Raw genomic sequence first — 56,313 nt, 5'->3', positions numbered from 1 at the left:
ACTGCCCGCGGGGGGGCCCGGGAGCCCCTGCCCCTCCAGCGCTTCCTCCTCCCCACTCCCCCCCACTCCCCGCCCCAAGCCCGCACAGAGGGGGTGCTGCGAGGTCCACCGGGTGCAGCATGAGCCCGAGTGTGTGTCCCCTCCGCGCGCCCCCCTGGGCCAGAGGGGTGGACCTTTGGTGGTGATGGCCGGACGGCTGATTCGCCGCCTGTCGGGGTGAGGCCACCCACGCCACGGCCGCCCCTCCTCCTCCCCCGCGGCCTCAGCCCCTGAGAAGAGGGAGATGTGAGAGGGATCGCGAGCTTTCGGGCCCGACAGCCGGGCCGCCTTCCCAGCAGCGGTGTTTGCTGTGTGGCTCCGGGCGCGCCACTAACCTCTCTGAGTCTCGCTTTTCTCAGAAAACCTTCGGGGGAGCGACCCGCACGTCCCGTGGAGGAGCTAACAAGGCTGTCTTCCTCCCCACGGTCTACTGCCCGACCCACGACTTCCCCATCCCAGGGGTGCCTTCTTGGACGCACCCCACTTTTCTCAAACCTTGGCCCCTATTTTTCTGAACTTATCCACCCACTACCAGCCCCCCCCACATGCATGCACACGCATGTGAATGCATGCACAGAATGCAGCAGACATACATGTATACGACACACACATGCGCACACAGGTGCACCATACCAGATGTGTGTGGCACACACACACACAGGGCACTCGCAGGTGTGCAACAGACATCGCACGCATATACACAGACGTGATACACAGCACACGTGCATGCAGACACACAGGTGTGCACGCCAGAACTGCACACATGTGCTTGTGTATTCACAGTGCGCAGTTTGCACACACGTTACACACATGCACACGCTGTGCTTGTGTGCGCGTGCACACACACACAGAGCTGGTTCCTAAGTGCCCCCGGCGCCCCAGGCCTCCCGCCCCTGGGGGACGCGCCCACCACAGAAACGGCCAGGCCCATGCAGAGCCGCCCCGCTCTTCGGGAAGGAGCAGGGCTCCCCCTCCACGCCCCGGGTCTCTGCCCCAAGGGATGTCACCAGGGCCCACCCCCATCGCTTGTCCCAAGACTCGCCCCCCATCACACCCCGTGGGGCAGCAGGCCGCACACCCAGGCAAACGAGTGGACGGTCCACCTCTGCCTTCAGGGCAGCCTTGCTGTGCCCACCCAGGCCCCCGGTGAGCCTTGCTGCTCCCTGGCTGCAGGCGCCTCAGAGCGGTTCGCGTTGCCCAAACCTTGTAAAAGCCCCACCAGGCTCCTGCGCCCCCCTCCCCCAGAAATGGGGACGTCTGTCTGCGGCTTTGGACCCACGGGGCTCCCGGGCAGGGTGAGCAGCAGGCGGGCTGGGGAGCCTGGTCTCCTGGGCCCCCGGGGGCCCCGCTCTCCCAGCTCAGCACCATCACCGAAGGCCAGCAGGGCCCGCGTCATCCCCCAGCGGCTCGGCGCCCGCCCGTGAGGCCACAAAGCAGGGAGCCGTGTCTTTGGTGTGATGCGCTTGTGGCTTCAACCACCCCTCAGTCCCCCTCCATGGGGCCTCCCAGCAGCACGCAAAGACCGCTGGCCGCGGGCCGTCTTCTCCAGGGCTGGAGGCGGAGGCCGGGGAGAGCCCAGCCAAGCAGCAGGCCAAGGGCACGGTCACCGCGGAGGGCGCTGGACACTGACCTCGTCCAACTGCAGGGAAGGGAGGCAATAACACGCCATCTTTTTTTCAAAGCTGTGAAAGTTCTAGAAGCGTCTTTGCTGCACAACAGCTGTTTCTAAAATCCCTGTCCAGCCCTCGAGACCCCCACTCACCCAGGACACAAGGGGTGGCCCCCGTGGCTCCCAGGATGAAATCCACACCCTTCTGAGCGGCACCCTCGCCCTCCCACTTCCCCACACTCCAGCCCGAGGCCCGAGGGCGGGCGGCCAGGCCTCACACACAGCAGGACCGGCACCTGCCAGGCACCCCTAACAAAGTGGGTTTCCCCGCCCCAACTTTACAGATGAGGAAACTGAGGCTGCGAGGATGAAGACCTCACCCTGGGAGCCAGGACTCAGTAGGAGCCAGGCCTCCCTCGGGAGGGCCGGGAGCAGGCTTGGAAGGGAAGGCGGGGCCCACCGCTCAGGCAGCCTGCACCCGCCACCTCAGCGGCGCCGGCCAGCCCGGGCTGTGAGGGGCGGCCAGCAGCGTCAGCCACCCACCTGCAGTCACGGGTGGCCAGGGACCCGCACGTCTGGAAGACGGATGGTGGGGCTGCTTCTGCAGGGACGGCCCTAGCCCCAGAGGGAAACCTTTGCAGGAAGCTCCCTCCACCCACCTGCTGAGACGGCGCCCCTGGCCTTGGCTGGGCCGCAGGCGTGAAGGGCAGAGCAGGGCCCCGCATGCCTCCCAGCCACTCGCCTGCCACCCCCCAGGTGCCGGGGCGGGCGGGGCTGCGGGCAGGGACACTGAGGCAGGATACGGAGTCCTGGAGTGAACAGTCCTGAAATGTCCGGCCTGGGGGTCAGTTGGGGGGGGGGGGCGGCCTTCACCCCTTTCCTTCAAGCTCCTGAAAGCTCAGTGCAGCTGGAGCTCAGCCAGGCTGCAAGACCCTCCAGTTCCCCTGGGAGAGGTGCAAGAGGGAGCGCGGGGGCCGAGGTGCCCACCGATTCAGAGACACGAAACCGCCAGCCCAGGCCGGGGCCAGCGCGGAGCAGCTCCTGCTGTTGCGGAACGTGATGTGGCCCGGCCCCATTAGCAACTGAGGTCCACAGAGCTTTTCCTTCTGCATCAGCGGCTCCACGCCAACCTGAAGACGCCTGGCCCCCAGAGGACCCCAGGGCACCCGAGCCTCGGCCAGGTCAAGGTCCGCAGGAGGCTCCGCTCCTCCGCCGCCCCGCCTGCGCCCAGATGCCCTCCCGGCGCGAGGCAGGAGCCAGGAGGTGCACGCGTGACAGAGGCCCACGGTCAGTGAGGGACTCAGCCCGAGGCCCGGGAAGGGGCGGTGCGGCGGGAGCTGTGCGGGAGCAGGCCAGGGAGCGAGGCGTCAGCCCCGCCTGAGCCACCTGCTCCACGGGGGTCGCTGGAGGACAAGGGCTGCCGGACCGGAGCTCTGAGAATGGTCCCGAGCTCCAGGTCTGTGGTCACCACGGGCAGGAGAGAGGCCCGAGCGCAGAGGCGAGCCCCCAGCATGGCAGGCGCCCCAGGAGGGGCTGGGGGCAGGGTCGAGGCACCCACAGCGGTGACCACGGGGAATGGGGCCCGAGCAGAGCTGATACGGCCCCGGCCTGGGCGAGCGGTCTGGCCTCCGCTGGGGCGCTGAGTCAGGCCCGGGGCAGGGCTGCCCCATGCCGCGGCGAGCCCTGGGAAGCCGGGGCCTGGAGTCTGGGGGTCCGGCACAGGAGACCTGTTCCTCCAAAGGGGGAAAGCCCCTTGAGGTCGGCCAGCCCCACTCCCTCGGTTCCCTGTCCAGCGCCGGGTCCCCCGGGCCATCGCGCTCAGGGCCCCAGTCCGCGGGGGCCTCCAGCTCAGCCCACAGTGAGCCCCCGGGGCCCCACAGTCCACTCAGCTGCCGCCAGGGGCTCCCCTCTGCCTGAAGTTCTGAGAGCAGAGGGGCGGGGGGAGGGGGCGTGGAGGCCGCGGCCTCGGGGTGACCAGTCAATGGCAGACACAGCTGCCCGCTGCTGGCGGCCAGTGCTCCCGGTGCACCCCTTGGGCTTCCGCGTGAGCCTCACGATGGTCGCTGCGGGTCGACGGGCAGGAAGCAGCGGCGGGCGCGTGGGCAGCTCTGCCCGCAGCAGCTGAGTCGGAAGAGGACCTGGGCGTGTGGGTCCTGCCCCGTGTCCCCCCGCCGGCCCCACCCTGGCACTCGGGAGCTCCTGCTCTGCCCGAGAGGGTGATGCTTCGCGGGGCACCACTTGGCCTCAAGAAGCCATAGGTGGAGCAGGTGGTGCCCCCAGGGCCCCACAGCCGGGGAGGCACTGGGAGGGAGGGCGGCCCCTGCCCGAGGAAGGCCCGCCAGCTACTCCCAGGGCGAGGGGCCAGGAGCCAGCAGCGAGCCCTCTCTACGGCCTGGAAATGAGGGGCAGGGCCCCGTCTGTGACTAGAGGCCGGGGTTCAGGCGAGCCAGGGCTTGTCTTTTCATCCCATTCCAAAGGTCCCCCCCAACCCTAGGGCCCCGACTGGCTCCCTGGAACTTGACTCAAAAGTGGGACACCCACGGTTGGTGTCCCCTGGGGGGACGAGGGAGGCCAGACCCCATTCTGTTCCTTGGATGCCAGGTGGGCTGGCTGCCAGCGGGCGAGCTGGGTCTGCTGCTGCCCTCTGGCCCAGTCGCACTGGGAGCTGCTCCCTGCCTTTGACGTGACCCCACCTGAGAGGGCAGCCACCTGCAGAGCAGGCCCCTGTGGGGTCTGACCAGCTGGAAGGCCCTTGAAGGGCTTGGGTGGAGGCGGCCGACGAGGCGCAGCCCGCGGGCGGCACCCTCTCCTCCGAGCGGCTGGGGCAGCAACTTCCCGTTCGCACTCCGGCTTTGCTCTTTTCCAGCCCAAGGGCCCCTGCCCCAAGCACACGGCAGCCCCACTCACTGACTGAGCGTCTGCAGGGCCGCACCCCTCCCACAAGGCCCCGTCCTGCTGCCCAACCAGGCACAGATGAAGTCAACGGGCCGGGGCTCACGGCCCTAAGCGAGTCCTCACAACTCATACAGCACATGTGACAGAGAGCCCAGAAGGATGCCAAAGCTCACCTGACGGAATCAACTGACCAACACCCCCAAGACCCCCTTTTTGCAGTCAGTGGGATCTGGGCAAGATGGAGGTCTCCGGCACACTGAGCTCCACGGTGCTGGCGCCATTTAATCCTGGCTGCTCCCCGCCACGGGATGAGGCCTCCGCCAGTGCTGAGCTGCTCGAGCAGCCAGGCTTCTCCCTGGCGACAGGCCACCTCCCAGGGCTGTCACTCACCACCCAGAAGGCCACCGGGACCCCAGGCAGCCGTCACTTGCACGGACGCCACCCAAATGTCAGGGCACAGCGTCCGTTCCAGCCTCGCGAGTCGGGCAACACGAGGCGCCTGTCCTGAAAACGCCCCAAAGGCCACGCTCGGGCGTGGCCTCGCCCCCTGCGCTGTCTCCAGACCCAGGAGCGGGCGGCTGCAGGCGGGGCAGCCCTCTCGGACGAGACGGGCGGGCAGGTGGGCAGCTGCCGACTGCTTCTGACAAGCACGCTCCTTCCCGCGATGACCAGCGATCACGCGAACGTGTATGAAGCTGCTTTGTTTTCCCCCCCGAAACCCAAGGACTAGGTTTTGCCTACCGCCTAGAACGAGAGTGCTGGCGTCTTCTCGAGACTCGGGCGGGAGCTGGGGGAGCAGACTCCGTTCTCGGCAGACGGCCCCCAGCCGCTCCCGCGGAGCAGCTGGCCGGCACGCTCGGCGAGGCCCGGGAGGGCAGAGTGGCCGGGAGCGCGAGACGGGGCCCGGGCGGCTGTGTCGCTGATGGACGCGGTCCAGAGGTGGCTCGGGTCCTTCGGAAGGAATCTCTGCTACGACGAATAAAGACAACCGACTGTTTTCAATTTTTTTTTATTTGGTGTTAACTCCACAAGAAAACAACAACAAAAAAAAATCAGTTACTCTGGTGTACGTGAAATCAGAACAATACAACCACGGGAAAGAAATCTCAGCCGAGGAATGAGAACCGACCCTTCAGTGCTATGGGTTTGCAACCCGCTTCATACCACAGTGCGTCTCAGCGTTTTGCCAACTTTTTAAAAAATACGTTTTCTTTGTGATCACTCTGTCACAAAACTAAAATCACACTTTCAGCTCTGCTACTGAAAGCCTCGAGGCCTCAGTCCCTTCACTAAGAAAACCAATAAATACAGAACCTGTTAGTCCCCTCGCCCACGGAGGACCCATCCCCCCGGGAGGCCCGGGCCCCCCACAGCGTCGGGAGGCTGTGCCGTCCCCACCGGCGGCCCCTCCGGGGTAAAAGCAGCTGTCCCCAGTCAACTGAGCTAAAGGTTGTGTCTGAAATATACTTATTTGGTCTTTGCTACATAAGCAACGATTTCTAAGCTGATCGTCACTGTAGTGATTTTAGGAATTTACAACTTCCAATTCTTTTTTGCCTTTGCTGTTAAATTATATTTCAGTGCAGATGCTAATCAACTTTTAGGAAGCTCCAGAAGAAAGAAAAATACATAAAAACCTTATAAAGTCTGTAAATAAATAAGAGCAACATAAAACCTTACACACACGCGCACGCACACACACACCCACTTCAAAGTGTCAAAAGATGTGCTGCATCGGACAAGCCCTGACACGCGGCGAGGGCAACGCCGGCGGGGCCACGGGGCGCGCACAGGCAGCACCCCGGAAGCTGGGCAGCGCCACGGCCCAGGGCCGTCGGTGCCATCGTCAGGAAAAGGCCACCAGACCCAACGCTCAAAGCGAATCGCGCCTCCCCCAGCCAGCCCAGCTCCCGGCCGGCCCCCAAGCGTGCGCCTCGCCTGCCAGCGGCGGCGTGAAACGGTCCGGACCACAGCAGGCTTCTCCGCAGCCCCTGACGCTGCGGACATGCCGAAGCCGCCTCACACACGAGGCCTTGGAAACAACGAGTTGAAAATAAAAAGGCAAAATGCTTAGGTTTGGCGAGTGTCGCTCCTCCAGCTTCGGGCGCTGCCCCGGGAAGGGGGAGGCGCGAGCAGACCAGCACGCGGGCCCCGGCTCCCAGGTCAGGGGGCGACGGCGGGAGAACCCTTCTGCTGCCCGCCCCGCAACCCGCCACACACACACAACTTGCCCAACTCAAACATTCTCTCAAACAAAATGTGATCTAAGCTCTAATAAACCACAGCACAAGGGGAGCTAGCTGCAGCAGCCAAGGGTTCTTGGGGTGATAAGGTGTCACGTCAAACGTTCACAATTTTGCGTTTTGGGGGCTCCAATTCTCTAAGTCACCAGAAGATCACAATTTGCAACTAGGGACCTCACCACGTCCCAGAAGACCGGCCACAAATCACCTTGAAGGTGTCTCGGTGCCACGAAACGGCAGTCTCAGCACGTGTTGAGGGAGCACTCTCACCCCGGCTGTGTCGTCACCACCCCGCACCCCAGAGCCCTGGCTTCTTCTGTTAGCAAGAAAGTCACAAACCGCAGTATCTGCCATGATACTTTGGGGGGAAATCCTAAGACAGAAAACACAGTATTTTCTAAGTCTCTAAAGCATACCCCTGCGGGTCCTACTTCCAGCGTGCATGAGGCTGCACTGAATGAAGACCGTGGAGGCGCCACCCATGCTTCCCTCTTGCCTTCAGAAAGGCACTGATCCGTGCCAGGGCGAGTGTGAATGTCCCGGTTCTTAGAGAACAGAGCCTAAGCGTCCCAAGCTAGCGTCTCTGAAGCGCGGAGGCTGCCCGGGCTGGGGCCGCACGGCTGCAGTTAGGAGGAGGGGCCTGCAGGTAAGATGCAAAAAGCAGTGATACTTCTAGGACAAGCACATGCACACCCATTCTTGATTGGACAACACTATCTAGTCTATTTCAAAGAGCCAAGAATTTAACAGCTGGAAAAAAATCTTCACCAGGAGAGCTGTCCTCAACTCTAAGAGAAGCGAGAAGAGAAAGAGAATCACTGATCGGGATCAGTTACGTGAAGAAGCCGCCTAAGTGCTGCTCTTGGGTGACAGGTCTCACGCGGGGAGCGGGGGGCTCCGCGGGCTCAGAGGTGAGTCCGGGAGAAGAGCCCCTCCGGGCCGGGGCCCGCCCACTCGCCTCCGCCTTCTGCGCCGGTGTCTTCGGAGCCGGAGCTGCCGCTCGAGCACAGCTTTCTGCGGAAGCCGCTGGCCTTCGCGCCACAGTCTCGCTCTCCCGCGCACCTCGCTTCATAAACAGAAGACACCTAGGACCAAAGGGACAGTTTCAACACGTCAAAGAGCCAGACTGTTCACAAGGGCGTGAGAAGCCTCACGCGGAGGGCGAGCAGCAAACCGCAGGGATCCTCCTGTGGAGACTCAGCGTTTCACTGTTTCCAAGCACAACCGCCCCTCCACCCCGACGCGCGCGGGACCCCAACCCGAACCCTCTCCACTCAGCGCCCTGACCACGCTGGATACATCGGGGCCGGCCGGGAGGACCGGAGGACGGGACATGGGGCTCCGAGGGGTGGCGGACACCACCACACGCCTGCCCACCCCCCGGAGACCGCACGCCAAGGTGCCAGCCACCCCGGGCCAGGCGGCAAGCGGTCCTCCGAGGAGAGGCCTCCCCCTGGAGCAGCAGCGGCGCCGGCCGGAACCCTCGCTCTGCTTCTGAGAGAAGGTTCTGCTGAGATCCGGGGCTTCTGAGCAAAACCTCTGTGGTGCAAGGCAGTCCCCGGCAGGTGCTTAACCTCTCTGGCTCCTGGGGCACAGTCGCAAGTAGTGCCCGCCCCAGTCACAATAATCAGCACCACCCCTCCCCGCCTCGGGGCTCCCCGGTAGCCAGGAATGCTCCCCCTCCCACCAAGGACGAGTAAACGAGTAAGAGCAAGGGCCGCGCGTGGTGGCTAGCCAGAGCCTCCCAGGCACAGTGGCCAGGCGCAGCGACCACAGCCCCGTTTGGCAGCTGGCAAGTGCCCCGACTACAGAATGGGCAGCACTGAGCTCGGCAGCACATACTCTAAAGTTAGAAGTATTAGCAAAGCCCCCCAAGTCAGAGTAATCAGCAAAATTATAGAGTTAGCCTCAGTTACAGAATTAGTAAAGGCCCCAGAGTAATTAACAAGACACCCCAGTTTTAGAACTAGCAAAGCCCCCCAGTTAGAGTAACTAGCAAGGCCCCCGAGTTAGAGTCTAGCAAAGTCCTGTTACAGCAACTAGCAACCCCCCTGCTTATAGAACCAGCACAGTCCGGTTATACTAACTAGCAAAAAAGTCCCCCAAAGTGCTAGTAGCCAGCACCCCCAACACCCAAGTGGCAGTACTATCTCTGGCTGAGCACCCCCAAGAAGAGGGAGGGGCACAGGAAGTCAGCCATGCCAAGGAGGGAACACAGGATGGGGCTTGAGGGCAGGGCACGCGGGCAGAGCATGAGGACAGAGCGCGTGGCCTGGCGGGAGCCGCTCTCAGCACAACAGCCAAGGGCCTTCCGTGCAGGCGCGAGGGACAGAGGTGCCGCACGAGGGGGCTGCACATCAAGAGCCTTGCTATATACAAGGGCCTGAATTCTACACGCCTCAGTTTCCTGCCTGCAAATGGCAGGACGACAGTCCGGGCCTGACAGGGCTATGTGAGGACTGGATGAGGCAACACTGAGCTCACTGTCCTGCTGGGCGGGATGGACAGTGGAGAGGACAAGGAGCAGGAGCAGGCAACCCAAGGAAAGGCCCGTGCAGAGTCTGGGCCGGGCTGGTGGCTTGAGCAAGGGACGGGAGCCGGCGAGGCGGAGGCTTCCAGGGGCTGGGAGCTGGGGGTCCGCACCAGCAGACAGGGGGAGACACAGGCTAGAGAAAGGGGCGGCAGGGCGGTGTCGAGCTTGGGGGCTGACGCTGGTGGCAGAACACGGCCCCACGCTGTGTCAGGCGAGACTGGTGGGGGTCAAGGTGGGCCTGCATGCAGAGTCCGACAGGCCGAGGGGAGCGGGAGAGGGCCAGCAGCCCGCGGGCCCGTGGGGCCTGGACTGACGCTGACAGCCACCTCTGAGAGGAAAGGACGTTTCCCGAGTCGCTGGCAGGGTTGCCTGCCTAGCTGGGCGAGGTCTTGGCTGGACGGACCCCTCCACCCCAGGGGCTCACAGGCCAGTGGGCAGGGAGACAGGTGGGGCTGGAGTGCAGTCGAGGCCACGGCTGCCCGAGGGTTCTGCGGGCAGAGAGAAAGGCAGTCCCGCTGCGAGGGGGTGCCCTTGTGGCGTGCACCGAGAGATGGGAAGGGTGCCCACCCCCGGACCCTGAGGGGTGGGTGTCAGGTGTTTATCCAGATGCCCTCTGGCGGCTGTGAGGACCGGGGGGTGGGGAGGTGGGCGGGGACCGCAATCTGGGGGAGCCCTGGCAGTGAGCGGTGGAGGCGGGAGACCACGCAGCCGGGTGGTCAAGGCCAGGAGGACGGTCACGCCCGGAGCCCGGGGCTCGGGACTCCAGGGCAGCGGCCTGGGGGTCGGGGGCGGGGGAGGGAGGGGCGGTGGCCCTTTGCAAGTGAAGAACAAGGAGCAGGACAGTCCACTTACCCTATTAAAATCTAACAGACGCTCTTCATTACTGGGCATTTCTTTAGCATCTGGATGCTCTTCCATGCCACTCTCGGCCCTGGCGTGTGTGTAAGGTTCTTAACCATTGTGACGGGAGGAGGGAAAAGAGGGAGAGGGGGAAAGTCCATTAAGACACAGTCACGAAACAGACATTCTTGTTTCATTTTTTGCTGAAAACGCGCGCCTCGCCAGGCCTGCTACCCCCGGAGCGCTCGGGCAGACAGCGAGGGCGACGCGCCGGCCAGCGTGTCGACAACACACGGCGGCGGCTTACAAACCCTCCTAACGGTGTTGCTGAGGCCGCAGGAACAGGCCGGGGCCCACACAGTCCTGCTGCTCAGCCGGAGACATCGCCCGCCAGCACCCGCGGGTGCCCAGGAGCACCGCACGGACCGCAGGCCGGCTCTCCAGCGTCCGTGGACACAGACGATGCACCGCACACGTTCACGTAACAAACGAGTGGGGGGGGTGGACAGAAAGTACAACGGGGGAGCCCCTTGCTTGTTCTCCCCTAGCTCAACAGTGCTGGGCTCCCGGCGGAGGGGTGGGAGCAGGGGCCGGGGGAGGGCGGCCAGGGGCCGGCCAGTGCCCAGGGGACGGACTGCAAGCTGCGTGTAGAAAGGGCCTGGCTATTCGTTGTAAGCAATGGTCATGCCCAGCTGTGCCCTGTGATCCCCCCGAGAGCGTGAAGAGCCGCCTTAAGTCCAGGCCCACCTGAGCTTCTCAGTGAACCAGAAGGGCCTGGGGACTTAGCATTTTCTGAAAAGCTCCCAGGTGAGTGCAATGCACAGGCAGGGCTGGGAACCCCTGGTCTTCGTCCAGACCGGGCCCTGTCCACCGCCACATGGGACAGGCACTGGAGCTGAGAGCAGTGAGGCCCCAGGCAGGCTGCTGGAACACCGCTGCGTGCTAGGCCTTGACTCCCGAGCTTCTAGCCTCCGCCCCGCCACCCTGTGCAGGACAGAGAGGACACACAGGCCACGCTCAGTGACGCTGCAACCTCCCACCACGGGGCGGGCCTGTGCCACAGAGAAGGCCATAGGGACCCTACCTGGCCTCTCACCAAGGCGGCCAGGCCACACTGCACTCGCTGTAGTGCCAGCTGCCTCAGCCAACCTCAGCTGCCAGCTTGGGCCCATGACAGCAATCCGGGCTCTGGGAGGAGCAGCCCCCAGAACACGCCTGGGAACGCTGCTCGCCTGCATGTGACTTGGGGCACATTCTTGAACCCCTTGGAGCCCCAGTCTCCTCATCTCTAAAACAGGATCTGCAGCCTTGACCTCTGTGCATCTGAGACAGGTATAAAGCCCCGGCCCACGCAGTGAAGCCATCTACAGCTGCTTCCGGCCAAAGGCCGGGCTGGGCCGACGCCTGAGGACAGGCAGGAAAACCTGCTCACCCACCTTGGCGGACACCTTGTGCTCCACAGCCCACACCACACTGGGTCACCACTTGCACGGGGAAGCCGAGGGTGTGGGAAAGTGACTATTTCCCTGACCAGGAGACACTCTCAGACGGAGCGAGATCCACCCCCTTCCTCCTGCCTCGGGAGTCCGTGAGGCCAGGCCGCAGGAATCAAGGTGACAGCTACCACGTTCCGGGTCATGGCTAACCTCTAAGCTGGCTTGGGGCGCCTTGCTCTTCACACCCCTCCTCCAGGCAGGATGCAAGTGGAGGAGGCAGCCAAGACCAGTCACCGCCCAAGGCCTAGCGGCTGCTCAACTCCAGCAAGACTTGTCTCCTGAGCCTGAGCCCCCACCTGCTGGCCACACTGTTTCCCTGCCCGGCTCTCTCCGACCAAACACACACGCTCACAACAGGCCTTCCGAGCGCTCAGGGCCCCACTGCTGAGTGTGGTGAGGGCACCGACACACATGGCCTCGCTGCCTGGCTGAGCTCGCCCCACCATCTCCCATGGATCCCCCTTGCCGGGCATGTGGGGCACCTCCTGCACAGCGGGGCTCCTGCCTGGTGCCTCTCCCTGCAGGAGAAGCGGCCCCAGCTGACATATGGCTTGTGACAGACTCACCTGATCAGGAAGGCAGGGACACGGCCTATCTGCCTCTGCATCCCCAGTGCCCAGAATGATGCCGCCACAGGTAGGCCTGTCAGAAGCCAGTGGGTGTGGACAAGGACAGCAAGGCAAGCAGGCGGCAGAGCAAAGGGCCTGACAGATCTCGAGGCGCTCGGTGCCCCACTCTTAAGAGGGGTGAGCCTTGTTTCCTCCTTTCTGGGGACAATGGGAGCCCCCCAGTCAGCCCCTGACTTGGAGTTCGCTGGCTGATCATTCTACATGCACAACACACGACGCTGAGCAGCAGAGACGCGCGTCCAGCCCCTTCCACTGAGTGGGTGGAGCGGCCTTTTTCCTGGCTAACCTCCAGAGACTGCACCCATCCGGGGAAGGCTGCCAGAGGATGCTCCATAATGTCCCCCCAGGCACCAGGCAGGGATTCCACCCACAGCTGTGAGGTAATGGTCACTCAAACGACGAGCTGCCAGCCCTCGCCCACTTGAAGTTTCTCCACAGACCCCCTCACCGTCAGAGAGAAGATTCTGCACAAAAATGACTGACAGCTGCCCCCAAGGGACAGTGGAGGTAACCGAGGGCCTGCTGCTAAGAGCTGGGCCTGGATCCCTTGCTGACTAACAACAGAACAGGGCTAAGGTGCCAGGCGGCCTGATACCCTTACAGGGCAGGTGCTCCTGTGCTGGACAGTCAACAGTCAGCCTCAGCTTCGTGGGGAGGGGGCTGCCTGCTGCTCCCTCCCTTTCTCCCTAACCCTCCTGGGGGCTCTGGGCCCCCAGGTCTTCACCAATGTTATGTGCGAAAGGTGCTCTGACCCGACGCTCCAACCCAGGCGCGCCAGACTGACCGACACCAAGGTCGGTTTATGCTCCCGTTGACCTGGGCTGCTGCGCAGGGCAGTCGGGACGGAGTATGGCAAACGACTCAACCCGAGACTCTGCTTCCTTCTCAGAGCCTGGGGGCAGCACCTCACTGGCCTCTGCAGGGACTGCACAGAAGACTGACAATGTCCTGAGAGTAATGGAGGGCGACCCTCCTGTCAGCTGACACGAGAGCAGACTCCCCAAGCAGGACACTGCAACTGGGTGGGCACCTGGGGCTCTCCCAATGACAGGAACCTTGCAGGGGGGCGAGAAGGGAGGTGGGGCTGGGAAGCGCTTTTGTGCCTTCAGAAGGAGACCTCCCCCACCCGCCGCCAACCCTGCAAGGCTGCCAAGGAGGAAGGCCAGTGGGGTGTCCTGAACATGGGGGTGTGCTCAGCCTTGAGTGCATGCAGGCCCCAAGTGGTGACCCATGAGCTGGGAGACAGGCCAGATATGTGTGCATGTAACTACTCACAGAGGGTTCACATGTTCCTCAGGGCTGACAGGAGAGACATTAGTTAACTCAGTGCAGCAGCCAAGTAAGCAGCCATCTGGGCAAGCTGCCTCTGGGCCAATGCATCTAGCCCCCCACCACGGTTCCTCCTTCTCTCAAAAATTCAGATCAAGATTTTGCACAGCTTCTGGGGTCCACCAAGGAGGCTCGCAGACTAAAAACATCATCTTCGCCACATCTGCTCCTGCCCCTTCCTGCACTAGGTCTACTCTGACCATCCTGTGTCCACTTCTCACCGGAAGTCACTCAACAGCCTCTGGAGTTTCTCGACAAAACCCATGAATCCCAGCAGGAACCTCTGGGTCTTCAATTCTGTCTCCGCTCAAATGCCAGGATTGCGCGCACGCACGCACGCACGCACACACACACACACACCACGACTCCAACACCCTCAGACTCGAAATCCTCATGGTCTTCCCTTTCTGCATGTTAACTCCACCCAACTCTGTAGAGCTCCCAAGCTCCTAGAAGTACCTTCTCTGCCTGCCTTTCTGGCCTCACCTACAGCCAGCTGGGCCCTGACGCCTCGACTTGCCTTTGCAAGCAGTTCTTCCATGGGGCCTGCTCTCCTGGCGTCCCCACTGCGGCAGGCCTACAGCCTCCACACAGCTGGGATCGCGGTGGCGGGCACTGCCATGTCTCACACCTCTCCCACACCACGCTGTGACTGAGTTTAAGAGTAGAGTCCAGGTCACATTCATTAGTGTCCCCAGTGTGCAACAATGCTAGTCTCTTGGTAAATTTTTTATTGACTGATACTCACTGCAAAAGAATTTATTGCCCTGGGGCCTCCCTGGTGTGTGTTTCCCCCCAAATCCTAAGTCTCAGCACTATGAAGTTGTCACCTGCCACCATGCCCTGAGTTCGATCCCCGGCCAGGGAGCTGACCCACATAGCGCAGCAGACCTCTCCTGCCTCCCCACCGCTCCCCTCAGCAGTGTGTTTCAGTAGATTCACCTGTCTGCTCCCCACTGTGTCTGGAGAATCCTCTCATTGCCTGTACCTCTGGCCTGCACCCTAGCTCTTGTATATACACACAAAAAAGAACTTATTGCTCTTAATGAATTAGAAACAGAATGAATGAATCCAACCAGCCTCCTTACCTTCACACTCTGGCGCAGGAAAAAGAGGAGAGTACAAGGCTTTTTCCCACCAGGTCTGCTTTTCTTGACTTCTATTCATTCCTTGCTCATCAGTGTTCAATACAGGGAACTGTTTAGACAAACCAATATAGAAAAATTTACAAACTTTTTCAGGATAAGGGAAAAAAAATCAAACATTATTAGTTATAAACTACAAACCCAGGATTTTTAAATAGCTGTTGCCTTTTTAACTGTTCTAGAAATGGTGTGTCAAAAAAAATGCCGGCGTGTTCAGAGCACATAAAGTAGGTTTATCTTAAGAAGCACTTATATTGGAAGTAGATGCAACTTTTTTTTTTTTAAGATTTATTTACTTATACATACAAGAGCTGGGGTACAGGCCAGAGGTGCATTGGGTGAGAGGATTCACCAGATGGAGTGGGGAACAGAACAGGCAGACTGACTGAAATACACTGCTGAGGGGAGCGGCGGGCGAGTGAGGAGAGGCCTGCTGCGTCATGTGGGTTGCTCCCTGGCCGGGGATGGAACTCGCGCTGCAGCTTCACAGGTTGCGTCTTAACCCCTTGCGCCACCAGGGAGCCCCGCAACTCTTAAAAAACAAAAAAAGTCTTACAAGGCAAAAACATGCAACAGGAAATACCCCCGAGGAGGGCAACTTTCTAGATTGTGGGGGTGAGGGGTGATAAGGCAGCCCTGAGTCTCCACCAGCGCGAGGCGGGGTGTCCTCTTCTTTACACACTCAAGCAGGAGGAGAAAGGAGAGAAGCTCGGGAAGACAGATTACCTCACTGTCTTCAAAGAAAATCATCTGCTCAGGTGAGAACCAGAAGGAAGTTGAGACTAAAGCCAAATAATACAACTGAGAATAATTCGAGTTCAAAGCAGGCAAAGGCACGGGCGAGGGTCTGAGCCCCGAGGGCAGGCGCCCACCCTTGTGCCTCTCGGGGGCCAGGTGGCACGGCAGCGGCGGAGGCTGAACCCAAGCGCCCTTCTCCCCTGCGGGTTCGCAAGCCCCGGCAGCCCTCAGCCGGCGGCAGCGAGGCCGGGGACACACTGGCTGGGGCGGCAGATGGCAGCGCGCACGAGTGGTCGAGGCACAGCCTTGAGGGCGGGGACGAGGAGACCCGCCGGGGGCCGTCTGCGGACACAGACACGCGGGTCCCGCGCTGCCTTTGCTTGCTGACAACAGGTCCGCGGGGGGCGGGCTGGTCCTGGCCTCCTTTCGGAGCCGCAGCCCCCGCTCCCAGCAGACGCGTTCTCCAGGGAGAGGCTGTGGACACCGCACAGGACTTCCCTGTTCTAACAGACACGCCGCCGGCCGGCCCGGCTTCAGATGCGAACTGCGCTAGCTCCTGATGAGCACGGAGTCTCTGCTCGGACCATGGGGGAAAGACACTTCAAACTTTCACCGAAGTTCAAAAAGTATTCCTAAATCAGAAACTGAAGGACGATCAGCCCCCTACCCAGAGAGATCGGTGAACCCTCGCAATTTCCTCCGTGTGTTCTAACAACGCAAACCAGGACTGCTGCCAGGCAGACAGAGCCACGGCTAGAACAGATGCGGCCAGGCCCGAGCCTAACGAGCACAGCAGTGGGTTCCGGGTCCCTGCACCTGGCACGTAATTCACCGCACGGATGGCCTGCCCAGAAAGGCCTTGTCTCCCTGTGAAGGCACACTGTCCTGCGAGGCTCCTCAGGCTGCCCAGGGGACCACCGAGGGCTCCCCGGGCAGCACCCTCCCCACCAGCGACGGCCCAGGCACTACTGAAGAGATGGACATGGAGGCAACAAGGTTCTGTTTGGGAAAAAGAAGGCGCTGGGCAGGCTGTGGCGTGAGCGAGTTCGAGGAACCTGTGTGCTGAGCACAAGCTCACCGCTGCCCTCCTCAGGATCCCTGCGGGAGGGAGCAAGGATTCACGGGGCAGCGCAGGATGGAAGAGCAGGCTCGGGGGCCAGGCCGGCCATGCGCAGAGAGGAAGCGAGACTGGAACGGAAGCAGGCGGAAAGCTTCTAAGGGCGGGGTGCACCCTGCTCCTGCCCCCAGCTCCTGGCACAGTCGGGACTCGGGGCTTGCTGGCCTGAAGAAAAGCTTCTTGGCTTTAGTCTCAGTTTCTCTCCCTCCTGCTGAGATCACCGTAAGGAACATGCTGGTTTCTGCCAGTTTGGGGCTTTTCTCTGTATCCTCCATCTGAATGTCGATCCCGACGACCACGGTGGCACTCACCCCATCCTCGGCGGCCCCGAGCACGAATTTGACGACTATGCCTTCCTTCCTGACGCAGCAGTTTCTAGCTGTCGAGCTGCTCACAAAGAGGCCCAAGCGCTGCCTAAACAATGTCTGCACAATACAAGCGCTCGACTTCGGGTTCAGCGGAGAAAGAGAAAGAACGAAGCTGGGAAACAAAGCGGAACGCGAGCCGCCGCCCGGGTGAGCCGGCCCCTGCCGTGGCTTCTCGGCTCCCATTCTCACCAGCGAGCATCCCTCCAAACTGCGCCTTTGCAGGGAAGCCTGACCCCAGCCCACCCACCGCACCCCTGCCAGCACAGCTGCAGCTGCCCACACGGGCCCTGAGGCCTGTCTGCTGAGCTCTCCAAGGTCAACCCCAAGCCCACCCATGCAGGGTGTCTGCGCCTCAGACCTGGTGCTGGGCACCGGGCCGGCTCCTGGCAACTGATGGAAGAAGGGGCAGTAGAGAGACAACCCAAATGCGGTGCAGGAAGCCCGGCCGGCCAGCCTGTGGAGGAGGACGATGCCTGGCCACGCTTCAGAAAGGGGCGCTTGGGAGAGGACCGCGGTCTTCATCCCCCACTAAGAGAGCCCCCGCTCTGGTGAGGAAGAAGGGGCCTGGGGCCTCCTTTCAAGTTTTATTCTAGGACCAGGGCCTGGAAAGCGTGCCTTTGCTAAGTCAGTCTTGCGATTTGGGTCTCAAAATGAAACAGCTTCCAGAGGCCTCATTCTCTGGGAGAGGAGGAAGAAACATGAATGAAGAGGGAGCGCGCGCAGCAGAGAGCAGAGGGCTCCACGGGGCCTGTGTGGGTGCCCATGACTCCCAGGCCCCAGCGCAGTGGGGAAAGCGGCCTGTCCCTTACATCCTGGGACCCGCATGTGCCTGGCAGTCACAGGTGCTGCAAATCCACAACAGAAGGTGACGCGGCGGTGCAGTGGGGTGTGGTGCTAAAGCAGCGTGGGCACGGGGCCCCTCTCGTCAGCACTTTGCAATTTCCACGCCATGTGGTCCGCTGGGAACCCAGTCTCCTCTCCTGGACCGTAAATGCCTGAAGCCTTCTGCTGCGTTTCTGTGCGTCAAAGCACATGGTACTAGCCGGCAATCAGGTAAGTGATGAAGAGAACATTTTTGCTATAAAAACTTATGCCCCAGGGCCTCCCCGGTGGCGCAGCGGTTGAGCGCTGGGTTGCGAAGCTGCCCGCAGCCTCTGCAGTGCCGGTTCGATCCCCGGCTGCTCCCCGGCCTCCGGGGGAGGGTCCCGCATGGCGCGCAGACCTCTCCTGCCGCCCGCTGCTCCCCTCAGCAGTGTCCTTCGGTCCTTCTGCCTGCTCTGCTCCCCGCTCTGGCTCTGGTGAATTCTCTCGCCCTCCCGCCCTTCTGGCTGTACCCAGTGCTTAAATAAATAAATAAATAAATAAATAAATAAATAAATAAATAAATCTTAACAACAAAAAACTTATGCCCCAATGGTATGACACCCGAGGCCTGCTTTGCTGGCCTCCCTATTCATTTTACTCTTCAGTAACCAAGAATTAGCTGAGGCAATTGCCCTGCATGTAGGACAAGCTTCAGGCCTCTTCACCTTCGCTCTGCTGTCCCGTCCGCCCCTCTTGCTCGGGTATGTCGAGAAAAGCTTCCTCAACTCTCACAGGCCAGGAGTGCGCCTCTGGGTGCCCAGGTGCCCTCACCTCCGCCACACCACCTACCAAGGTACGCAAAGCTGCATTTGCTCAAATGCCTTAGAAAGTAAGAAATGGCTAGCTGTGCGGTGGAACAGTCTGCAGACAACAAAAAAGGAACCGTGATGACAATAAAGTGCCATTTCAGTTGAAAGAAAAAACAGGAGGCGACAGAATGAACATGTCCCGGCTTCAACGGGCACAGAACACCCGGGAGGGACCCGCCAGGGCTCCCTGTGGCTGCTGTGGAAGGGGCCTCCTCACTGTGTATGGACCTTCTCGTAACTTCTGAATTCAAGCCATGCGAATAAATGATCTTCCTCACGGCTAGACTGAGTTCCGCGAGGGCAAGCACAGCGTCGTGCTCGCGCAGGGCACCGACCTCACACCGGGCACCAGTCCTCCCGGGAGCCCGACCACTGAGGCACTGGTGCTGGCAGGCGGCGACAAACGACCTTTCGCATGGGGCTCCCGTGCTCTCTGCAAAGACTGTCCTCGGGAAGATGCAGACCCTCCCAGGCACTCTCCAGGACTGACTAGGCACAGAGAGCGGGAGGACAAGATGTGGGTCCCAGGCTGGCCCCAAACTGTCCCCTCAGGACACTGTCTCCCCACAGCTCAGGTAAACCTGGGCAGTGAGCTCGGAGCCAGGTAGGAACTGGGTGCTGCCGCCCCCACACAGCCAGACGAGGACACCCCACCTCGCCCCGGGGCGGCACTGGTGGCCAAGAACATTCAAGACAAGCGGAATCTGGTAACACCTAAATACAGCAGCGTGCCAGGAGACAAAGGAGTAGGTAGGGCATGATGGAGAATCTTGCTTCTTTCCTCATGTTCTTTCTTCCCAATCTGGAACCAAGTGAAATCCAAAGTACAAAGAGGAATATTTAAGGCTGAAAGGTGGGGCCGTAAGCAAACAGACAAAGCTAACAACATCGCTTCGCAGCGGCCCCAGTTTCAGTTTCAACTGGACTCAAGCCTCTGTAAGGATGTCCAGGCGAGCGGTGGTTCTGCGAGCGGTGGTTCTCCAGCTCCTGCGGGGCTCCCTCCCGTCACGCACCCTCAGGCCACACCGAGGTACCCACCCACACACGCGGGAGGCGTGGTCCAGGCATGCAGGGAGCTTACACTCTAGCAGAGCACATGACCAACTCACAAAAATGGAAAACGAAAGAGAGAAGCGGAACAAAGTACAGGAAAATTCAGAGACAGGAGAGATGATCTCAGATGGGGGGTAGGGGTGGAGTAGCGGGGCAGAGAGGAATCGGGGAATGTATCGGTGAAGGAGCGGGGTCTGGAGAGCCTCGTGGGAGGAGCACAAGGTGTGTAAGGTGGGAGTGCAGGGCAGCCAGGAGGCCACTCCTCTGCTCTCTGGCCCCAGGGGCCTGACTTCTAACCACCTCCAACTGTCTAACAAGCTGATCCCGGAAAAGGCCGGGCACTGCGGCCTGACTGCCGAAAGGGGCAGTTCACACACTAGGCCTTTCTGTGAGAAAGGTTACTTATGCCCTGTGTAATGCTTACGTAACCCATGTAACCTCAAGCGACTTCTCAGAACTAGTCAGAGCACAATGTCTCCCACTAACAGAACTATCAATATTAACTGGTCTGACAGACCTGCGGCTGAGCGCACGGACTTGGCAGAAAGCAAAGGAGCCTCCACAGAGGTCCTACCAAAGCTGTCTGGTTGCACTTGCTCATTTTCACTTGTGCCACGATACAGATGTAATTCACCATGCACGTAAAACGTAAGGTTTCGTGACTGATCAACATTTCAAAAGCTGTTAGAGGGGTTGCTGTGTAAAGACACCTGTGCTGTTCCTTCCGCTGCGTGAACAGCCCCTTCCCGACCGGCCAGCCTTGATGGGTGGACATGAGCGTGAGGTTTGGCTTTGAGCATAGCACATGCTGGTCAAGACATCACAGAAGAGGCTCGTATCCTGTGGTTTACTTTGGAATGTCTTTTCTCTGCAGAAAATGTTTAGTTCAAATTTATAAATACCAGTCATTCTACATCCTTCTGTAAAATCATAAAAACGGTAATTTTAAGAGATTTAAGCTAAGTTCCCAATAATTTATCTTTCACTGTCTGTCCCACCGTCTTTCACTGCTGGATACGGCTGTGGGCCGTTGGCTGCAAGTCTGGGCAATCCTTTTTCAACTACCCACACACGGGACACTTACCTCTTCCGGCTGCCCCGGAGGAACTGGGTCATCTTCATAAGCAGGAAACTGACAACCTGCTTTGCAACTGCAAAAATTATTAATTTCTTCCTCACAGTGAGCCATTATTTTACAATTTGCTCCTGAACTTCCTAAGTCGATTTCCAGAGAGTTGCCCCCGCTGCACCCCGCACACTGACTCTGCTTCCCTGCCGGGAGCGTCCCAGCGGATTCCTCCTGGGAGTCCAGGGATGTCTGAGCACTCTTTTCCATTCCAGATTTCTTTAACCTGGGAAGGAATTTTCCAGACTCCAGCTCTGATTTTCCATAGTAATGGCCTTCTTTCTCTGCATCTTCCTCCAGTGGCTTTAGATCTGCCTGTGGATCTTCAAACGCATCAACCTGAGGCGGAAGGGGAATATTTGCTTCATCTTTCTCAGATTCAAATTCTGACTCACTTCCCCCTCCCGGGGACAGCTCAGATGCAGAAATTGGACGAAAGTGAGTCCGAGGAGAGATCCGAATAGCCCGATACTGTGTTCTGTCAACACCACAAATCCTGGGGTGGAAAGGCTCACTGTCTGAATCAGAGCAGAGGATTGATTTCGGTTTAAAACTAGGGCTGAAAGATGCAATCCCTTCAGGTTCAAATGAACATTCTACATGAAGAACTTGTGAAAATGGATTGCTCAAGTCAAAGGAGGAGAAGGAATATTCAAGTCCAGGGTCTTCAACTTGAAAGTTACCACAAGCTCCTAGTAAGTCTTCATGGAAGATAAAAGAGAACCCCTTGTTTAATCCATTTTCCCCGCTCTTAGGCTGATCGCTCTGATCAAATGACATGCAGGGTCTCCACAGCTGCCTGTGGCCAGGAGCAAAACTGTTTCCCGGGGTCATGAAGACATCCGTACCAGCTATTGTCACCACGTCGGAAGCTGCACACTGCAGCAGGCTTCCCTTTGTGTGGCTGGGTGGCACCACTGCCCACTCCCCATCGCTAGTAAAGGTCTTGAGTTCTCCATAAACGCCTCCGAGAATGAACGTGCTCTCTTTATCTTGGGCTGCGTCCCAGGGCTTGGAGGGAGTCGTGTAATCACCACCGTCCACCTTCGAGAGCTCACCAGAAACAAAAGCTCTTTTCTCCGCGTTCTCTTTCTGCCCCTCCCACAGATGGTACTCTGACCTCTGCACAGCCTTACTGGGCACCTGGAGGGGCTCCATTTTCGCTTCAGCATCCAAACAGCAGCAGTGGTTATTTAGATCTGTCGGAAACAACTCGGCATCCATCCCTTCTATTTCTACCATGGCTACAGAATTCCTACCTGCCATCTTGGCCCAAATGTCTTTAATGACCCCTGAGCTGTAGCTGTCTCCTTGCGGGCTGCTTCCGCCCCCTACCTGCGTCGTTTCAAAGGTTTTGTTTTCTGTTTTTTGTTCTAGCTGAATACCACAGACAGATTCTAGTTTAGATCTTTTTTTGAAAACTAAAGTAGGAATTTCTGCTAAAGTTCTACTGTTTTGCTGGCAAGTTTCATCTTGCAAAAAATCTAGAAGTTCTTCATCTACATAATTTGACGAGACTCTAGGAACTACATAATTCATGTCTTCTGCATTAAACTGCGTGGATTCCTCAAACTGAATATTCAATGTCTCATTGTCTGAACGTGTCTCTTCTGAATGGGACCACGGGCTACACGTTCTCGTTGAAAGATTTGAACAGTGTTCATTTTCTTCAAAGGCACTATTTTTGGTCCATATTAGCAACCTAGACTGCGTTTTCCCAAACATATTAGCACTGGAATCTGTATTTTCATTTCCCAAGTTGAGTGTTTCAAGAGAAAATGGTAAAACAGAATTACTGCATTGCACTTCAAACACTGAAAAACAAGAGTTTATACCAGATCCTTCATTAATATCTGAAAAGAGCTCCTGGTTGCCAGCGAGCAAGCGCGGCTCAAGCACTGTGCTGTCTAAGAGCGGAGAGAGCCGAATGGGAGAATCACCTCCAAAGCTCTCCCCGTCAGCATCGCCAGAGCTGGATGAACAGCACTCCCAGAACTGCGCCAGGCCTCCGAGGTCCTGCAGGAAGAAGCCCTCGGCACCCCCGGGGCTGGTGGAGTCTGTCCGTATTGCACGATCCCCTTGCAGCTCCATCCCATCTAACACTATGCAACATTCTGCCTCAAAATCTGCTTTCTCTTTGCTTTTCTGTCGAATCATATTCAAAATCCGACTTTCTCCTTGCATTGTCTCTGAGGCACCAGGATCCAACATGGATTGATCAATATCCACTTCATAGAAGTGGGTTAATTCTGATAGATGAATATCATCCAAGTATTTGTTGTCCTCTGGGAGAGAACAGAATGAGGTCCCAGTGAGGTCAAGATCCTCGTTTATAACCGCAGGCATTTCGACAAAATGACCATCGATGAAAGTACCTGCCGGGAGGTATGTTTTATGAATAGCATTGCTGCTGAGGCAAAGACCTTGCACTGACTCAGACAGCTCCTCCACCGCCTCTGACGTCAGGCCGCCTGCATCTGGCCTGTTCCGGTATGTGGTCTCCAGCTTGCTCTTCCTGCTCAGAGGAACGAAGTACTCGGCGATCGGCTCGGTATACCACAGAGGCTCCTCTTTATACTCCTTCTCGCTTCTGCTCTCCATGTACAGGTCTCTGCCCTCGGTGCTCCCCGCGTCCTTCCGCCCCATCTCCTTTAAGGGTCGCTTACCCCGTTTGCACAGCTGTTTGATGGACCCGCTGCTGCTGCTGCTGCTGCTACTGCTGCTTCCAGCGTGAGTGTTTCTCTCTGCCCTCTCGCCATGCTTCAGAGACAGCCTGTTTTGCCCATTCCGCCCTTTTTTATTTCGAATTTCTCGTGTCTTATGTCTCACTTTCACACACTTCATGGATGCTTTTAGTTCCCCCTGGTTACCACCTGAACTTGAGCCTGCTTCACTGGAGCCGGAAGACCATGTGCGAGGGCGAATCTTTCCTTCAGGTTTATGTCGAATTTGCTTTTTGTACAAAGCAGGCTTCTCTTCCATGGTGCCATTACTAAATTTGTTCTCCTTCTCATTTTTGCTTTTGCTCTGGGTTCTCTCATGTGCAGTGGTGGGCGCTTCGTGGCTTCTGCCCTTGACGGCCTCGCCCTCACTGTTGCAGTCCTTGGGGGAGGACGTGTCTGTGCTGGCGGGGGGCGCTGTGGATGACGAAGAAGAGCGAGAGTAAGAACAGACCGGAGACTTGTTCCACACAGTCATGATTTCCTGCAGGCAGACGGGTTTCTCCGAAAGTGGTGGAAACGCTTCATAGTACCTGGAACAACAGAACCAAGAATTCCAACAGTGAGCACGAGCGTGTGTCAGATGCATTAAGAGCACATCACAAGGCGGGGGAATGGGACCGTCCACCCTAATAATCGACATCTACATCATCCTATAATGACCGACATTGAAATACTGAACAGTACAGCGAAACACTTATCCCTACGTATCAAGCACTGAGATATGCTCTAAGAAAATATGTAAGATGACGGTTTTTATCTTCAAAGTTTGAATTTTAATTTAAGAAGTCAAAAATGACAAACACTGCATGGAAAAATGCAATCTTCAATAAGAGTATATGAAGCTGAATCTCAGCTACTCACCATGCTTGTGATTTTAAGCTAACTAATAATATCTTGGTGCATTTCCTCAACTGGAAGGCGGCGATCATGACTAACTGCACAAGGCCCTTGAAAGCCTTGGGGACAGACACAGCTGCAGAGTCAGACAGCAAGGCAGTCAAGAGCACGAGTCTGTAAGTCACAGTCCGAGTCCCGATCCTGACTTTGCCACTAAGCCCGGTGACCTGGGCATGTCACTTGGCCTTTGCGGCTCACCTTCCTCACCTACAATGAGGTGAGGGGAGTATCGACCCCGCAGAGTTGTAGGGGGTCAGGAAAGTGACATGTGTAACGAGTCAGAGGCCTCGTTGAGGGAGTGCTGTTCACTGTCACTGTGTCCCAAGAAACCTCAGAAATGGCAGGGATTACCACGCACAAATGTTCAGAAAAAGAGGATGCCAGTGAGGCCTACAGCAATCAGAGAAAACAAACGAAGTTCCAAAAATGTAGTTTGCCGGATCTAGTGCTGAGGCGTGGGGCCTGTGTGCCAACATGGACACGTTGCTGTGCTCATGGCATGAAGCCTGACCAGACCATGACCCCTGGGAAACGAGAGGCTGGCTTCCGAGAGCCTGGAACCAAGGTAGGGCGAGCTGCCACCTGGTGAGGGAACGGGCAGCCACTGCTAACAGTGGAGTGGGACAGTGCCAGAGGAGACGTCTGGAGTCAGGCTGGCCACCAGGGACTGAGTCCTGCAGGCATCAAGTCAAGGTCACCTGGGAAGTAGTGAGTTTTCATGGGGCCTAATCCTACACTTGATTCTCAAGTTTCAGTCTATCCCAAAAGTGTCAAACAGAAATCTGTTGTATCATGTGTAATTTTTAATGTTCTAGGAATCACATGAAACGTCTAAGAAACAAGTGAAATGAATTTCAATATATTTTATGTAACCAAATACACCCATGATTTTACCATTTCAACATGAAATTAATACTGAGTACTAATGCCACATTTTTACACTATGTTTTGCACCAAGCTTTCCGGTCAGGGGAAACTCTCACCTAGCACAGCTTGCTTGAACAGCCCAGCTCAGGGGCCCACGGGCCACAGGCCTCTGGCGGCTGAGTCAGACAGTGCAGGTCCACACAGACCAATCAAATGCTACTCTTCCTTAGGCTTTAGGAGTTCAGAAGATTCAAATAAAATAAATACTAGCGAAGTCTGCTTTCAATGCAGCTAATCTTCACACTAACCATTCACAAAGAAAGAGCTAACAGCATCTTAGGAAGTAAGTCCAACCAGGTCAGTGACCTGCCTTGTTCCCTTCATAAGCACACAGGGAATGAGGTTTCTCAGTGTGAGGCGAGGACAAGCACCATTCCTCACAGCTGTCTCCAAGGACTGACGTGACAGCATGTGAAGAGGGCACTAGTAATAACCTTGCTGTTTCACTCACTTGTTTCACAACTATTGATTCACCATGTGCGGTAAGGACAGGACCAGCTTATCCACCTTTGAATTCTGTGTGACAGCAAGCACGCAGTCAGTGTCTCCTGAATTCTAAAAGGTGAAACTAAAGAGCAGGTGAACAGAAACCGCAAGCCATGTACCCGCAGCCAGCCTGGTCTCCGCAAAGCCCACGCTCACAATCTTACATACATTTCCACTTGATCCTTCGCTGGAGGGGATAGTTCTGCCTCGGGAGAGGAGGAGCCCTCTAACTTTTTGTGAATCTTCTCTTCTGTTATGAAACAAAAATTCAGACAGATTTACCTTATTATCTAGTTAATAAATGCTTGTGTTTTAAAAAGCTTCTCATGCGACTTTACTCAGAAATTACATAGGCTTTTGTGGTTTAAAAAGAACTCTATACCAGTTTGTTTTTGTTTTTTAAGATTTATTTTTATTTATCTATGCATATAGGAACTGGGGTGAAGGCCAGATGTGGGGGGGCAGTGAGAGGAGTCACCAGAGACAGAACGGGGAGCACAGCAGGAGGATCTACTGAAATCCACTGCTGAGGGGAGCAGCGGGGAGACAGGAGAGGTCTGCTGCGCCCTGTGGGTCAGCTCCCTTGCCAGGAATCGAAATCAGGCCACAGTGGCTGGCAATAGCTTGACAATGCTGAGACTTTAACCCCTGCACCACCAGGGCAGCCACACAGTCTGTCTTTAATAAAAATCTCTTCCTTCAGTGCCAGAGGGATTTCTCTGGCTAAATCAGATTAACAATGGCCCACGAAGTGGTACAGTCCTTTAAAGGCAATTAATTAAGAGACAGAAATCGGGCCTCTCTGGTGGTGCAGGGGGTTAAACACCACACAATGAAGCTATCCACAGCCTCTGCAGCACCAGTTCAATCCCCTGGCCGGCCAGGGAGCTGCCCACATAGCGCAGCAGACCTCTCCTGACTCACCCGCTGCTCCCCTCAGCAGTATGTTTCGGTCAGTCTACCTGTTCTGCTCCCCACTCTGTCTCTGGTGAGTCCTCTCACCCTCCGCATCTTTGGCCTGTACCCCAGCTCTTGCATTCATAAATAAATAAAAATCTTAAAAAAAAAAAAAAAGAGAGAGACAGAAATTCCCTGTGTACTTATCAATTATACCAGAAGGAGCACAACTATTTGGATTCCAAAAATATTTTCTCACAAAGTTCTGTCCTCATGGACTTCATTCATGTTGAATTATCTTGATTAACACTAATGCGTAAAGATTCTCCATTACAATTACCCGTTGTGGAACATCTAAGATGAGTAAGGATTGCGTATCAACTGAAGCAGAGGCAAAGAATTACACTCTTGGCCTCAGATTTAAAAGATACAAGTGAACCACGCCCGTAACAGGAAGGCTCACAACTGGGGTCAAGGTGTCCAGGTAGCGACCTCAGGCCCTGACGTGCAACCCCGTCCTGAGGGCCTACAGAAAGCAGGGAAAAGAAACCACGTGGGTTTGTGAGGCAAAATGGTCTTGTGAGCTTGACAAGTCTGCTTTTCACAAAAATTTGAGAGCAAGTCAGAAATTAATTGCAAATCTAAAATAATGAACATGGACATCTTTGGAGGCCTTCGTGGACAGCGAGGCAAGCACGGGGGAGAAAGAAGAAAAGTTGCTCCAGTCTCTGAGTTTCACTTTGAAGACAAATAAAATGGCACATCTTTCCAGCAGGGCACTGCGGGGTAAGTCACTCCTTGGAGGGCGCAGGGATCCTCTCTGGGGGGCAGTTGCGGGTTCACCCCAAGCCTCTAACACCTCAAGACAGTGTGTGAGGCTGCCCTGGAGACACACTGAGCACAAAGACTTGCTGCTTCTTATTTTACTTCTTTTTAAATCAACTCTAAGAGTCACTCAATCAAATCCCCAGGGGACTGTCATCCTGGCGGGGGCGACACGTCTCAGGAAGCAGCACTCTTACCTTGCTTGCTCTGAAGGTCTTTCAGCCGGGAGCAGAGCTCCTCCACCAGAGTCTCGATGCCGGAGCTCTGCGCGACAAAGAACATGCTCTTTACTGCGCGCTCCACGCACGTCAGCTGTGTGCACACTTCTGTCTGATTAGAAACGCTTTACACATCTTCCATGTTCCAAAAGAAATACAGTATCAACATTTAAACACACAAGAGTTCAGAAACTACAGGCCTGCTCGTCCAGTTGACTAATCTTAGTACACATTTTACCACATAGCACACATTTTTCCAACGAGGCGCATTCAATGGCACTTACTAACAAAACGCGAAAATGTTAACAAACCTCCCAGAATGACTTCTGTCTTCCCAGGGGCACCAAGAAGGCCTTGAATCCCTAGCCTCATCCCATGGCTAAAAGTGACCGTCAGAAACACTCCTCAGTGCGGGCGAGCCAGGCCCCGCACCAGACTCGGGACAGTGGGAAACCACGAGGCTCTCACCTGGGGTCTCCAGGTGCTCATGGTCTAAAGGAAACAGGGGTCTTTTTTCTTTGCGGAAGGTGGACACTCACGACGGCCCCCAAGAGCAGAGAGGACATGTGGAGCGTGTGGAGGCGGGGTTCTGCTTCCCCCACAGGCTGCAGGAGGCCCGAGGCCCGAGGCCCGGGCCTCGGCGTGGCTGTGAGGAGGGTGCAGGCCAGAGGCTGAGTCTGGGAGTGCAAGAACGAGCACCAACCTTTCGAGAGAAGTGAGCGCTGGAAACAGCCACAAGCAAATGACCTTTCACTGGGCAGACGTTCACACTTTCAAGCCCTCTATTTCTCAGAGGAGGAAGGCACCCCTTCTGCAGTGCACAAAACATGCACTTCCCGGACCAACTAGAATCGGAGTGGGCCACTGTGGGGGGCGCACCCAGACGGTGGTGCCTGCAACTGCGCCTGTCGCCCTCACGGAGCTGTGAGCGACTAAAAATAGAACCGTCCCCAGGCACTGCACCCGGAGTGACTCAGCACAGGCACCAGAGACCCTGCGGAGGTCAGCCCACAGCCACGCCGCTTGAGCAGCAAAAACAGATTCAAATGGAAACAGCGACTGTGCACACTGGCCATTACTCACGTCCCCACCCATCACAGCTCTGAAGAGGGAGGCAGGACAGAGGGAGAAAGGCCAATGGGCCAGGGGACGGTCCTTTCCTTGAAAACACCCTTAAATCGCTTGGCAGACATGGTCACTAGCTCTGCCCCTACAACCCCAGCGTGGGAAGGCCGCTGCTTACCATACTGCCCGGGGCGTGACGAGCATGGCCGCTCGCTTCCATTTCCTCCAGCCCGTAAACCTAACACCAGTGTCAGCTGACACGCTGCTGCGCCCTCCTGCACGGCACGCCTGTACGGCTGTTTCTAAACCAGGGCCTCTCCGAGCGGGCACGACCTCTGGGCTCGCCTGTCAAGCCGGGAGCAGCTCTCCGAGCAGCTGGCTGTCAGTGTTCTACATGGAACCACCATTTTACAACCTAGCAACTCCTAAAATGTGGCTGCCTGGTGCGTCACGCAACATGGAGGAACATGTGTGCGCCCTCGCGTGTGAAGGGCAGACACACCAGCTCATGCCTCAGCTCTGGGTGTGAAAGTCAGGTCTGCCCGCCAAGCTCGGGGCTCTCCGCCTTGACCACTGCAGCATTGGCCACAGACGTGTGTGACATGCACACCACGCATGATTAGGGCACGCAGCCCTCTAACCAGCAGGTCACCCTGACTGCCATCAGCGCCAGCTGAGAAGCAAAAAGTAGCCCCCAGAGCAGCACATCTGGCCGGCATCTGCAGCAAGAACCATTGAGAGACATTCCGTTCATTTCCACAACTGTGACACGACCTATTAGATAATTCTCACCGTCGTATTTTGCTAACATACCATACATCCACCAGGCGTTCAAGAACACTGACAGTCCAGCCTCTCTGAGGAAACAGCCCTAGCCGCGAGACGCACGACACCGCCGCTTTCCCCTACCGCACTGTCCAGACGCGCTCGGGGTGCCTATCGCAGCACCTGCTGCACCAGCTGTGGGAACGCCGGTGCTATTTCTAGAGTTTGTGTGTTTTTCATTTTCCAGAATCTCGTTTCTGGATTCATCTCTTCTAAAATGCCTTGAATTTCTGCTGTGTGTGGGGTACGAGCGATAAGGGGCCTGATCAACACAACCCCGCTCTGGGCTCTGTCAGGACGGCCATGCTCTGGTGAGGATGGAGCGGGTCGGGGTGAGACGCGGTAGCCACCGTCCTGCTGCTTCCAGGATGTTCTCTGTATTTGCTCTCCAGCATCGCCCATCCCCGCAATTCCTCCAGTGCCGCCCCATCCTCTCCCACCTCCGCTGTGACCTTGATCTCTGGCAGAAAACAAAGGCAAATGGACTTACGCTGCCCGCTGCCTCTCTGTGCTGCATGCAGCGTTTCCGATGCTAGACTAGTGATCCCAAAGGCCAATCTTAGACGGAGACCTCATCTAGACTGGCTGTTCCCTACATGCTGGTCAGGCACTCCATCCGATCCTGGGGCCACTCACCCACATGACACCCAGTGGCACTCACCTGCCTGTTCTATTCTTGGGTGACAAAGGAAGCTTCTGGGTTTCTCCTAGGGCTGGCCACAGGTGCTACCGGAATCATTCACCTATCAAAGCCTCAGCTTCCACACATGGAAAACAGCCCAGAATAGCACCGACACGTATTCTAATAGCTTGTTGCGGGGTTTCCTGTATTGGCTCCTTAATTTCTTTTCTCTCCATTTACCATTTCTTCATTTTTGCTCTATTTTCTGGGAGATTTCCTCAGTTGTATCATCTAATCCTTTTATTGAATTTTTTCATTTCTTTAATTATGTTTAGGATTTTCAAGAGATCATCCTAGCACTTGAATGTTCCTTCTTTACAGCAACCTTTTCCTCAGAGAGGAATTCCCCAATTCTCAGCATTCCGGCAGCCAGGCTGGAGGAGAAGGATGGAGTTCGCCATCTTGCCAACCTCATTTAGCCTCCTTTCTCATTATGGTGCCACATGTTTTCCCTCAGAGGTGCCTGAGTCCCAAAGTCCAGAACCTGTCTGGTTCCATCTCTCCAGAGAGGACCTGCCAGGACAGGGAAAGTCTGTTATTCTGGCATCCCAATGACCCGTGTCTGCTGGCACTTACCCGAAGTGCTATGGCACTTCCCATAGTCAACACAGGGGATCCTCACCCAGACACTAGCAGGTGCAACCTGTGCCCCCAGAAATACTACACCCCCTGGGCAGCACCCGCCACGCACAGAAGCCCAAGGTAGCCACGTGGTCACATCTCCATGCTCTCCCTGCCAAGGGGCGCACACATGTGAAGAATAATCTTGGATGCTCTAGTCCCAGCCACCATCTGACTGCAAAGGCAGGAGGCCAAGCAAGACCAGCAAAAGAACCTTCCCAGCCGAGCCCTTGCTCAGCCACACTCTGAGCAAGGAGAACAGCAGCTGCTGGAAGTCACCAGGCGCAGGCGCCCTGTCACACGGCAGCGAGCAGGACGGGAGCGAGCACACCTGGCTTCAGCTCTGCTGGCTCGTGGCGCTCTGACGCCTCCTCTGACTCCAGCCTGCAGAGTCAGAAGACGCAGGAGGGAAGCCCCTGGAATGACGGCAGGCAACAGCGCGTGGAGAATGCCTGTCGTTTCTACACTTGATGACTCAGTGGTTCTTAAAGTCTTTTTAAAATTTGGAAGGATGACAGTAAACAAAAGAGCACCCGGGGGGGCAGCTGGCCATGCCCACCGGAGTCCCCAGCGCCACAGGGAGTGGTACAGACGTGACCAGGCTGCGCAGCAGGAAGGGGTGGTCACACATGATGCAGAATGACCATTCCTGGCCTACTCACGCCATTTAAAAATTCTTAAAAACCCAAACAAAGAGCTGCCAGCGCCAAGGCACTGCTGGCAGGTGCCCCTCATCCCTGCACACCAGGGAGCCACGCCATCCATGGACCAGCGCCTCCAGCTCTCCTGTCCACGCCGCTCCGGGTGACGACACAGAGGAAAGCGGGGCCTAACGGTGACCTACTATGCGCCAGGCAGGAAGCAACTAGCTCCCCAAGGACAGAAACCGTTACACTTGGTCACGGAGCAGAGAAGGTTGCGCCCGCAGAGTGACTACCAAGCAGTCTGATTCACCAAGTTCAGAAAAGAGGACCGTTGCTGCACGCCACTCTCACGGGGTGACCGAGGCAGGGCCCCGCTGCTGTGTCAAGCTGGCCAGCGACACCCTCCTCCCATGTTCCTCATCTCTGAGGGGAGACGCCCACCTCAACGAACTGGAGCTTTCCTGGTTCATCACAGCAGGTGGTGTTTTTCAGGACCTACGGAAAGACCATCTACTTCTCCCTTCACTTTCGAGACGGCCAATTCTTTTCCCTCCAGATATCCATGCTCCTCCTCACGACTAACGTCCTGAAGGAGGATCGGGCACAGGCGCGTGGAGCTCTGGCTGAATGTGTGGCTGCCCTGCTTGTTACACTCACTGTCGAAGCTCCTCGCAGCAGAATTATTAGAGTCCTTTTTTTTTTTTAAAAAGATTTATTTATTTATTCATACAAGCACTGGGTACAGTCAGAAGCGCGGGAAGGTGAGAGAATTCACCAGAGCCGGAGCGGGGAGCAGAGCAGGCAGAAGGACCGAAGGACACTGCTGAGGGGAGCAGCGGGCTGCAGGAGAGGTCTGCGCGCCATGTGGGACCCTCGCCCAGTGGCCGGGGATCGAACCAGCGCTGCAGAGGCTGCGGGCAGCTTCTCAGGCCAGTGCTCAACCGCTGCGTCACTAGGGGAGGCCCTCGAGTCCTTATTTTTAATCCAAAGTCTTCTTCAGGAAGCCACAGGTGAGCAGATAAGGAAGCAACGAATGTAAGGAAAGCCCACGCCTACCTTTTGCATCAGGTCCCCAGCTGTCATCAAATACAAGACCGTGACATCAGCTGATGGGGAAAACGCAAAAACAAACCACTATGGACTACACCAGCACCTGCAGCCAAAGTCTGTGCCTGGAACAGCCTGTGTGCCCAACCCAGGCAAGGGACACGTCTCCCTCTATGCGCTCCCATCAAGCCAGAGCGAACCATGCAAAAAGTCCACTACGGGAAGACTAGAAAGCTCCAGTGTTACAGTGGGCAGCTACTTAGCTACTTAGCTGCGTCCCGCAGGCAGCAGCTGTGCTGTGCATGTGCCAGAACGTCTGCACACTGGCCCCTCCAAGGGGGGCAGACAGGGACGCACAGGTGAGAGGGACAAGGGAGACCAGACCTGAGAGAGGTGGAGAGAAACGCCCTGAGGAGGAGCACAGGGGTGGTGATGGGGGCATGGACGTCTTCCTGAAGCTTGACGCGGAGCTACACGAGCTAGCCTGTCCTCTGTGCCCCCCAGCCCTGCGGCCGTGACCCAGCCTCGGTCTGCACGCGTCTGTTTTTACTGTCTGGCCCCTGAGCCACAGGGGGCTCTCCTTATGCCCGCCTGACCTTCACCCGCGGGACTTTAGAGCAGCACCTCCCCGTAAGTTTCCTTTCTCAGCTCCTCACTTTTCCACATTTGATAGTCCAGGAAATTGCCTGCGAAAATGTCCATTTTCCACACTTTCTAAAGAGATGAGAGGATCTGGCCCGGCCAGACACACATGGGTCCTGTCAGCAACCAAGTGGCGTGAGAGGGGCTGTGTGGTGCAGGGTCCCGCGGACCTCACCCACCAACTGTCTATCCACTCAGATTCCTACATGGATACCAGGGAAAACAGCCAGCAAACAAGCAAAATGACCCATGAATAGCCTCCTCCCTCAAGCAAGCACATCCACCTGCTTTATCAAAACCTCCACTTAGCTCTCACCCAGGCAGCTCACACTCAAACCTTTGTTCGCACCATCCACGTAAACTAGCAGTGCTCCTATCGCCATTCCCTGAGTACAGGAAAACCCGTTGCTCACAGTTGCTCAGACTAAACACCCTGGCTCGCTTCCTTGACTCTTCCCTTTTTCTCCAACTCACACCCACACCTGTCAGCTCTGCCTTCAAAATACACTTAGAATCCCACCAGCACTCCAAGCCACCTACCTTCTGGGCCCTGTGCTAGCCTGTTAATGGCTTCCTCGGAGTTGGCCCATGCCCTCTGGGCTCCTGCAGCCAGCACATCCTGTCAGCATGCAGGTCAGCTTATGCCACCCTCCAACACTTCACCCCAAGGAGAAGAGCTGAGTCCTCCTGCTCCTCCAGGTTTCCCAAAGCCTGGCCTCTCCTGGAGATGAGGCCTTCCATCCTGGGCACACCGGTTGGCTCTGTCCTGTAGAAGGAGCACGGCACCACTGCTTACAAGGAGCCCAGGCACAGACTGGTGCCCTGTAGATTTTTAGCACTCAATAAATGTTACTTACTGCCTTATTATCATCCAGAAACAGTTAAGTTCAAATGTCAGCATGTCTACATGATCAAAATTAACCTTGCAAATAAATGTCATGAAGTACTTTGCATGGCATTTGTATCTGTAACCCCGCACAGACCCCCAAAATAGCAGGATGCTGAGGCGGTAATGTACTCTTATTGGTGGGCTGAGCTGAATGTGAGGACACGAGCCACTCCAACAGCCACGCTCCACTGTGGCCGGGTGGACGTCCCAAACACCACAGATTGCACCCACTGCCAGAGTAAGCAGCGGCAGGGTGACCTTCAAAACAAGCTTCACTGAAACAAGTTACCGTTGCATTCTAACTTCTAATCCTCAAACAGGGTCTTGCTAAGTTTCGAATCTAACCATTCCTAAATCAGGAGCTGAAAGACTAGCTTCAATTCAGTTTTAAGTAGCTCAATAAAGATAAAATAGAAATGCTATTAAAAAAAAAAAAAAAGCAAACAAAAAGCTTTAACTTTGAAGGGCTGAGGAAACAAGTTCTATGTCTCCTGAAGGGAGCACTGGGCCAGGCAGGTGCCCTGTCCACTGCTAAAAGAAACAGAGCCCACAGCTTGGGAAAGCATCACTTAACAAAAACACCACTGGGGAGGCTCTGAGTCACAGCGCCGTTCCTCCTAGACAGATCCTAGCTACAATCAAAGTAAATGCAGAACATTCTAGAAAATGAAAACCTGGGGACCTGCATGTCATTTGCACGTGTAAGTGAAAGGGAACTCGTTAGGCGGTTTCAGCCAGGACCTAACAGCCAAGGCTGTGCCCAGGAGGACAGACACCACTGCCCGCCTGCAGGTCTCTGCAGGAGCTGCCCACAGCGCCCAGGTCAGGTAATGCATCACTGGGTTTCCACTCTGTCTGGCGTGTGGCTCAGATAAAGTACTGAGCCGAGAAGGCCAAGAGATGTGCTGTCCCATGGGGTGCAAGCCATCGCGAGGATGATGCGGGGGTGGAGTCCCATCACGAGGGTGCCCAAGGAAGCCAGACACAGAGAGGATCTGCTACCTGGAGGCTTCCCTGTGCGGGCACACACACCCTGGAGTCCCGAGGTTACGCTGCACACACGGAGCACACCACACACATCATGGGCTCCACTGCTCTGCAGCAGTGACATCACCTTGTCCCTGCCTTGTGAAGATGCCATTAACATTTTTAGCTTCTGATGGGGATCAGGTGGTCTGACTGTACAGAGTGCGCTAGGAAGAGTTCCATGACTGCGTGTGGACCGGGGGCGGAGCAGAACGGAGAGCTGTGACCTTGGCCCCAGCCTAGGAGCTGAGCAGCAAACCTCAGCAGGCCTCGCTGAGCCCACGTACAAGAGACCAGGCCCAGTCTCCTTACCTACATCAGGCCTCCCTGATTCATTCTTTCCATGAAGCTGCCAGACAGAGCCTAGACATCAAGCCCAGACACGAGGCTGGCCTGCCATTCGTGAGGGACCACGGGCTTCCTTCCTGTGGTGATAGACAGGTCTTGACAAGAGGGCTCTTTCCGGTTCCTGCTCTGGCCCCTCAAGGACAGAAGGCTGCCAGAGCCTGTGGGTGGAGGCACAGAAGGCGGTGACATGACACAAGGTGTCAGTCCCACGTGCTCCCCAAGCTCCCTGGGCAGCTGCTGTCACTTCTTCCACTTTAATATAGTAAGATGTAATCACTATTATGAAAAGGAAATGCAACTTTTTCTCAATAAATAAGAGTAAGACAGGATAAACCTGCTTTGTTGGGCTTGCAAACAACCAAAGCCCCACAGGGCAACGGTTTCCCAAAAGCAGCCTCTGCAGAACCAGTGCCCTTGGAAGCCCCAGCCTCCACTGACCGGCTCTACCTTGCCCGGGCTTCTTCTCCGCACCTCCCGCTCTCCAGCAGACACCCCTCAGCACGCGGGCGGGGGGCTCCCGCCTCAGCAGAGAGGCGGGTCCGCACTCCCTGTTCTTCCACGGTCGGTTCCAGCTGCCCCTGTTGCTGCTCAGCTCAACACTGGGCGCCGGCTGGAGTCATTACTCAGCAACCCTGGCCAAAGTAGAAATTAGAGCCTACTCGTGTCTTCCTCTCTCCGTGACTCAGCAGCTTCTTGGGTTTTGCTCAGAGAGTTTACCTGAAATAACCTATCACTTTTTGAAACCATCCGCATTCTGAATTCCTTTCAAATTCCAAATCACTTCTGCAAGCCGACTGCTTCTGTGTCAGGTAGAAAACACCTCTGGGGTAACTGTCCTCTGAGGACTGGCCATCACCCACAGGCCCTGCCGAAGGGGTGGCCTCCGGGCAGTCTGCCTCGTGCTACAGCTTATCAGTAAAGGCCGGACAGGATGAGATGAGATTTTAAAAAAAAACAATCAATTCATTCAAGAGAAACTGAGCCATGGGCACGCGCTCTGCCCGGCGCGAGGCCATGAAAGCACAGGCACCTGCTGCCGGGGCCCCGAGGTGCACAGAGAGGGAAGACGCAGAAGCCACGAGGCCCCGTGAGCACACGCCGGGAAATGGGCTCTCACGGGCAACTCTGGCCAGAGGACATGCTGCCGGGGCACTGGATGAGCTGTGCAAGGCACAGGCAGTGGGTGGAGCCAGACAGAACAAACGTCTACAGAGTACCAAAGGCAACGCAGCTGGCTACCCCAGCGTCAACCCACAGGTGCGCTTGGGGAGTTCCTGGAGGCCAGAAACGTCTCTGACAACCTGGATGAGTACTCTCAATGTGACCCTGCACTCCAGAGGCCCTGAGGCCACACTAGCTCAGACAGCATGGTAAAGCAAAATACTTTTCTAAGTAGTTATGCTCTCAGAGATTACCATGTAGAGTAATAAAATAAGAATTCATAGTATTAAATAGGTTGATGATATTCTACAACTGTATTTTACCGTGCCAGAGGACGGAGGAAGTATTTTACACAAAGCGTCAAAAGATTAATAATTTTCCAAGAAACCAACAAATTATGACTCATAAGTAAATACAGTATTCTTAAAATGTGACAACTGCTATCCCACTACGAGGGAGGCATCCAGAAGAAATCAACATAGAATACGGAAAATGCTACATTCGAAAGTATTGTAGACAGCAGAACAAAAGTCAAAAGCAATTTAAACATCCAGTAATAAAGATTATATTGGTATTAGGATATTATTTGATGAAATATAACTGATCCACTAAAAAGAATACAGGACACTGAGTAAGACGAACAATGCTACAATATTCAATGGATGTACAATATTAAATGGAAAAAAAGGACAAAATTTTGAGTACATTCTAATTACAACAGCACACATGAAAGAACGTATTATATAAAAGTTTACATGGAAAAATACCACAAAGGAACAATGATAACGCTCACAAGACAGGGGCACACTAACCAGCAGCCAACTTGCTACGTTTTGATGACGATGTTGCAGAGGTGAGCTTTTTTGCCCTAATAAGTGTCAGGAATGAGGGGTGAACTTACCTCATCAGAAGCCGATCGCAGACACTGGACAGCAGCCTGCTTTTTCATTTCTTCCAGAGTTAGATCGGAGCACTTTCTCTTACTCTTTCCCCATTTCTTATAAGCTCCTTTTTCCCAGCCCAGGAAGATGTCATTCTCCTACAAGAAGACCACACAGGGTAAATGAGCAAGATGGAAGCCTCCCACACGGTCGCTTTCGTCACACTCACATACACCCCACTACCAAATAGCTTCACTCACAAAACGGAGCACACGTAAACGAAGAGGCACAGAAACTGGAAGTGCTTCAGAACAACCCGTTTGATCAGCATCCCTTTTTCAAGTTGTAACATACGTGATTTATGACCTTGAGATGACCCGCCTGTATGCAGTGACGCAGACATCTGCGCATAAATGAAAGCAGCGTCATTTAAACTTCAGTATGGGGCGTCCCTGGTGGCACAAGGGTCAAAGACAGCGCTATCAAGCTATGGCCAGCCAATGCAGCACCAGTTCCACTCCCGGCCAGGGAAGCGACCCACACAGCGCAGCAAACCTTTCCTGTCTCCCCACTGCTCCCCTCAGCAGTGGGTTTCAGTAGACCCAACTGTTCTGCTCCCCACTCTCTCTGGTAAATCCTCTCACCCTCCCGCACATCTGGCCTGTACCCTGGTTCTTGTGTAAATAAATAAATCTTTAAAAAAGAGAAAAATTTGGCCTCCCCGGTGGCACAACGGGTTGAGCACTGCACTGTGAAGCTGTCCACAGCCTCTGCAGCGCGGGTTCGATTCCCGGCCGGCCAGGGAGAATCCCACATGGCACGGCAGACCTCTCCTGTCTCGCCCGCTGCTCCCCTCAGCAGTGTCCTCCGTCCATGTACCTGTTCTGCTCCCCGCTCTCTCTGGTGAATTCTCTCACCCTCCGGTGCCTCTGACCTGTACCCCAGTTCTTATATAAATAAATAAATCTTTTAAAAAATTAATTCATTTTAAGATTCAATCACCTACCATCGATTATCTAACCCAATTTGTGCTTTGATCCAGTGCATTAAAATTACATTTATGCCTCCAGATAAGTGAGGGAGGAAGAGCCTCCTTCCACACGCATCATAAGCAGCACTCATTATACTTAGTTTCTTGGGCATGTCTGCAGATCTTTAAACCTGAAAGACACATTTTCTGTGTGAGTAGCATTAATTACCTCTCCAAGGGGAAAATGTGCTGGATGGTCAAATAAGACCTATCAGTGTACATCCATTTATCTAACAAATTTAGCCGGACCACACCCAAAACCTCACACTTCTTATCAATGGTGTCTTCCGGAGATAGGGCTCCTGCTGTACAGGAACAGAGGGCAACCTTAACAATGCAGAGCTGAAGGTTTCTGAAGTCAGAGAAAACTTATAATTTCCTCTATTGTTCACAGCATACGTGACAAGGAAGAACAATTATTTGTGCAATTATTGAAAACAGGCACCCTCCTGCTACACTCATAATTAGCGCACATTTTACTTCGTTCCTGGGGCATGTTGAACCTCATCTTTGTTTGAGCTGCTGAGACCAGCGCTTTCTCCGAGCATTATAAACATGCTCTTCTGCTGAAGCTACCCTATAGCACATTCAAAGGTCCTAATAAAGTTTCACCACATAGAGAGAAGAGATTTTCAAAATCTATACGGACATGTGGCTCTTCTTTGAGGGCAGTCTGACAGTACTTATCAAACAACTTAAACATTTACATCTACTTTTGATCCAATAATTCTACTTCTGGGAATTTATCCTAAGGAAATAATCGCCAAAGTGTGCACAGATCTAACTACAGTGATGTTGATCGTATAGTTGGTCAATAATGGCAAACATGTAAACGAACTAAATGTCAAAAAGGACTTGGTTAAATAAGTTATGATTCATCCAGGTAATAAGACAGCATAGCCACTGAAAGAGTTAGGAAGTTTATTTTCTGCCACAGCAAGTTATTTACAATATAGAGGAAAAATGGTTTCAACAGCATCCTCTCATTTTTGCCTTGAACACACCCACCACTAGTGGGCATTAAAAGGTCTGAGAAAAATATACCTGCAGGTCACCAAGGAGGTTGTCTCTTGGTAACTAGGGGTAAGCGACTATGATTATTTTTCTGGCTTTTCTTGTCATTAGGTCATCTCCTTTAATAGTCATGAGCTTTTGTTTGCCTAGTGGAAAACTTCGAAGTCAACAGAAACAAGAGAGGCTGGAGGTCTTCACCAGAACAGGTGTCTGGCTCTAGCACTGCATTTCCCGCCTGGCAGGAAGCTTAAGCTTCCTCCATCCACCCATCCCGCAAGCAATGACGCGTCCACTCTGTGGCACCAGGGGCGGAAAGACGGACACAACGCAGCCCCTGCCCACCAGAGGCGCCGGCTAGACAGGCAGACAGGCTCAGAGCACACAGCACAGCCCGATGCGAGCCGCAACCCGAAGGCACGCCCTCTTCTGGGCCTGGCGGGGAAGCAAAGCCTTCCTCCCAAGGAGGGCCGGGTCACCAAAGCAGCACCTTAGCACGCGAACAGGTCTGAGACAGAATGGGGAGGGAAAATCAGGTAAACGAAACAAAGGCCTAGAGCAAGGAACAGCAAGCTTTTTCTGTAAAGGGTCAAATATTTTAAACAGGCCAAAAGGATAAACCAAAGATATAATGGAAGTACTTTTACCAGAAAAGAGAAAAATAATGCTTCACAAATTTTTTATTGTGAAATTCAAACTGTACCTTAGTACCTTTTTTTTTTTTTTTTGGTAATACAAGTCTCCCAATGAGAATGGGATTCTTTTTGGAGGTGAGATAACACTTGCTAAGTTGGGATTCAAAGTGTTCCCTATCATTAAAATCAATTACAAATGCTCATCTACTAATGCTCACTTTGAAATAATAGCTTTACCAATATAATTTACATACCATAAAATTTACTCTTCTAGGGCCTCCCTGGTGGCGCAAGGGGCTAAGCACCACACTATCAAGCAATTCACAGTCTTTGCAGCACAAGTTCGATCCCCAGTTGGCCAGGGAGCAACCCACATGGCACAGCAGACCTCTCTTGACCTGCCCGCTGCTCCCCTCAGCAGTGTATTTCGTCAGTCTGCCTATTCTGCTCCCCATTCTGTCTCTGGCGAATTCTCTCACCCTCCACATCTCTGGCCTGTACCCCAGCTCTTGTATGCATAAATAAATCTTTAAAAAAAATTTACTCTTCTAAGTGTACAAGTTGGTGGTTTTAGGATAATACACAGGGTTGTGCAATAATCACCACTATCTAATTTTAAAACATTTCATCATCCCAAAAAGAACCCCCGTGCCTATCAGCAGTCACGTCCCCTCACCCCTCTCTCGCTAGATCCTTCAGCGTCTGACTTCTCGCACGCTGTGTAGTATTTCAAGGCTCAACCCCAAGTGGCAGGAATCGCTGCTCATGACTCGTGAAGACTGAGGATCGGCCCGCTGCAGGGACGTGCTGGCGTTTGCCACTGACAGGTATTTAGGTCGTTTCTGTCTTCTGGCTGCTACTACTGCTGCTCTAAATGCTCATAAGCAGCTTCTGGTGGACATGTATTTTCAGTTCTTTTGGTGACTTAGGGGAATTGCTGGGTCACATGCTAACTCTGTTCAACCTTTTGAAGAACTGCCAGCTGTTGCCCAAAGCAGTTACACCACTTTATAATCACACCATGTATGTGTCCGGCTTCCAATTTCTCTACATCATCAACATTTGTTGCAGTCACCCCAGCAGGTGACGCCACCTCATTGTGGTTCTGATTCCCCAACGACCAGTGGCACTGAGCACCCTGTCATGTGCTCGCTGGCCATTTGGGTGTCTCCTCTGACTGTATTTAACTCCTCTGCCTTTTTAAAATCAGGCTGTCTTTTCATCTTTGAGTTGTAGTTCTTTGGTGTGGATACACACTGCTCGTCAGATATGTAACTTGCAAATCTTTTCTTCAATTCGATGAACTGTCTTTTTCTTGATGCTGTCCTTTGAAGCGTGAAAGTTCTTCATGGGGATGAAATGTCGATGTCTTCTTTGACTACCTGGACTTCGGTTTCATATCTAAGAAATCATTACTTAATCCAAGTAATCCAATAAATCCAGAGATTCACTGCTATATTTTCTTCTTTGAATTTTAAAAGTTTCAACTCTTCACACTTGGGTCTGCAGTCAAAGGCCAGCGGCACCTGATGCAGCCCGCACTGAGCCTGCAGGTCGGTAGGGGGCGCTGCCATCTTGATGACAGTAAGTCTCCTGATCACGAACCTGGGGTGGGTTTTACCACTTTTTAGGTCTTTGGTTTGTTTCCTTTCAATGATGATTTATAGTTCTTTGTGTCCAAGCACTATACTTCTTTTGTTAACATATTCCTAAATATTGTACTCTTTTTGATACTATTATAGGATTTCCTATACATAAGATCATGTTGTATGTGAACAGAGACCACTTAGTTCTTCCTTTTCAATCTGGATGTCTTTTCTAACCTCACTGCCCTGTTAATGCTGATTTATAGGATTTCATGTATTTCATCTCCACACACAAACAGATATTGCCAAAACTGATCCTAATCCACAGATGAGTTTAACTGAACATACTAATTGCTTAGAGGACATTTACAAAATCCCATTATTTGCTCTTGATGTTCGCTTTTTAGCATCATTAAATCGCAGATTAATCACAAGTGAAAGTCAGGGGAAGTTCTCAGTTGAACGCTTAAATCAACTGTGAGAGGCACATCCGGTGCACAGTGTGAGGGTGTGGAAGTGCTGCGGGACCGCAGTGTGGCTGTGGACAAACACCCACTGCACACGTGTATGGGATGCAGATTTTGCTTCTAGTTTTAGCTTCTGGACAGAACGACAATGTGCAAGGCACCTTGACTCCGTGACTCCGTGCTAGTTAGAATGACCCGCCTGCACCGTCAACTGTGATACTCTCCTCTGGTCGTGTAACTTCCAGCTGACTTCAGTGAGAAACACAGTTCTCCAGTCCGCAGCTCGGTGAAGCCCCAGCACACGAGATCACCTTCCCGCACTCTGGCTTCCCACATGCTGTGCTTGTGCACGTCCTTATTCTCCTGCCCTCCTGGTTTCAGTCACCGTGCACACAGTCAGGCGCAGCCTGAGACACGCTCCGAGAAAGGCACTGCGGGGCGATGTCATCACGCAAGCGGCAGAGGCGTGCGTTCTCCACACCATGCTTCTCCACTTCACTGGCACAGCAATGCTGGAGGGCACTGGGGAGGGCATGCCGGCAGGGGAGCTGGGTCTGCTGTGACTTGCATTGGATCTTGGAGTTCAAAGGCTGAGCGCACCATGAAATTACTAAACAACAGGAATGTGGGGCCACCATCACGCACACTGCAGCCAGTGCTGACGAGACATCCTGCAGCAGGCCCTGTGTTATCACGTATTCATCAATAGCACTGAACTGATCATCAGATTTTGGAAGAACGGAGCATGAAAAAGTTTCAAGATATTACTATTTTACTTCTTGTGCTTCAGTCTCCAATTGTTGTTAATGATAAGCCCACTTAAATGAACTGCACTGAAGCAAAACACACAAAAACAAGGCCACACACTGGACTGACAACGTGAGAGCGAGCCTCCCGGGGCTCCACCCTGAGCTGCCCTCAACAGCCGCCAGCCACGCAGGACTTGCTAATTCAGCCTCCCCGGGAACTTAACAGAATGTAAGGACACGATGAGAACGGACTACGTAGCCAATGTAACCACAGGATATTTTACCTCCATACTTGTTTTTAACTTGTAAAAAATAATTTTCCAGGGCCTCCTCTGGTGGCGCAGCGGTTGAACGCTGGGCTGCAAGGCTGCCTGCAGCCTCTGCAGCGCCGGTTCGTTCCCCGGCCGCCAGCAAGGGTCCCACAAAAAAAAAAAAAAAAAAAAAAAATTCCAGTAGGTTCTTCATATTGCCCCTAAATCTACCTAATCTCTATGAAACAGAGGCGGACAGGGCAGCCAGGCAGGAGGCCAGATGGAAGGACGGAACGGTCGCCCGTCTGCCTGGGTTCTGAGGCAAGAGCCGCCAAAAAGCCCCAAAAGGCCAAAAGCCAACGTCAAGGGCTCCAACAGTACAGCACCCACACAATGGGGGCCTGCAACTAGGGCCTAACAGAGGACGGGTCAGTCTGTGGGTCCTACCCGTGCACAGCCTCAAGAGCGCGCGGGCTCCAGGAACAACCACCACGGGGTTTATTTTACAAACAGGGAACAAAGAGCTCATAGTATTCACAATGGCGCTGCCTCACCCAGAGAGCATCAGTGATGGTTGCCACAGGTCACCCGGAGAGCTGGACAGCAACGGCCAGCAGGGATGGTCACTACTGGTCTCTCAGAGGCGGTGTCAGAGACACCCAGTGTTAACAGCTTTTTGTGAGTTGTTGGGTAACACCAACAACAAACGAAATAATTTTCCTGGAAGTACTTAGTATTGTCCCTAAATTTAGCTAACCTCTACACAGAATACGCCGTGTGTACCCATAAATGTGTGTAAGTTGCTTAAAATAAAGTCCACTTAGACATAAACACAAATATGTGCCAAATATTATTCAATAAACTTAGTATAATCAAATATGAATTTTCAAAGTCATAATCTTAAAGACGGAACACACACAGCAAGTCCCCGGAAAGTCCGCCGAGGCCCATCTCAGCACGCGAGGCCTTCCCCAGGCGCTGCTCCAGCCCCAGCGTGAGGCCCCGCTGGGCAGGATTCTCAGCGACTCGCCCTCGCTCTCGTCTATCCAGAAAGGCAGCTGCGAGCTGGAGGGAGAAAAGGAGCGCGGCCCTCGGCAGCAGCTGCCCCAGGCGGTGCCCCCTGGCCACCCCGCCTGCCTGCCCTGGCCCTTCTGCACGGAGTCCTGAACCACCAGGCCGCGACCTGCCCGAGAGGGAACGCAGATGAGCACGTTCGGCCCCGCCGGCTCCAGCGAGCGGCTGAGAGAGCAGCCGACACCCGGCACGAGTCACTGGAGGCGGGCGCCCGTGCTCCGGCGGGCGGCGCTGGGAACGGGATGCTACAACAGGCGGGCTGGCCATCATCTGCCCTCTGCCCACTGCGGGCTGGCTGCAAGGCACTGACAGGGCAGCCTCGGGAGAGACGGGGGAGGGGGACCCTAGGGGACAGCTGGCAGAGGGGCAGGGCCGACGCCCGTGACCCCGTGAGTCCTGATTCAAACCAAGCTGGGGCCAGCCCTCCTTCCAGAATCTCAGTTACGTGACATATTTTTCCTCCTGAAGGCAATTTAGACCACTGTTTGCTTTTTTGCTTATGACTAAAAGATATCATTAAATTAGAGGGCAAGTCTCAGTAACAATCCACTCCTCACTGCTCCAAAGAACGATCTGCCTGTGAAAAGCAAGCAGCTCTAGTCAAACTGGCCCAATGTCAGTAGCTCCACCATTCCTTTTCCCGGGGGCTCCGCTGGGCCTCCTTCTGCCCACAGGGACAATTTTCTCACTGGCCACCTGCCTGCAGCTGCCCAGCCAGCACCCACCACCACCTGAGTGCCCACTGGGGTGCGGGCGTGGGCAATGGGGGGGCTCTGGGTCTCGGAGGTGAGCCCCTGGGCGGGCGCTGGCTCTCCCAGGTCTGTTCCTGCCCCCCACCCCACCCTGCACCTCCTCTCTTCCAGCCCTTCCCATTCCGTGACCTCGGCCACAGTCCAGGACCCACGCGCTCACGGGCCCCCGAGAGGCGGCATCTCCCCGGGACCGCCCCGTCGCCTCTCTGCCAGGCACAACATTCATGAGGTAACTAAAAAGCAATAACGTGTGTTTACACTATTCAACACGCATATTCAAAAGCTTTTCTGTACCCCGTGGAAAATACCTCCCAAGCTCAATGCGGATGATTTGAGGAACGTTTACTCGCGTGCCGTCATGACTTCCAGCTCCACACTCACTTCATCTTGTGCTCCTTTTGTATAAACTGCACTGAACTGGGGATAAGTGGGTGCGACACAGCAAATGCAGCGAAGCGCCCGAGAAACTAGGACGGGTGAGGTGTCTGCAGCGGCACTCCTGGAGGCCGGCGACGGCGGCCCCACACACGCGGCGCCCGGGTGCCAAGTGGGCTGAAGGAGTCAACAAGCTCTGTTGAGTCCAGTCGTACCCAGCACTCAGGACCAGGATTCTCATTCAACCTTTGGGCAAGACAGATGTGCAGAGCGCAGCTGCAGCCCTAGAGCAGCGGACCGAGCTAGCAGACAGCACTCAGCTAGGGAATTAAAATGACAACAAAGCTGCGCAGTCAGAGCAGTGAGGGCGGTGGTACAGACACAAGGAACATGCATCAGAGCCCAGAAACAGGCCTGACACACAAAGTCGGGGTGCAAAGTGGTGCCCTGCGGAGACAGCAGGGTGGTTACTTCGAAACCAGACGGACTTTCACCATACACTCCAGCAGCGGCAGCCCTGGGGTTTACTCAACAGAGCGGGGAGCTCAGGCCCACACCAAGGCCGGCACAGAGAGCTGCAGAGCAGCTTGCACGGCCACCGACACCTGGACATGTCTTTTACTACATGACCAGAGCCGTAGGCTGGCCCGAGGGCCACTAGGCATTACTCGGCAGTCAAAAGAAATGACGCCCAAGGCATGAAAAGACGCGAAGCACCTTAAACGCACGTTACCAAGGGAAAGACGCCAACCTGGAAAGGCTTTGACTCTGACTTCAATTCTATGACATTCCAGAAAGGCAAACTATGAAGGCTGTTAAAAAAACAATCTGTAGTTCCGGGAGCCAGAGGAGGAAGGAATGCACAGGTGGAACACGGGACTTTCAGAGCCGTGAAGCGACTCAGCATGCTACCCTAATGACAGATGCCACCCATCTGTCCACACCACAGAACGGACATATTGAGGCGTGAACCCGGAAGCCAGCTATGGACGCGGGGGGATGTGACGCATCAAAAAGTATGTTTATCTAATGTAACCAGCTGGCAGGGACTGCTGATAAAGGGAGAGGCGAGACACACGTCAGGGGAGGGCATAAATGGGAAATCTCTGTACCTTGCTGTGAATCTAAAATTTGCTTTTAAAAATGAAATATTCAAAAAAAAAAGGGGGGGGGGACAACGGTGGGCAGACCAGCTGCCCTGCCAGGACTACCCAAAAATGCCAGGTGAAAACCAGGCCAAACGAGCTGCACCACACCTGTGCTAAGGCCGTAGGCCCTGCTGGGGCACCGAGACCTTGAGGAGACAGGAGGCAGCTGCAGAGGCGCTGACACCAGAGGCTGCACCCCCTCAGGAAATGCCCCCGTTCAAGGTCCAGGGCAAACGGCTCCAGGAAAGGTGGCCCTGATGTGGCGCAGACAGCAAGTGAGCTGGGGGCAGGCTCTCAGGGCTGCAGAGAGGAATAAAGGATGCCAGTGCCAGGACCCCCGGGGGCGGGGGCAGAGGCCGCTCTCAGCCCCTCCCTCGCCCCAGACAGGCTGGAACTCCACGGCAGTGCGGGCCCCAGTGGGCTTCTGTGTGGATGGTCAAGTTCTCTGTTTCTATCTGGGTTTAGTGATATATGAGCGATGTTGGTAAGAATTCACCAGTTTGTACCCTTTTCTGTATATACGTTATACGACAACAAAATGTTTAAGGAAAAATCCTCCTTTCATTTTTTTTTTTTAAAGATTTATTTGCTTATTTATACAAGCACTGGGTACAGTCAGAAGCACGGAGGGCAAGAGAATTCACCAGAGCCAGAGCGGGGAGCAGAGCAAGCAGAAGGACCCAAGTACACTGCTGAGGGGAGCAGCGGGCGGCAGGAGAGGTCTGCGCGCCATGCGGGACCCTCCTCCGGTGGCCGGGGAGCAGCCGGGGATCAAACCAGCGCTGCAGAGGCTGCGGGCAGCTTTGCAGCCCAGCGCTCAACCGCTGCGGGGAGACCCCTCTCCTTTCATTTTTATGCAGGATGCATGGGTGCATCGTACCGCTGTTCTGGGCGTCCTGCCCCCTAAACAACCTACAGCACCCAGGTTGAGAGACTATTATGAAAGGACAGAGCTGGAGAAGGTTAACAAAGACAAAACTTGCAGAAAAAGCAAAGCAAGCAAAACCATGTGTGAGAACACCAGTGAATGTTCTATTTATTTTTTATTTTTATATATATATTTTATATATATATATTTAATATATATTTTATATATATATTTTACATCATTGTTAATTTTTTGTTCTATTTCTTTAAAGCTCAACTCTTAGAAAGTAGCACAATCAAATAATACTCCCTAAACTTTAAGAGGTTGAAACTTCCTAAAAAAAGGAAGTGCAGTTCTGTACACAGGCATTCGAGACCTTCCAGCACCCTAATGACTCCAGATGGTCTTTGGGGAGCCATGCTCACCACAGTCCTGGCGGTTCCAGGTAGCCCAGCCACCAAAGACCCTCATCTTAGTATAAGGTCAGGGACATGGCCATGACCAAGCTCTCCTACTGGGAGGAGATACCTGCTCTTCTTCCTGAGCAAGCAAAAATCAGAAAGTCAGCTTACAGCAGGAAAGGGGAGAGTGAAGCTTAAATAAAGCAACAGAGAAGACAGGCTTCAAGATGGGGCACTGGAATGTAAACTCACACAGCTACCATGGAAACAGTATATGGAATCCTCAGAAAATTTACAAATACCATATGACTCAGTTTTCCACTTCTGGGTACTTATATGAAAGATAAAAAAAAACACTGATTTGAAAAGATAGCTGTACACCTACGTTCACTGCAGCACGATTCACAATAACCACGCCATGGAGACAAGGTAAGGGCCCACGAACGCAGAGGTGTGACACACATACGATGGAATACTATACAGCAATGAAAAGGCAAACTTTTGTCATTTGTGGTAACAGATGGACCCTGAAGGAATTATCCTAAGTTAAAAAGTCAGACACAGAAAGACAAATACCATATTATTTCCCTTGTATGTGAAAGATAAAGAAACTAAGTAAAATGAACAAACAAAACAAAAAAACCAAACTCAGACACAGAGAACAGACTGGTTGTCACCAGATAGGAAGGTTTGGGGGGAGGGGGGAAACAACAATGCCGAATACCTGGAACGCAATATTATAAAGTAATGTTACTTCAATACAAATTGGGGTGGGGGGGGAAGCTGCTTGAAACTTCTGACCCTGGGCCATTAATGATTCTATTAAAGGACCCGGATCAAGCTGCCACTGAGGCAGCCATACCACCTGGACATTCATGTTTTCTTTTTTTAAAAATAGATTTATTTATTTATTTATACAAGCACTGGGTACAGTCAGAAGCGCTGGAGGGTGAGAGAATTCACCAGAGCCAGAGCGGGGAACAGAACAGGCAGAGCGATGAAATATACTGCTGAGAGGAGCAACAGGCGCCATGTGGGACCCTCGCCAGCGGCCGGGGATTGGACCAGCACTGCAGAGGCTGCGGGCAGCTTCGCAGCCCAGCGCTCAACCGCTGCGCCACGGGGGGAGGCCCTGGACATTTATGTTTTAAACCAATGCTGCTACCACGTGCACCAGCTGTGTGACCCGGGACCACCTACAGTCTCTCACATGTAACTTGCCTTAAAAGTAGCGTGCTGCATTTACTGGAAAGATGACGGACTAATACAGTCTTAGTAAGGCAATTATATAACATATTGACCACCAGAACTGCACATTTTTGATTATCTGTTTAGAAGTCAACCCCCTTAAAATCCTAAGCAACCCAGAAGTAGGGTAATGGCGGGGTGCGGGGTCACAGGGAAATAAGCCATCCAACTAAGGCATGCTCATGAAATCCTAGGAGGCTTTTTCTGAGGTTTGGAAGAGCAAAACTAGTTTCTTATGTCAACAAGACTCTGCTCCTGCCTTCGGCATTAGAAACAATGGTTTAAAACCACCACAAAAGCTGCCGACGAACCCCCTTCTGCATGAGTACAGTCACAGAGGGCGCCCCGAGCCCTCCACTCTCTGTCATGACCCCCCTCCTCCAGCAGGCTCACATTCAGCAGAGGGAGACTAAAGCGAGACTTCTTCTCCAGAGCCAACACCTGGCTGCTGTCTCACTTGAAACTCAGAAAATGAATGGCCAACTTAGCAGGAGCTATGCAACGACAGACAGCCAGGTCACAGGCTTGACTGAATGTTAAGGCTGCTGCTTGGTGACACACACTCTGGCCACCACTAATCAAAAATGTGCAGTTCTGGTGGTCAATATGTTATATAATTGCCTTACTAAGACTGTATTAGTCCGTCATCTTTCCAGTGGATAAGAGGAAATGTTAAACACCGGGATGTTAGGAAATGACCCTCCTGGAGCGCGGAAACCAGTACCCCGAAGCAGGGCGTCACTGTCCAGGCCCTGTCAGGCTCTAGAGCCGGTGCCAGGACGTCCCCGGCGCTGAGGACGGCTAGCCAGGGGAGAATACCCGAACTAAAGACTCATACGGACTGGGAGGGAATCTGGTCCGCTGTAATCTACAGCCTGTCTGGCGCATGAAAGTTCTCTGCAGAGAAACGGAGACACGCAGACACCAATACTTAACACATACCAGTACCTGCTCCTGTAGGTCGTAGTCACAGCTGTCATGCAGCAGAAGACTGAGGACATAGCGTGTGTAGACCACGGCGTCGACGCCGCACTTCTCCAGCTCCTGTCCCAGCCAGGTCTGCACGGGGCCCAGTGCATGAAGCAGAGACATCTCAGACGCAGGAGCAGGGCCGGGGTCAGAGCTGACAGGGCTTTCCGATGGTAAACCACCCACGACGACGGGCCAGATGGGGCGCATGAAGTTAGGTTGCTGACATCCTTAGACTGCGGAGCATTTTCTGCAGTTGACGTTTCGTTGGTATCTGGAGGGGATTTTCACTCCAGTGGAAGGAGGGATGCCTGACATCTAGGATGAGCGTTTACTTTTGCTGGCAGTCACCATCTAGAACAGAACCCCCCTCCTCAGGCATGACCAGTGAGTCGACACCCTGATCACAACACACGGAGGTGGGAGTCTCTACTTTAACTTCACATTGAGGCCAAATGTGAGTCTCCGGCAGAACCTACAAAAACGAGAGAAAAAACAGGTGTGCGTTATGTAGGACACAGACTACATTGCTGATCCTTTCAAAAAATAATCCAAATGACGTGTTCCTCTTTTTTTTTTTTATAAATTTTATTGTTATATTCCCCATATAATTGCAGCCCCCCCATTCTGACCCCAATCCCTCCCCTCCCGCCCCCGCCCCCCTAAAAGTGTCTCTGGTTCATAGTTTGACGTGTTCCTCTTATTAAAATACCTTGGCATCTTAAAACACCGAATTTTTTTAAATGTAAGCTTTGAGACTTTAAGCTAAGTGGTATTTCATACTTTTAAAAACTTACTTAAAAGAGGAGGAAATTCTTTATGTGCTACAATCAACCATACTCATGTTTATTTGACTATTTCAAGAGACTGGACTAGGAACACATTGTTTCTCTATAATGCTAAAGAATCTGATAACAAACCACTAGTTCATATTTACATCTAACAGAAATAAGCAGCTGAAGAGTAATCACTGAAATGCTGGTTTAAAAAAAAAGTCCCAGGCCTCCCCTGGTGGCGCAGCGGTTGAGTGCTGGGCTGTGAAGCTGTCCGCAGCCTCTGCAGTGCCAGTTTGATCCCCGGCCACCGGCGAGGGTCCCACACGGCATGCAGACCTTTCCTGTCTTGCCTGCTGCTCCCCTCAGCAGTGTATTTTGTCAGTCTGCCTGTTCTGTTCCCCGCTCTGGCTCTGGTGAATCCTCTCACCCTCCCAGGCTTCTGACTGTGTACCCAGTGCTTGCATAAATAAATAAATCTTAAAAAAATTAAAAATTTAAAAAAAAAGTTCCTTAAAGTTGTACACAGGCTCAATTACTTTTTATGGCTAAAAACTCTGGCCTATTCACTTATTTCATAAAATTTAAGATGGAACATGGTTTTTCCTACAGCCATGCCAGACTGTACTGCTATTTCTACTGTAACTTCTTATATTCTGGGAGACTTTATGAAAGATCACTTGTAGTAGACACCCTTAATTGAGTAACTTCCCCCCTAAATTATAACAAACTTTCAATATGTCAAACTAATCTAACAATGGCCTTATTAAATCACAGCATTCTTTGACAGTTCTGAGTAATTTATATCCCTAGAAAATGAAAACTAGGGCCTCCCCTGTTGGCGCAGCGGTTGAGCACTGGGCTGCGAGGCTGCCCGGCTGCCTGCAGCCTCTGCAGCACTGGTTCGATCCCCAGCCACCAGCGAGGGTTCCACATGGCGCGCAGACCTCTCCTGCCACCCGCTGCTCCCCTCAGCAGTGTCCTTCGGTCCTTCTGCCCGCTCTGCTCCCCGCTCTGGCTCTGGTGAATTCTCTCACCCTCCCGCGCTTCTGACTGTACCCGGTGCTTGTATAAATAAATTAATTATTTTTTAAAAAACTTGAAAAAAAAAGAAAATGAAAACTAATATAGTGACAGGAAAAATCTCCTCTGCTTGACTTTTTTTTTAAGATTTATTTTTATTTATGCACACAAGAACTGTGGTGCAGGCCAGAGGTGTGGGGGTGAGAGGACCCACCAGAGACAGAGTGGGGAGCAGAACAGGCGGATCTACTGAAATACACTGCTGAGAGGAGCAGCGGGGAGACAGGAGAGGTCTGCTGAGCCACGTGGGTCACCTCCCTGGCCGGGGATTGAACTCAGGCAAGGCCACAGGGGCTGATGATATCTTGAGAGTGCTGAGACTTTAACCCCTGCACCATCAGGGAAGCCCCCCAGCTCAACTTTTTAATGAATTTTAGCAATCAAAAAGCTACCAAAAATGACTTTTAAAGAAATTTAATAATTGTTAGTAAATGCATCAAGTCAACAAGACACTCTTCAAAAATTTAAGACTGTCTCTTATATTTATAGATATTTATAGACAATTCTGTAGTTATCTGTAATGACAACTGTAGCATAAAATTTTACACACATTGAATCATTCAACTCTGAAGATGGCACTTGGTGCAAGAGAAGTCGGTACATATTCAGAAAGGCCAGCGCGTCGGCGAGCAGACTAGAAGTGATGGCTGCGGGAACCGGGGTGAGACTCTGCGGCTGCTGGAGCTCAGAGGATAAAGTGCCACCAAGCTCGCTGCATGGAGACGAGAACGACCGGAGACCACAGAGGCGGTCCCCAAGCGCCCGGCAGAGCTTTACTCGGCCAGGTATGCAAAGAACAAAGCATCTGAGGCACAGAAAGATCACCTTTATGAAGGAGGGGAAGAAGAGAATCTGAAGCTCACAGTGGTGGGGATAGTACCAGACGGGACGACCTTGTAATGCAGGGCACTGGGTGCAATGCTGAGGAGGGTTCTGCCTTGACAACAGAACACCGTTTAAAGAACACAAAGGTATCCAGAACCCACCCAAGAAGGTAAAGTTCACAACGCCTGGCATTAAAGATCAGCAAGCAGGGCCTCCCTGGTGGTGCAGGGGTTAAAGTCTCAGCACTATGCAGCTATGGCCAGCCACTGCAACTGACCAACATGGTGCAGCAGACCTCTCCTGTCTCCCCTCAGCAGTGTATTTCAGTAGATTCACCTGTTCTGCTCCCCACTCTGTCTCTGGTGACACTTCTTTCTCTCTCTCTCCCTCTCTCTCTCCCTCTCCCTCTCTCTCTCTCTCTCTCTCTCTCTCTCTCTCTCTCATGTACCCGTGGCTTACACCCCAGCTCTTGTATGCAAAAATAAAATAAATCTTTAGAAGAAAAAAAAAAAGATCAGCAAGCATCCAAAGAGGCAGCACACAAAGGGACCAGAAATGAGGGAATAAATTAAATTGAAACCAACCCAGAATTGACACAAATGTTAGAATTAGCAGAAAAGGCCTTTAAAATAGTCACAGTGACTTTATTCCATGCTTGAAAAGCAGATAATGGAAGCTAAAAAATCGAACATCTAAAAATGAAAACCACAGCATCTGAGATGAAAAATACACAGCATTGGATTGATGGAAATCAGACATCTCAGAAGACTGAAGAATTTTAAACAACAAAAGCAATTATAAAAAATAAAACAGGAAAATGACTTTAAAAAATAAGCAGTGACTCAGTGAACTGGTTGACAAATCTAAGAAATCTAAGATATACATGTAACTGGAGGAGAGAAGGGGACAGAAAACATATCTGAAGAAACGATGGCCAAATTTTTTCCTAAAACTGATGAAAACAAAACCCAAGCTCCTACTAGCTCCATGAACTCTAACCACAACAAACATGAAGAAAATGACACCATAATAAAATAAGAAACATTAGCCACAGAAGGCCAAGGACGACACCAGGTTTCTTGCGAGAAACAAGGCAAGTGAAGAGATAACGCAGCAAAAACTTTGAAGTACTGAGAAGAAAAAGACTTCAACCTAGAATTTGATACTCATGAAAAATATCTTTTTCAAATGAAGATAAACAAAGTTTTTTTTTTTTTTTTTCAGACACACAAAAGCTAAAGGAATCCATCAGCAGCAAACCTGCTCTGGAAGGAAAGACCTGCAGGCAGGAGGGAAAATAATACCAGAACAAATGTGGATCCCCACAAAGGAGCAGGGAGCACATTTTTCTTCTTATTTATCTTTAAAAGATAACTGTTCAAATGGAAGTATGTGGGCCTCCCCGGTGGCGCAGCGGTTGAGCGCTGGGTTGCGGGGCTGCCTGCGGCCTCTGCGGCGCCGGTTCGATCCCCGGCTGCTCCCCGGCCACCGGAGGAGGGTCCCACATGGCGCGCAGACCTCTCCTGCCGCCCGCTGCTCCCCTCAGCGGTGTGCTTCGGTCTTTCTGCCTGCTCTGCTCCCCGCTCTGGTGGGTTCTCTTGCCCTCCCGCGCTTCTGGCTGTACCCAGTGCACGTATAAACAAACAAACAAAACAAAATAAATAAATAAATAAATGAAAACATGCCTCTATTAAGAAAAAAAGAGAGATTAAAAAAAAAAAAAAACAAAAAAACAAATGGAAGTATGTGAGGGTGGCGACCTGTGCACAAGTACCATATACCCAGACAGCAGCACACAGGCTCAGAGCAGACAGGGGACCGCTATTACAGGTTCTTGTATTACACAAAACGGTATGTCACTTTAAGCCAGTGATAAGTAGCAAAGTTAATAATCATAATAAATTTATATGACTTAAAAACCAATGAAAAGAGGGCCTCCCTGGTGGCGCAGCGGTTGAGCGCTGGGTTGCGAAGCTGCCCGCGGCCTCTGCAGCGCCGGTTCGATCCCCGGCTGCTCCCCGGCCACCAGAGGAGGGTCCCACATAGGCGCGCAGACCTCTCCTGCCGCCCGCTGCTCCCCTCAGCAGTGTCCTTCGGTCCTTCTGCCTGCTCTGCTCCCTGCTCTGGCTCTGGTGAGTTCTCTCACCCTCCCGTGCTTCTGGCTGTATCCAGTGCATGTATAAGCAAAACAAACAAACAAATAAATAAATAAAATAAAACATGCCTCTATTAAAAAAAAAAAATTAAAAAAAAAAAACAATGAAAAGAAATAGCCAGACTGGATTTTCGAACAGCAAAACCCAATTTTATGCTGCCTATAAAATATCTACGTTAAACATAAAGACATAAACAGATTAAAAGCAAGAGTAGAAAGATATATCACGTCAACACCATTGAAAAGCTGGCGTGTCCACTTCAGCTTCTGACAGACTTCAGAGCAAAGAATATTAACAAGGATAAAGGTGGCCATTTCATAATGATAAAGTCAATTCACCAAGATATAGCAGTTCTATTAACATTAGCAAAGTTTCAAAATACATGAGAAGCTAACAGAACTACAAAGAGAATTAGACAAACCCATAATTCTAGATTTCAATAATCCTTTCTCAATCTTTCCTAAGAAACGGCACGATCAAGCTATCACCAGCCACTGCAGCAAGAGTTTGATGCCCAAACGGCCAGGGAGCAACCCACACAGTGCAGCAGACCTCTGCTGTCTCCCCACTGCTCCCCTCAGCAGTGTATTTCAGTCTGCCTGTCCTGATTAAATGAAACAAGCTGATCTATGACAGACTGTATTCTGAGCCATGGAGAAAGTTGCAACAAACTTAAAAGGATTTAAGCTATACAAAATATATTTCCTTACTCCATGGAATTAAATTATAAATTAACGGAAAGATACCTGGAAAATGTCCCAAACATTTGAGCACTGGCATACATATTTCTACACAACCAATAGGGTAAAGAAGGAATTAGTAGGGCCTCCCCGGTGGCGCAGCGGTTGAGTGCTGGGTTGCGAAGCTGCCTGGAGCCTCTGCAGCACCGGTTCAATCCCCAGCTGCTCCCCGGCCACCGGAGGAGGGTCCCACATGGCGCGCAGACCTCTCCTGCCGCCCACTGCTCCCCTCAGCAGTGTACTTCGTCAGTCTGCCTGCTCTGCTCCCTGCTCTGGCTCTGGTGAATTCTCTCACCCTCCCGCGCTTCTGACTGTACCCAGTGCTTGTATAAATAAATAAATAAATCTTAAAAAAGGAAAAAAAAAAAATATTAAAAAAAAAAAGAAGGAATTAGTATTTTGAACTAAAACAATAAAAAACAAAGACAACATATCTGTATTTTTGAGGTTGTCACTAATATGATAATTAGGAAGAAATGTATGGCACTAAACACCTATCAGAAAACGTCTCATGGAGCCTCCCTGGTGGCACACG

The 56,313-nt window shown here is 53.6% G+C and overlaps 1 protein-coding gene across 1 annotated transcript; it reads right to left on the bottom strand.

Annotated features, from left to right (window-relative positions):
• Window positions 1-7,691: 7,691 nt before the first annotated feature.
• On the bottom strand, window positions 7,692-50,411 carry KIAA0232 (the record flags this gene model as incomplete). The annotated part of the gene is made up of 8 exons (XM_084233325.1): window positions 7,692-7,871; window positions 10,172-10,269; window positions 14,702-14,810; window positions 20,792-24,086; window positions 26,035-26,116; window positions 27,786-27,852; window positions 37,658-37,795; window positions 50,181-50,411. 8 exons carry the CDS (start codon window positions 50,409-50,411, stop codon window positions 7,692-7,694), a joined length of 4,200 nt encoding a protein of 1,399 aa, XP_084089451.1.
• Window positions 50,412-56,313: the final 5,902 nt, after the last annotated feature.

This window comes from Talpa europaea (assembly GCF_964194135.1).
Source record: "Talpa europaea genome assembly, chromosome: 5".
Lineage (NCBI taxonomy): Eukaryota > Metazoa > Chordata > Mammalia > Eulipotyphla > Talpidae > Talpa > Talpa europaea.
This window is presented reverse-complemented; position numbering and strand designations above follow the sequence as displayed.